General features: G+C 48.8%; 1 protein-coding gene across 1 annotated transcript; it reads left to right on the plus strand.

The window, feature by feature from the left end:
• The first annotated feature begins 20,867 nt into the window (after window positions 1–20,867).
• Window positions 20,868–56,717, plus strand: LOC135907344 (G1/S-specific cyclin-D2-like). The gene is made up of 5 exons (XM_065439030.1): window positions 20,868–21,260; window positions 24,767–24,982; window positions 33,143–33,299; window positions 49,964–50,109; window positions 51,046–56,717. The coding sequence occupies exons 1-5, from the start codon at window positions 21,045–21,047 to the stop codon at window positions 51,256–51,258; spliced, it is 948 nt and encodes a 315-aa protein (XP_065295102.1). The 5' UTR covers window positions 20,868–21,044; the 3' UTR covers window positions 51,259–56,717.
• Window positions 56,718–72,089: the final 15,372 nt, after the last annotated feature.

Below are 72,089 nucleotides of genomic sequence, written 5' to 3' on the forward strand. Positions count from 1 at the left end.
CACAATAGCGCGCCAGTCGATTTCGTGCACCATGCATGCAGATCTAAGAGTGAAAATCGGTCTACACACCTCGCACCTTACAACATAAAGGGAGTAAGGGTGTGAGTTATAAACAGAAAGCACCCTCAAGGGCTCAAATCGGCTTGCCGTAGGTCAACGCATCACGCGTACTTACACCCATAAAGGATGTAAGGGTGTGAGTTATAAACAGAAATCACCCGCAAGGGTTTAAATCCGTTTAGCGTATACAGTCAAAACTCGATACAACGAATCTCAAGGGACCGCTAAAACCATTCGTTATTTTGAAAAATCGCAATATTAAAAAAATCTGATTGAAAAAATCGTAAATGCAACAGTATAACAGTCGCCTACCTTTGCTGGGAACACATCTGCAAACGCGTTCAAGTGTAAAAGCACGAAAAAAAGCCCGGAGTATTCGGAAATGAATGCACGTTTATTGGCAAAATGGTTCAAACCCCCACGCCTTTGCGATGTCAATTTGCTTTCTTCCGGCGTCCACTTGAGAAAGAATATCCACCTTTTCTTGCAAGGAGAATTGCGCCCGTTTTTTTTTTATTGCGAAAGCAATACTGCTCGCACTTTCGGCCCATCGGTGGTCGTGGCGCCTCCTTACACAGCTGCGCGTCACGTGACCGTGTGAGGTCACGCCAGACCGAGAGACGGGGCGGGCCCCAGCTCGCGGCATCGATGGTGGAGGCGAAGCCTTGCGCGCCGCTGCTGCTGCGCAACCGAGAGAGGGCGTTAGCTGGTGTGACGTCACGCTAGGAGGATAAATGGGGCTACACCTCGGCTCCTCGCAGTGGTCGGCGCGCTGCCTTGCGCTATGTCGGATGATGTATAGCCATAAGTTTAACAAAGGGCAACCATGTCCACACCATCAGCCGAACCAAAGCGCAGCCAAGGGTATTGCTCTCGCAATCTTCCAGGCTTAACCAAGCTAAGCCTTCAGCCAATTATTTTCGTGCTGCTTCCAGAGCTCATCGTGAACGTAGAAATGAATATCTAATGTTTAAAGCGAGCGAAACAGCCCTCTGATAAACGTGCCGAGCTACACAGTTGATGCAATAAAGACGGCGAAGGCCGGCGAGGCGCGATTGCAAGTGCAGACAATGCCGATAGGGCAGACGCGCGTTTAAGAAAGGGCGGGAGCATAGAGAAATATAGGCAGGCATATTGATGATGATGATGGCAGTGGCAAATACGGAGCATTTGTCGTCGTTTGTGCCGTTGCGAGCAGATTCTTACGTTCGAAATTAGTTATTGTGAAGTGTTATTAAGATACAATGGCGATGAAATTCGGTGCGTTATTCTGAAAAAAATTTGGTATTCTGAAATTCGTTGCAGCGAAAGATTTTACATTCAACCAATGGGCACTTCGTGGGGGATTTTCGAAAAGTTCGCTAACTTGAAAAAAAATCGTTAATGTGAGGTTCGCTCTAAAGGGATTTCATTGAACTACCAATTTTACTGCAAAAAAAAAATCACTACCTGAGACTCTGGCGCTGGTGTTTGCATGAGCTGCCAGCAGGGCGGTTAAGCTAGCGTGGGAATTACATGCATGGCTTCGCATAAGCTTCGTTCTTCTGGCTTCAGACGGCTTTCTGACCTTGCAGATTGATCATATTCAAGAAAGCATTGTTCTATATCTGCAACACTTTGCAATGATTGTACGTGTGTTCGCAGTCTTATTAACGCCACGGCTTTCGAAATAGACGGTGGCTCTGAAATTTCCCCCGGTAAAAGGCAGATAAAGGTTAATAAAGAAAGCCATAAGAACATCAGAAGCCACAAGCACGAAGATGAAACAAGTTCCACGCCCAGCTACCATCATTCCTCTGGCAGCTGAATAATCGCGGTGCACCAGAGTATCATCTAGTCATTTTGGCAGCAACATCTACACCCAGTACAACCGGTACACCGGAGGGGGTACTCTGTAAGATATGTCGATTTCGTCTGCTGCTGAAGCGCTCATTGGCTGGGGATGCCTCTCTCCTTCTGACGTGGACCGCAGCCCTGCCAATCAGTGCATCAGCAGCAGACGAAATGGACATGTATACACTATGTGGGCGCTTACAGACTAAACCTCCCCCCCCCCCTCCGACCCCTCCCCCGGTTTCCTCAACACAGAAGATGGCTTTTGTCTCAAAGCCACTCCAATGAGGCGTACCTCGGCCGTCTGTGCAAAGCACAACACGCCGCGACGTCGGGTCAACCACAGAGACGCTCGTTTACGCATAAGGAGTTCGCGTGCTTCGGCATCTCCGCTGTGCATGCCGAGGTTCGAATCAACGCACGCACGCAAGTTGCCCGCCACTGAACGTTCCGCTGTGCTCGCAACCCCCCCCCCCCCCCGCCCCTGAACGCGTCGAACGCACCTGCGCCGAGAAAATTGGTCCCCCGTGAACCCACCCACCCTTACCGCTCATCGCAAAAGGAAGCGGCCAACGGGATGAGCAGCCGGAACCGTTGTGTTAGCCTTCTGCTTTGAAGATGTAACGGAAGTGCTTTTTTGTTTTCCTTTGTTTCGTTTTCCCGCCTATTGACTTTAAACGCACCGCTAAAAAGTCAGATTAAATAAATTTGGAATGGCGAAGTACTTTTTAAACCGCATTTTTATTCACTCGAGCGCAAAGGGTTGGTTACTAAGTATGGTAAAAGAAAAGAAAAAGAAATGCCATTTTTATTATTGGGATAGGCCTTATATGGAAGTCCGAGGCGCATTCTGGCCGTCGGCGCCGCGGTCGTGCTGTCCAGTGTTTGGCGTTTGGCTGCAAAAATGACGCTGCAAAGCGGACGCACCATGACACGCTATACAGGCTCAATCGGCTAGCGTAGTGCTCACTACGTGCTATAATAAGCAAGCTAACGTTCCTGCTGAGGTGTTGTGTGAATGCTCTTATTTGAGCGTGTCGGACAGTCAGCGTCAAGCTAACATTTATCCAACGTTTCAGTGTAAGCCGACGATTGCCCGTCGATCTCACTCGTGGACAATCGAGATGGGATAGCGTTCTGAGACGCCTGGTAGCTGCCTTGGCGCTGTTTCTCTTGCACAAGAGTGGCCTTGCGTGCTGCGTCGCACCAACGCGTCGCACCCGGGTAGAGTTGGGACATCGTCCGAGGAGTTCAAACGCGACGCTAAGCCTTGATATCGCTGTCACCGCATCGCCATTCGAGCGAAATAGTCCAATTTTTCAATTTTATTTTAAAATGTCATTGAGAACGACATTTTTTTTTTTTGTGAATGAGAACGTCATTGCCGGTACGTCGGGGGACGTCATAATTTTCAAGTTATTTCCTTCATCTATTTGCTCTCCCCGCTCCTCCCACACGCATTTAGACGCACGAAAAGTTCTCACATCTTTCTTGGCGGAGTAGCATACGTTATTTTAAAACGCATTGTAACGCTCATGTTGGTCACTTGTTTGACGTATATAGTAATGCTGTTCCACGTGTATGTAGGAAACGCATCCATAAATAACCGCTTTATATTTTCTACATTCATGACTTTCTTCATATTATGTTTCCTTTTGCTTTTTTGGTAAGCTCTGGCCTTCATATCACATTTTGGGTGGAGACGACGACTTCGACACTTTAGGCGGTCATTATATAATTTATTGCGCTATCTAAAGAAAGTCTATTCTATTCTCTAGAATAGCCCATAGGATAACAAGGCTCGAGTGGACGCTTTCAATATCCACGGCGTCGCGGCTAGGTCGCGCAGGAGCATCGGGGGATTCCCCTCTCGGCACGTGCTTCCGGCATTGTTCCTTTTTTTGGTTTTTCTCTCACCGCCGCACACTCGTTTCGAGCCGCCGTGGTCAGAGACCCCTCCCTTTAATAATCACAATAATAAAGAAAGACTACTCTGCCAGCGAACCCCTGAGACATTATCGAAGCTCGGCGCTATGCGCACCGCTCACCTGCCCACCAATTAAGTCCCGAGCGAATAGCCGCTCTATTCGGCGCGCAGTATCCAGCGCTGGTTGACCGTTGGAACGCGTAGGACGCTATGCTCCGGCGCTGAACTAAGTTTAGCGAGGAGGAGAGGCCGGTATCGTCGTTGTTGCGAGCAAGGAGGTCGAGGGTTCGCGTCCCCCTCTCGCTCGCTGCTCGCCGCCACCTGCGACATCCTTCCCCTGACTCTGCCGAGTAGAGGAGGCAGTCGAAAGCACTGCTAACAGTTTCCTCCGGTAGTAGACGGAAACATCTCAGGGACACTCGGAAGCTCGCTGAATTAAAGCCAGCGGGCGCCTTACGTTTCATTTGTGGGTATATTGTTTGCTTACTGCTTGGTAGTTCAATAAACCTTATAAAAAAATTGAAATATACATGGTTTAGAACCGTCATGGTTAACGATGTCAGCGTGATGTGCCCTATCGGAAAAACTTTCCGAATGAAATGGGAGAAATGTTGAAGACAATATTCAGCGTTTCTTTATCATTATTTTGTTTGAGTTCCTAAATTGAGCAATACTAGAGTTTCTAAACTGCGATCTCTTTCTGAAGAGTTTTGCCCGGTGTTGTTTTAGGCACCACCATGGCGTAAATGCGCAAAGAAAGTTCTTGCGCTAAAACTCATGATCAGAGGCGATGAGTTGTCAGCCAATCGCGATGCTGGGAATATCATAAGTGAAGGCGCCTCATCCAATGGCTAACAGTCCATATGGAAAGCTTTAATTGTCAACTTGGCCCCAGAACCGCAGCGCCTTCAAACTCCTGCACTGGCACCTCAGTGTGCCCTTGACGTCACGTCCTAATACTCATTACAACCCGTTTCTCGCACCGACGTACAATATTCTCCTTTCCCTGAAAATAGTGCTCCAGATAGGCTAGCGCTGATGTCCTCTCTATTGCATATCACTATACTTTCCTTTTGTTGCTATTTTTTTTTTCCTTTTCGGTTTCTCTAAAACAGGCGAATTTCCTCTCCTCGAGTAAAACAGTTCGATAAACGCGAACGTCCCGGAGTGCTGACGCTTCCTGCAAAACCAGCCGGCAACACCGCGGAACCAACCGAGCGTGAAGAACCACGCAGTTCCTTGGGCTCAGCTGTCTTGTCGTTGGGAAGCCGGCTGCAACTGGAGCAACTGAAACGCATATGTATAAAGAAAAGGGGTGCTTGCACGGACGCCGTCAATTAATCGCACATCTGCCCTCCCGCACTCAAAGCATAACCCGGCTGTTCAGCTATGGCATAGCACCCGGCCATAGACCCGGCTTGCTGCTTCGGATTGTCGTATACGTAAAACGCTATGTATACTCTGCGTACGATAAACGCACCTACACGGCGGGATGCTAGAGTGGCACCGTGAGGAGGACGTTGGCCCGGTGACACAGAATGGCCCCTCTGCCAGAAGGCCTTAACAACACTAAGCCAGGAGGAAATCAGGTGGGGGGGTCAGGACTCACTTGCAGGAGGCGCAGCAAAGGTTGTTACTTCCACTCCGGACGATCCCCTTTTCCGTTCCTCCGACGAACACCTGCTTGGCACCACGCGAAACTGGCGGCGCGTCGGTCATTCTCCTGGGTCAACCTACACACGACCTACTGAAGCGGCACGCAATGATAGCTTTCGCTGTTCGCTGGAACGGTACCTAAAGTGCATACGAACGAACGAACGAACGAACGAACGAACGAACGAACGAACGAACGAACGAACGAACGAACGAACGAACGAACGAACGAACGAACGAACGAACGAACGAACGAACGAACGAACGAACGAACGAACGAATGAATGAATGAATCAGACAATCAATCAATCAATCAATCAGTCACTAAATCAGTCAAATCAGCTGTTACATGGGCCTTCATAACGAGTCGCAGTATAGCAGACTTCCTGGGCAGCCGGAGCGAGTGCCAAGACATAGCGATGCGCTGACGCCATGTGACCCCCTTCTGTGCTTGACATCCCGACGCACACGCCTCTTGAGAAACGAAATCGAAACATGCTGTCGCAAAACTTATACAGTAATAATAATATTTGGGGTTTTACGTGCCAAAACCACTTTCTGATTATGAGGCACGCCGTAGTGGAGGACTCCGGAAATTTTGACCACCTGGGGTTCTTTAACGTGCACCTAAATCTAAGCACACGGGTGTTTTCGCATTTCGCCCCCATCGAAATGCGGCCGCCGTGGCCGGGATTCAATCCCGCGACCTCGTGCTCAGCAGCCCAACACCATAGCCACTGAGCAACCACGGCAACCAGTAAGTCAAATAGGACGCTGTTAGGCTTGCCAGTGTGGTTTCTATAGTGTTTCGAGGTCGGGGAGGCTTGTCAGTGTTTTTATCTAGTTGGGGGAAATTCGGGCTTGATGGTTCATTATGTTCCTGTTGTACAGCACAGAGGACAAGACAACACGACACACAGAGAGCAAGTCTTTTGAAGTCGAGAATCTCCATTTAAAGCGAAAAAAAGTCGGAATTGTCATGCCAGTGCTTGTTTAATAGAATATGTTGACGTATCTATTTGTTATTTCCTACATTAGCATTCTTTCGAACCTAAAGCCACTTGATTTCTGACTTCGTTCAACCAGACTACTGAGAAGAGTGGACCACCTTCCGACGGGGTGTGGCGCCACAGTTGGGGGAATCCTTGGTCGACTTCGTCCAGGAAGTTCTCGATGAAGAAGACGAAGTAGTCAAGGCCCGAACACCGGAACTACAAGTAAATGTTTATTAACTCTCTATGTTTCGTAAGGCCAAGAGAGGGTTCAACCATCATTTCTATCTGGATTACGGCACACGTGAATAAAATGTCATTTCAACCCATGTTCATATGAAAGCCTTTCTTAGTCCAGCGTTCGAGGAAACACCGTTTGCCTACGGGCGTACATTTTGTTACAGCTAAACTAACACTCCCCGGAGAGAGAAAAAAATAGCTAGAAACAAAATTTATGACGTTTTGCGACCCCCACCGGTCTCTCGTTGCCAAAAAGAAAGTTTGGCTGCGCTTGTTCTTGCTTGTTCCATTCCACAACGAATGTTGAAACAAAGAAAGCACTCACAGCTGACATGTCCGCATACGACGCTTCTGGGGCACTGCTTCCTTTACACAAACGCAACGGCGCCTTCAGTTCATCGGCTGCGTGCAGCGACCATTGCCTTCTGTCGCAGCCACCCTCGCACTGCAGCGGCTTTTGTTTCTGTCTACGGCAAACACGAGAAGCGGCACGAGCCGAAAGGACCTTGGTTCTAGCGCACGGACACCCCCCCTCTTGTACGCTGAGTAGACGTCGAACAACAGAACGTGGAAGTAGTGCAGTGGAAAGAAGCGACCGGGTGGCGATTCACGGATCGCTGATTGGCGCAGGTGTTTAAAGGCGACGAAGGACGCCGACCACCGGCGTGCCTGTAGAACGGGGGCGCCCCCCGAGCCAATGGCCGGGAACCCAGAAACCGTGACTCCTGCCACTTTGCCTTTCAAAGCGAAAGCTTTACTGGCCGCGAACTTGCGATTTCGCAGTGCCGGTTCTCCGAGGAGGCACATGACGTCACAACGCGCGCTTCGCCGCGGATATTTCTCTCTCTCTCGCTCCCTAGTCACTACTGCGCATGCGCCACAAGTAGCACCGAGCCACAGGTGTACCGCCGCTTCGCAGCACCGTGCCTTTCCGCCGCCGCCGTTTGGTATGACGTCACACCACGTTCCTCGTCGTTGCGCTCGCCTCCGCTCGCTTTGCTAGCGGCGTCGCATGCCTGATAACATGTCGGAGGATTGAAAAGGAGAGCTCGCGTGCGCCGCAACCACAGTTGAGGGGGCAGTATGTTTCTTCTTCTTCTTTTCTTCTTTCTTTTATTGGCGTCAGTGCTTCTAACGGGAGCAACTGATTAAAAAGACAGATGCCTGTCTCCTAGATGAAGTCCAGTAGAGGCCGGTCAAGGGGACCGTGGAAAGACGCTTGACCGCGCGTCCAGCATCTTAGGTCAGGTGGTCGACCCGACTTGTAGCGAAGGCCGAGGAGATGACGGGTGCGGGCTTCACGAATGCCCGTACAGGTTCCCAGGAGGTTATACAACGTTGTGTCTGCGGCTGGGGCAGTGCAGAATGGTGGACTAGAGGGGGAGGCTCTGCACCGAAAGTCCAGGTAGCGCAGATCGGAGAAGTCAAGGTGGCGCCTACGCAGATCCTCCTGCGCCGAGTGCAAACTGCTCCCTGTGAGTTCAGTCACCAGGAAGGCCCGATCCACGCGGAGGAATGAGTGCGCGCGTGGAGCACCGGAGTGAGTCCTTGCGCAGGATTGGGCTGTCCTTTGAGGACACACGAACGAGCGCGGCAGTAGGGTTGGAAGTTCCGCTGACCGGCATTGTATGCCCTTCATGCATTTGGTTCGATAAACTTGGTACCTGATGGGTTCCTATGGCCGCTGCGACATCCCCAAGCAACGGAGTTGGTGGCAACACGCAACACCCGCGTCAAAAGCTTAACGTCAAACATGTTTGATCCCACTTTCAGATAATCATGCGCGCTACAACTTATGTCAAATGTCCGTCCGAATACAGAGACTTTCGTAGTTTGAAAACGGTGGTCAAAATTTAGTTCTACACTACAGTGATCCGGAAACACAAACATTTTTTTCTTTGACGTTGAGTTTACTCGCGTCTATTGTAAACCGAAAAAAGTTGTCTCACTCACTCACCCACTCACTCACTCACTCACTCACTCACTCACTCACTCACTCACTCACTCACTCACTCACTCACTCACTCACTCTTGGAATAGCCATATTCTCGTACTCTCTGTATCTCTAAGCCAAAAGTAGTAGCTGTCAACGCCACAATGCGATTAAGTTTCATTTCTTACTTTCATTTCTATAAAAATAACAGAGGACTAAGTGAGGACCTGGAAAGGAAGGCGGACCGGTTAAGGAGAGCGAGGAAGGGCATTTCCATTCATTGTTCTTACGCAAACGCGTACGTGCGTGACGTAATTCTGCCGTCCTTACTCGCGTCCATTCACGTAAAAAAAGACCGTGGGACCGTTCAGCCTGAGCGAGGGAATTCGTGCAGAGGAGAGAAAGGTCACAACTCAGCGGGGAGCACAGGGCGCACGGACTAGTAGCACGGGAGGCGGGGTCATCGGTGCGAAGCATTTCCGTTCGCCGACGAAACCAGCAAAGGCAAGACAATCTACGAGTGAGCATCACGGCGGGTGTAAAGAAAAGGGCGTGGAGGTGAGTAACTCCGAGGAGGTTGCGTGGCGGCAAGATTGAGATGGGGCGCATCGCAGCACGAGGGCACGCAAGCAGGTTTGTCTTCTCCGCATGCCCGCACACCACGCGTACTCGGCGCCCTCTGTGCCGATTTTGGTTCCGTGACCATCATTCAAGGCGCCGAGAAGACACCGGGTATGGCAGTCTTGTCTTTGCTGAACACAAGGACACCCCCTTTCTATCGCCTGCCGGCCTATCTATCTATCTATCTATCTATCTATCTATCTATCTATCTATCTATCTATCTATCTATCTATCTATCTATCTATCTATCTATCTATCTATCTATCTATCTATCTATCTATCTATCTATCTATCTATGTCTCTAACAGTTTCCCCGCCAAATCGGTTTACTGGGTCATATGTTCTAATGGACAGCGCATAGGGCTGCTGTTCTGAGGGAACAGGGTTAAACCCAACCGTCGGAACAACCTGGGGTCACTGTGTATGTGGCAGTATGTCTGGCTCTTCAATGAAACTGTTTAACGCCCATTTGGGTCGCTGGGTATGTGCAACGGGTATGCCACTTTATAAAAATTTTCTATTAACCTCTTTGGCACCAACCAACTTGGGTGGCTGGATACGCGTTACTGCATATGTGCCATTCTTCAATAATAAAAAAAGATCATTTGAAAATTTTTCCGGAGCTGAGCAGAATCCACGTGACGTCACGCGCGAACCACGCGGCTTCGTCACTAGATGACGCAGCGCGTGCAGTGGAAAGCGCGAGAGAGGACCGCGTCTGCATACACATTCCCGTGTTGCCAATACGGTTTGTCGCTACGTTGCTTCAGTGCTGATGGGATTAACGTCGACGTTCATCGTGAAATGAGTTTCGCCAGTATATTTTATCTCCCTGTTCTACCTCATGCCTCATCATTATTATTTCATAAGTTGAGGCGGTCAACTAGCTGCAACAAGCGCTAACGACAATAACAAAGCGTTAAGTTTGAGAAATGATTTAACCAGATTGCATAGTATTTCCGCACCCACTGACGTCGACGACACAATAAGAAGAAAAAAATAAAATAAAACGTGTCGTCATAAAATCCTGGTACTAGAAACAACAATCGTTTATGACTTGTAGGGACACGATCGGCTCGCTATGTTGGGCTACTTAAAGGATCACATAGTGCCCTGCTCAGGGTTATCCCTCGTCAGCTGGCATGGGCCGTAAACACGTGGCACGAAAAAAAAGAACTAACATGATCGTCCCCACTTATGAAGCCCACTTGTGCTCAGGCTTGCGTGCCCAACGAGCCCAAGGGTTCTTCGACCCACTTACACGTGCAGTACATGTATCGGCAAATGTGTGCAGCAGTTGCGATAGCTCGAACATTGGCTACTTTCGCTCGGTCAGCTATATCTATAGAACGCATCCCTCCGCCAACGCGAATCGATCTTTCTCGTTAGCTCCCATTTTTTCTGCGTCTGAGAAGAGCGCCATGCAAGCTAACAGTACTCGTGATTGTCGCATTGCTTCATTTCTTATAAAATGTTGCTGTAATATTTCTCGTGTGACACTTACAGACGGGGAATTATTCTGTTCTTCGCAAGGTGATGTGGTCCGGTTTCAGGGCATCTAATGTTCACAGTTGTCAAGCACGGCCTAAGTCCATCTTGGAGCATATATTGGACGCGGGAAGGGATGAAAACTTCGGATGGGCATCAATTGTCGCGTGATATTTGACTTATCCGTCAAACTAACACGTCCGTCTGCCACATGACAGTTGCTAAGGCGAGGACTCTCTATTGCTCTTACACACGATGTATTATACTATTGTTCACTATACAAGACTTCGTCGCAAGGACCAGCTCGGGATTAAAAAGGTCTCTTCCCAAGCGCCACTCGCGTTGCGCTGCACGCAACTGCGGCGACTGCGCGTACACGTCTGCTCCGCGTGAACTAGGCCTAACGATGGAAGGCGCAGTCACCGCGCTCGCTCGCAGCGCCCCCTTGACGGGCCCCTTTACGGCCTCTTTAACAAGTCCGCGGCTGGCGAGATTTCCGAGCTGCATGCGTACAAACGTGAACCGTAGTCACGGTTTCAACGCATGCCTTCCTTGCTCACTGCAGCCGCAGCACGCGGAACTCGCGTGCGAAATGATGGCCGCGCCTCGGAGCCATCACTCTGCGCGAAGCTATAGCAGAGACGGCGACCATATCCAATGGTGCGTGAAACGATGGAGTCCCAGCCATACACGTATATGGCGGCATGGTGGCCGTGTTTGTTTTGTACGGTCATCACAATCCACCCCGAAAAGCGTTCATCGCATCGTGCTTATCGCTTTGCGTGCCGTCAGGTGTCGCTGTACGTCGAAGGAAACGCGCAGGTTTTTTTTTGGCGCAGTTGTTGAATCCAGTGTCAGACAATATCGCGCCCCTCGCACTGCTGCTTACGTGTGCGTCTTCAGTGCTCTGCGATGCAAATATGCATCCACAAAGGCTAAAGCTTTCTAACCACCCAAAGCCTTCCCTGGGACTCCCGGTAGAATCAGTCGCCCGCCAAGCCACAGGATATTGGCAAGCTCACCTCCTCGACGCTCATTTATCGGATAATGTCGCCTCTATCGCCTCTTGCCTCTCGTCGTCTCATCTCTCGCCTATGCCTCTATCACAAGTTTTTTTATTCCATACCTCCTGACAGCCAGCTGGTTCAGCTGGCTCATCGTGTTCGTCGAACAGGCCATCCGAACTCCGTAATCCCACCACAAGCCCGCACCACTACGTTCCTGCAGTCATTCTTCGTCCGAACTGCCCGAGACTGGAATGGCCTTCCCAGACAAACTGCACTCATCCGCGATACAGCACGCTTTCGATCTGCCATTGAGTGTTCCGACTCATCCTTCTAATTTCCACATCATCAATCCCGCCTTTTACATGCCCACCCCTCATGTAATGTCCTATTTTGGACCCTTGAGGTATTAATAAATAAATAAATAAATAAAATGTGCACTTTCATGGCTTTCATGGCACCACGTCACTGCATCGCGATACCAGTTAATGGCTACAGTCACGGAGAGAGAGCAGCAGGTTCAGGGCCAGTGGGGCGACAAGTGCTAGCAATTAAACGGGTCCAACAGATCCCCATGGCCCTTTCCATTTCCCATCTCCACGGCTTCCTGGTTTCAGAGGTCGTGATGCGTGCGATGGCGTAGACCCCTCTCGCCCTGCCAGCGACAGCGTAGTGTCCAGCTCGCTTACGTGTTCAGCCAGGGTATGACGTCACAAAAGGAACAACAAGAGCTGGCGATGCGTGAAGGAATAGCTTGCGGGACCGGCGACATGTTAGAAGAGGAACGGAGAGCTGGTCCTAAGCGGGACACCTGCACGGTTCCGATGAAAAGCAGCCCTCTAGGGTCACGTGATCCACCGGACCATCGGAGCGTAGCAGACGACACGCGGGTGGACACACATGGTTTATCCCTCTGGACCGACCACATGCAGCGCCTTTCGCCGCTCTGCGTGTGTTTCTGCAGTTGGTTACAAGATCAAAAGTAATGTTTCAGCATGAAATCAATCACAACTGCAGGGAAAAATATAAATAAGCAAAGGCACAAGCAAATGTGTGCTTGTCATTTTGAGGCATGTGTTCGCTTCATTCGCTTATTAATAGTTCATGAAGTCGATGGCAAATGGCATGCGTGGGCAACAGAAATAAGTTGAAACCGAATACACCAAACTGTTCGGCTAATGTTTCTTATAATATCTATATGATTACGTTGTCGTGCAACAACTTGGAACCTCGTCCGAGGTCGGTTTTGTTTCGCGTTGCAAACCATAACTCATCCTTATTACCTGCGTCAAAGTGAGCTCGTATTTTCTCATTACGTGGACAAAGTCCTTCAGTTCAGTCTTCCTGCACCTTGGCTGCAATGTTAGCTACATTCACAGTGCCTCGGATACAGTGAGTTTCAATTAGGGGCTAACGTACGCGTATAACGACAGCAAGCTGAGCTAGCTGGTAAGCATTCATAATGCAAAGAAGTGGTAAGGCGTGCAGACACGGACACAACAGAAGTGGACAACACAAACAACACGAACGACAACACGGCGTTTGGGCTGTCCACTTCTCTTCTCTTGTGTCCGTGTCTGCACGCCTTACCCCTTCTTAAATTTGCATAGCGTTTGCGTACGCGTTACGTTCCCATTGCAGAAGGACGCTGCGAATAAGGCCTTCATGCTTACACTTGCGTATCCGATTACAGCATGGATGGCGGTGGCTCCCATTTCTTGACATTATTATTATTATTATTATTTAAATTATTATTAAAAAATACCGTTGGCTCAGGAGGTTATTGAACAAAGAACCAAGTGACTCGCAACAAAGGCTTCCTGTAAAATTCAATTATCTAGTTTCTTGAAACTCCGCAAATTGTCCTGCTTAACGTCGCCAGCGCATTTGAAGCTACAATCCAATTCGCGAAATGAACGAGACAGAAGGTATTGGTAACCAAATAAAATGAAATACATCAACAAACGCAGGCTCGACCCCAGAAGTCGGAATGAGTTGTTGATGACTAATTATAGGTTCATCTAAGGTATACCTGCAAGAAAATCTGAGCTATAGTATGTGGTTCTAAATAGTAAGTACTCCAAGGATTATTAGTTATACGTAATACAGGCGAAAACGTGGAACACCAACATTTCACGTGCAAAAGAACTAGACTCCGGAAAGCGAAACAGTGCATACACATCGCATTCTGTTCTAGTACGTTCATTTGCAAGAAAAATCTCATCGAAATTTTCGACCGTGCTTTTCAGATGAACTTGAGTTCAATTTACAGTTTCTTAGGCAGAACTCTGATGCTCTTATGAAGATAGGTGTGGTCGTGGCCGCCGTCACGTTTGGCGACCTGTTGCGCCCCCTCGTGCTCACCCGCCGCAAAGTACGAGATGCCGAAGTTTAAACACACTGTAGATCGAGCTCTGGCTTTGCGGCCCCGTCAAGTGCCGCCGAGCTGGTACAGTCGATTGGCCACCGCGGAGCAAATGGATCATTCGGCCAATGTTGCCTGCTTCCACTCGTTCGCACTATATATCACCGCCATCCGCCCGTCTAGCGACCTCGCACTCGAGCGCAGCGCCACCTGTGCCCTGTTCGTTCTGCTGCTGCGGGTGCCATCAGCTCCAGAACGATATGGCGACACGCATGATAAGTCTCGCACGGCAATCGCGTGGGAACGCGCGCCCAATTCTACGCATGCGTGACAACGCGGCAAAAGAAGGAAGCTTTATTGGCAGCGTGGGGACTGGAAACGTAGAGTCATAACACCGTGGTCATAACGTTACGCCAGTGTTTATACTACGTGCAACAGAACGTGACGCTTATGGCCTCTGCTGTCGTCCAGCGTTGCGCTGTTTGGCATAAATGGCTATTTCGGATGCATTGTTGTGACTGCGAGCTTCTGATGAGAGAATCTATATAACTTGAGGAGCCGAAACTTCGGCCACGTTAAGGCATGCACGTGACTTGTGACCCAAAGCACTCTAATCCTTAGAGTTCCCTAAAGCTATACTAGAGGAAAGCAAGCCTGGCACTAGTACCTGCAGGAGCTAGCTACAAGCAAGGCCATTCAAGCCAGCACGGGAATGGCAGTTAGCGCGCGATTTCACCTAAACTTCATCCTCTCGGGCTTGAAATGGCTTTGTGGTATTGCAAATGTATCGTATTCGACAAAATGTTGAGCTAAGAATGCAACAATTTTCAACGACACGCGTGTGCACAGAGACGGGTAGCATTTGCAGGGTTTCGAAATCTAGGATCGCTTGTGAAATTTAGAATGCGAAAGCGTAATAAATAAAGCCACAAGAACGGCTGAAGCCGCAGCACGAAGAACAAACACATCCACGTAGTACCAACCATTATTCCCGTAGTAGCTGAACAGTTGCAGTGTCAAAGTTCCCTCATTTTTTTTTTGTAGATAACTATGATATAAGTGACATACATGACATACAGAATCCACCGCTGTTGCCCAGTAAGTTCTGTGCACGAAGGCGTGGCCTCAGTTGTCGGTGGTTGCTTGATTTAAAGTTTGTCGTCTCCTTAAGCTAATACAAAGTTCAAAACTCTAGCGTTTTTGGTTGGTGTTCCTAACCCCTATATCTAACTTGCATCGCAAAGCGAAGAGGCGTTCTGCGTCCAAAAAAGCAGGGGGGACAAGTCAAGGCACTCCCTTCATTGGTACTCGGCGGCAAAAAGATTAGCTCTCTCGAGAAAGGCTTCAGAGTTAACAATTCTTTGATGGACAGCATATACACTTAGATAATGTGTCTCTGGGACGATGCTTGCGTATTTGAGTGACGTCTTCAATGCACAAACATCGCGCAGTTTCATCAGCAAACGAAGCTGTTTTTTCTCGTCCGTTGTCTTTTATTGTTCTCAAGTTTTTCCTAGCATTCGCAAAAATACCCGAACTTGTAGCCCAGTTGTCTACTTTGGAAAGAAAGAAAAGAATGAGGGAACAAACGCGACGTAATGACATCTCAGTTGAAATCAAGAAAAGGAAATGGGCATGGGCAGGTCATTTAATGATGAGGGAGGATAACCGGTGGTCATTAAGGGTTACGGACTGTATTACAAGGGTAGGGAAGCGTAGCAGGGGGTGGCAGAAAGTTAGGTGGGCGGATTAGATTAGGAAGTTTGCAGGGACAACGTGGCCACAATTAGTACAAGACCGGGGTAGTTGGAGAAGTACGGGAGAGGCCTTTGCCCTGCAGTGGGCGTACCCATGATGATGATTATTATGATGACGATGATGTCTACTTTGACTATGATCCAATATACGAGAAACGCGTCGACAAATGGTACATTTCGCAGAGGTATATTGAAAGGCTCAGTGTGACAGTCTTCATTCCCAAGTGAGGCCACGGTGGGACATTTCTTTTTCACCCCGTTCTTGTGCGGGGGGTGGGGAGGAAGGGGGGTGTCATGTAACTCCGCTCAGGCGAGTCCGAACATCCCTCGTGGATATACGAACACCTGCCGTCGGCGCTGCGCGAGAGAGGCTTCTGCGAAAAACTCTGGCGCGTATACCGACACAGCCGCAGTCGTCGTGCGTGTCACGCCGGCGGCGGCGAATCGCACACACGCTTCAGCACGTGCATGGTGGAAGACGAAGAGGACATCGCGCCGCGAGCAATCGTGCGTGGTGGACGTGCCGCGCGGTGACAATGCGTCTCGTGATGTGCACCAGTTTTGATTGAAACCGGTTCTGCATGCGCTGCGCGTCGTTTGTGCTACGAGAGCAGTTTGAAAAGGAGTCCATATAAGCCTAACTTGAACGATCAGTAAGAGACACATACTTTTAGAAGGCGACTGTAAAGCGAAAGTTCGATGCATGTCGCACAGAACGACAGTGCACATCCTCAAGGAGATGTCCGAGGTAGTCGACTTCGAGGTACATAGCGGATGACCCTGCCGTCTTAACCTGTTGTACTATGCGTCCAAGGCAGCTGATCTCGTAGTTCGGGGTACAACCCTTCCCGATAGCGTGACCGTCAAGAACACCACGTTCCTGAATGTGAAGTTGGCGTTCGACCCCCTTTCAAGCTTAGAAAACAGCTGGTAACTTCGGACAGCAAAATATTTTCTGTGACAAAGAGAAAGAAGTGTTTCCAGTGGTCAGAGGTCATAGAGGGATCTTAAGCTTCGCCAGCATGTGTTGGCCATTGTCATTGATGACTCTGAAAAGTCAGTAATGGCTATTTCCAAACAGCTGCAGAAGGCATAGTCAACAGTGGGGACTTTTTGTGCACGAGAACGTGCGGAACCATTGCACGCGATGACTTTCAATAATCTCATACGCCATGCATGCCCAAGGAGCAGCTACCCCAAAACATATATGTCTAAGCCACCCACAATGTGTCACCCTATAGCTCCCTATGCATAAACGCGGTAAATGAGGTTGCGGTTTGTTTTATGAGCAAAACGAGAAAACGTAAAAGCGGGAGCTAACGTTTCCACAAGTGGACTTGTCTTTTCCAAGGCGACATATTACCGTACGGGGCCTCACAGATAACGAGATTACTGAACAGCTACATGAGTGGCCTTTCATAAGTTACGTTGGTCACTTGGCGCCACAGAAAATATGGGCCAACGTACAAGGAACGTACAAGCGTTGCTATTTTACTATTACCAATTTCACCAACTGCGCATTCAGCAACGGCGCATGCGCGGCTGGCGGCAGGCGGTGTTAGTAACGGTGGCGTTTTACCAAAATGGCTATAGCTGCGACAGTCACGAGAACAGCCGAAGACGCCGCAACCACACGTGATGACACGATGACGTCAATGATGACGACACGAAAGCTCACACCCCAGTGGCGCCATCTCTCGCAGTGAGCCGCAACTACAGAAATGTGAGGTAGTGTAGTTCAGGGGCCGCTAAAGATAAGTTGAGCTGTATGAAGTATTCAGCAGAAAATGTATCGTCGCCGGCATTGTTCCTGCGTCGACCGTGCGTTGGACGTGAACGAAAACTCCCGATGAAAGTAAAGAATTAACAAAATTTGTCAACAGGTGAAAGAATGCTCGCAGTACTACCGAATTTCTCAGGGAGCTTACTGTAATGAATGGAAAGTAATCGAGCTGGTAACAAAATTGCTGTTTAGATTGAAATCAAACCCAGGACCTTCGGAATGCGAAACGGCCATGAAGGCTTGTTGGTTCAAGCGTGTTAGAGGGGGTGGTGGTAACTGCTTTGTGGTCTTTCACTTAGATATGTCTCTTAAGAAATTAGCTGCTGCGTGAATGGTAATTTTCAGTACGGTAATTAAGATTGGGCTAATTACACTGAAGCGAATGTGAGTGTTGGGTTGGCTTATTGTGCTTATAAAACAAATGAATGTGTCTGTATGTGTGATGTATCGATAAGCAGGTTGTGTCCTGATTGAGTAAAGTGTCAGAGAATCGTACTGGCGCGTACAGGGTAATTGTGAGTACGCTAATTAGCAATGAGCTAATTAGACTGAAGTAAAGGCGTGTGGTGGTTCATTGAATTTACAACGACTGTATGCATGTGTATGTGTGATGTATCGATGAGAAAGATGTGGTTCGAGTATCTGGTATCGTTAATGAATGTGTATGGTAATTAGTCATTTAATTACAGGTGCCAAGTAAGTGTTTGAATTTTCATTGAATTTGAATTGAACGTTATTGTGAATATGTCATTGAGGTGAAAGGCAGGTCGCGGTGAGAAATGAGAGCATGAGAAGCAGTCAGGGACCCTTTCTACTCTTAAAGACGTTCTACTGTTAAGGCGTTCTACTCTTAAAGACGAAGCTCAAGCTCCTCCCAACTTTAGTAGATTACTTACTTTTAGAGTACTCGAAAGAAAGAGCCAGTCTTATTGCGAGTTGAGGTTTATTAAATCATCAAAGCGATTAAGACAAAGCAGCTGGAGACTCCCTTGAAGTTTGCCGCACCAATCAGCTGCGACGTCATGGATATTAAGGACGTCTGCTCGGGCCTAGTAAATGTTTGTTTTTTATCGGTAAACATGACCTACATTGCATTGTACAGGAGTCAAAGGTAACTTACGAAGTCTCGAGAACTTTTTCTGCACCACAACAACCCAAACAGCAAAAAGAATATCTTCGAAATTCATAATGGCATACTGACATACCTGCGCTGAGGTTTGGGCACAAAATTTAACGATAGAAACTTCTCAGGATAACGCCAGTTGAGAGATATGCGCTGTAAAACTTGCGGTAACAAATGTCTGGTTGTTCCACGTAGTTATTGAACCACATGTTGTTTTATGCATTTGAGCACAAAAATAAAACTGGGAAGCCAATTCATTTTGCCGCTCGCTTCGGCAATGAACACTTGAAGCGACTGTCATCCTGAGAATTCGTCCAAAGTGAATATGCCTTGCGAACTCACCGCTTACAGTTCGTTAATTGCAATATGTGCCGTTAAAGTAATTAGCTAAAATTAATTAGTGAAGCGTTGTTAGTGAAATATATCACGCATTCCGATTACCTGTGTAAAGCAATGTCTGCCTGTTCGAGTAATCCAGCTCAAAAACTGGAATTCTGTAATCTGCCACAGACGCTTCTTAAAAATTCTGCATAGCCTAAAAATGAAAAGCACCCTATTACTACTGAAGTAGTCGTACAAATGTTCCATGGCCAGAAGTTGTCTAATTTTCTTATCACCAGCATTTAAATGTCACCTATGCAGAAGACGCATGCACCTGGGGTTGAGATAATTGTGACGCAAATCCCAGAACATCGCCACCAAGATTCGCAGTGCTTCGGTGCAACCGCCTAATCTCAGAGGTCACGCCAACGAGACGACCTGGTGCTAAATGTTCTCGGTTCTGCGTCATTTCCGGGTACGCCGGCATTTTCCTTTGTTTTTTTTTTCGTTCCGGCAGCGACAAAAATTCCGGCAGAACCTATCTCACGATGAACGTTAATGCGACTGGCACTGAAGCATTGCAGCGACACACCGCAGCGCCAACGCCGGAAGGAATCATGCACGAGGCGTGTATGCCGTCGGGCACCTACTCCCGCGCTTTCCAATGGACACGCTGCACCATCTAGTGGCGCCGTCGCGAAGTCCGCGCGTGGCGCGCATGTGAATGTATGTTCAGAGAATATTGATTATGTAGGACGCGGGGTTCAATACTGCCCAGCCCCGAAGACATTTAAATAATTTTTTTCTTTGACTTAAGAGCGGCACATAACCATAGTTAGCAAACCAGTGACACAAGTTGATCCGGCGAACTAGGGTGGTTGCTTGGGCTAGTTGGTAATTCATGATCAAAAATAACGTACAGCGCAAAGGACAAGGACAGTGATAGACGACATACACAGCGCTGTGTATGTCGTCTATCACTGTCCTTGTCCTTTGCGCTGTACGTTATTTTTGATCCGGCGGTTGGTTTCCCACCCGGTTACCTCGGCACAGCAGCCCGTGGTTCTGCACGTTAAACCATGAACTAGCCAGTGACCCAACGCAAACCGTAGAAGCACGAAGTGCGTGAACTATCCGTATAATGATAACACAAAAACGTCTATTGTTTTTTCCAGCGTACTCGTGACTGATCCTGTCGAATTTCAAGCGTAAGGTTTTCCACAGAGGCTGCTACATATAATATGCATGTACACAACCTGACACTAGTTGGCTTTCTCAGCGGTGCAAAGTTGGCCTCTAGGATAAAGTGCTTTAAAACGGGGTCGCGCGACCACTGTCAATCGCCACTGTGAGCACACCTTTGTCGCATCGGTAAACGCCGAACGCGGCACGCTAACCCCGGTTAGATGGTCCGTAATCCGACAAAAGCCAGACGGCGCACGTACTAGCGCTGCGCGTGCAAAGAAAAAAAGAGTCCACATCTTTGGGAGCATTCTGTCATCTGCCGACGGTCCTCCACTTTATCGCGCTCCCTCTACACCCGTGTATCCTTTCTCTAACTTTTACTTAGCCCCTGGTTTTCAACCGAAACCTCCTCGCAGTGGTCTTTCTCACCCCTGAGAAGAAAGGAGAGGGAGACCTCCTCGCCGAAAACTATTGCCCCTCTCGCCTTCTCCCCACCCTCAACGGAGTTCTCACCGCTACGGCCGCTACCCCACGGTACTCGCTTTCCAAACTCACACGACTGCTTGCAGCCGTCGCGTGCGGTCGTGTGGGTGAGCGGGTGTACGAAGTTGCGGATAAGAGCTCGCCCGCGTGGTCGTCGTTGTTTCCGAGTCTCTCCATTTCGCCGCGCCCGTTGTCGCTGGGTCCCGATCGGATTAACCACCCAAGCTGGGTCCTACGGCGCCGCAACAACGTCTGCCCGCGAACCAGTCGCCGGCCATGGAAGACGTGGTCGACCTCATGTGCATGGAGGCGCCGCAACTTGGACAAACACCGAGAGCTTCGCACGATTCGGCCATCGTCGGTGACGCCGTCGTCATGGCGAGGTTGCTGGGACTTCAAGATCGCTACGCGGTCACGTGCGACTACTGCAGGCGCGTGCAGACGGAGGTTACGACGCCGATGAGGAAAACGCTGGCACTGTGGATGTCCGAGGTAATGTGTCACTTCGAAACTCTTTTTTCTTTTCTTCTTCGTTTATTAACCACACGGCCGCTCTGTGACACTTTGTCACTCCGGCATTGGCGGATTTCGGCCAATAGCAGTAAGCTTCATTCACGAACTTTCACCGTCGGGAGTGACGTGTTTTTGTATTGTATAACTTAGTCTGCGAAAAAAAGAAAACTACTTCCCGTCTGTCATGGCGAGCCCGTTAAAAAAAAAGTGAAACGGCGTATCTGTGCCGCTTCGTCGAAACGAATCGAAGTCGTGCAAATTTCTGTTATAACACCAAGTCGCTCTTAGTACAGTTGCAAATCAGCGTAGTGTGGTTTGCGTAAACCATCTAAAAAAGCAGATCGGCGTCTTTACGTGTACGCACAGCTTCGTGGTGGTATTTAACCGCTGGGCCTGCTCGCATGAGCTAATGGCGTGAGTTCAGTGTCGCAGGAGGCCGCCGCATTCTGCTAGCTCATTCCAATTTTATGCGAAGCATATTACGAGGGCTCAACCCAGCTCCTCAGGCGCGGCGGTGACCATGAAATCACGTGACACCGTGACGTCACGACAGAGGAGAAGTGGCTTTGGCTCAACTCTTGCAAGACGGGCTGGGTGGGAATCGAACCAGGGTCTCCGGAGTGTGGGACGGAGACGCTACCACTGAGCCACGAGTACAACGCTTCAAAGCGGTACAAAAGCGCCTCTAGTGAATGCGGTGTTGCCTTAGAAACGCGCTGTTTCTAAGGCGTGCGTCTCTTGCTCAGGCGCACATTTCGTTGCCGCGCCGAACGCTGCTTTGCTCGACGCTCACCGCGTCCAATGCGGGGCGCGTAGTCGCTGCCCTGTAGCCCATTGTCTTAGACCCCTTGGCGGGTCGACGGGAACGCTGTCGCGTTCCACTCTTGAAGGCGAAGAAGTAATGCATGAGTTGTTTCTTCGTCTAGCCGAACCAAATATAGCCAAGCAACAGCAGTTCACCAGGCTAAACAGTGGTTCAACAACTAAAATAAAGGCTAGTATGCTTCGCATCCTGGGCTTAACCTTACCTAAGCCACAGCCATTTTTTTTTAACTCTCGCGTTTTGAAAGCTTCGAGGGAGCGGTGAAATACGGCTATCGTCACATCGAACTATCCGATAATGAAGTGTGAATACTTATTACCGAGTTATGCGAGGTTGGCCGACAGTGGATTGTGTCCCAATTCCTTTTCGTATAGCTCGGCGCTGGGTTAGGAACGTGTTTGAAAAATGACGGTGACTGCTTCGTGACAATCGGTCGGTAACAGTTATGGCCTTGGGGTCAGTTTGATTCCAAAATCAAGGGCTGTATTTGAATTTGGGTCTTTGTTCTTGTTCTTTTAGCGATGCGTGGGATACCTCCGTATTCAATACCGATTTTCTTTCGCTTTTAGAAAGACGACGTTTTTCTTTTTAAAATTTATTAACTGTCTTATTGGCGAACTTCTAAAACGCGTCTTGCCGCCGATTTTTTTGTCATTTTTAATCAGGTATACATTTTGCAGTAACAGGAACTTGTATAACACTTCAAGTACCTGTTTTGTTTGTTTGCACGATTTTTTATTTCTATAGTAGACGCAGTTTTTGTCATGATCACCATCATGTTGGATGATGCCGCGTTTGACAGTTAGAAGACTGATGGTGACAATTTTTCTTCCGCCCCCCCCCCTTCTTATTGTTATCGATCGTGCATGTTGTCAAAAAAAAGGGGGGGGGGGTCCTCAATCGAATGGTAGCTTATCCTATTAGTTGCGAATATCAGGTAACCAGTTATATTACCTTCAAACCTGATTCTTTTCTTTCTTCTTGCATTTCTGGTTGCGTATATTGGATGGAAGACCTTTCTTTTTTCTTTTTAATATATGTCGTTCTGCGATACGTGGTGCCTGATAACGTCTCGGCGTTATTTCGAGCCGCCGGTTTGTCGGTATGGCTAACGTGTTCGAATAGTTAAGTGACGTCTTCACAGCGTCGTCCGTGCCGTGCAGATGTTGGCTCTGCAGCGGCCTTGAGCTTCTGTAGGTACCGCTATACTGTGGCTGAGGCGCTGTCGCTCAGTAGTTGGGCGTATACTATCCGTTGTTCTCTAATCTACAAGCGCGTTGTTATCGCATGAAGTTTGCGCAGATTTTTTTATTATTACTATTATTGTTTCCATTTAAGAGGTTGAGATGTAATGCATGAAGTGGCCGCTTGTTAGAGTTGAGTTATTGCACTTTGTCGTTTGATTTGGCCCAGTTGAGACGTTTTGCCGCGTGATGGACTCTGTGCTTGTTAATAAGTGAATGCTTACTGCGATTCTTACGGCCTCTAAAAGTATGACGCTTGCTTCGGTCAATTGTCTTGCTATCGCTATTAATGTTTCGCCTTCGGATAGAACTGCGGTATTGTTTTGTGCGTAGAGTTGGTTTTCGTTCAAGGAGAATGGAACTAAACGCTGTTTGTTAATGACTATACTGCTGCCGACGCTTCACGCCAGTAGCAAAGTAGAATACTGTGGGGCACTGCAATAATAGATGTGTGCGCACTCTGATTAAACTTCGGCCCTGGAAAGTATACTAATAAATAAACGAATAAAACAAAATAAACTTTCGCACTACAAGATGGCGCCACTAGCGCAGCTGCTCATGTCGACGTCCCTGGTATGCATTAAACTGCAATACGTGTACGGTCTGGTAAACGTAGTACAGGTTGCGTATTGTCGGGCTACTGGAGCTGCGTACTGCAGTAGCAGCGCTGGTCGCGACATCTTCCGACGCTTCGTCCAACTACAACTCGTTTGAAGCGTTCTTGCCCTGCGCGAGGGCTTCCGCGGAAGGCATATCTTAAAGTGACCTCGTTGTAACGATGTGGCCCTACCGAACCTTTGCGCCGGCAGCTGACTAGGGGCCGTATTTCTTGGACGGTAACTTTCGGAGATATCACTTTCAGCGCGCGCTGATTGGCTGGTTGAGCAAAGCCTGTTGTGCTGATTGGCTGTTTGAGCGAGAGCGCTGGAATCATCCAACGCATCGTGTGCCACGTCACGCGAAAGTGATAGTATCGCCAGAGGTGATCGTCCGAGAGTGTCTCCCGTTTCCAGTAGTAGGCAGGCAGTAACTCCGGACGGTGCGAGCCGACTTGTAAACAGGCTTCCGTCTCAGCTCCCCCCAAGTGTCACGTGTGCTTGCTTGTCCGAGCTTGCTTTGCCAGAGGCGGCTGTTGTCGGTGCCTAAGGATCTCTTCTCCTGGACCCATTCATTCCTCAGCCGTACATTCGCTATAATGTGCCATCATGCCGAAAGCTCGCTCTCCCGTTTCACATTACTGTGTTCTTCTAAACTCCTCACTTTAGACTTACGAGAGTCCCCCGAAACACCCGACGTTGTTCCCCCACCGTTGTTCGCTTCGTCTACGTTCCCGTCCTAAGTGTTCTTTAGCGATGTAGGACTGTTCTATAGCGTGTACTTGACCGTTGACACATGGTTCCTTTTTTTTCAACGCTCAGGTGTGCGAGGAACAGGGCTGCGAGGACTCGGTGTTCCCGACGGCCATGAACCTGCTGGACCGGTACCTGTCCCTGGTGTCGGTGCGCAAGTTGCACCTGCAGCTGCTGGGCTGCGTCTGCCTGCTGCTGGCCTCCAAGTTGCGTCAGACCCGCGCCCTGGCCGTCGACGCGCTCGTGTACTACACCGACTGCTCGGTCACCGCACAAGAGATACAGGTGATGCCTCCCCCCCCCCCCGCCTCTTCTTTGTTTTACGTGTATAGTGTTCCAACAGCATCAGCTGTTGACAGCTCAAACCCGCTCCGTCGCGTCTGCGAGATTTCTAGCATGAGATTTGTAACGAGATGTTATCGTGGTGCAGTACAGACAGTCGTTTGGTGTAAGTGGGCTCGGCTGTTCGAGGAGTGCCTTTCTTTTTTTTGGAAGTGCGCTCTAGGGCCACCTCAACGGTATTTCACCCTGCGTCGTATCGTGAAATCAGACACTACTTTCACTCCGCTCCCACAATAAAACTTCCAAATGTATTTTGATTGCTTTCCCGGTTTGATGTTTTACGATTCCACGAGAGGGAAGGGGAAGGGACCTGGCTAACGCTATGATAACGTCGAACGACCTCGGAACCCCGCCCCCCGGTGAGCAAAGAGTTACGGCGGGTGTAAAGCGGGGTCACGGGAGGCGGAGCTTACGGTAGCGGCCGCTTTTCAAATGTGACTTCAAAGGCAGGCGCATGGCCAGTCCGAAAGCCGAAGGCGGTGAATGCCTCGTTCTAATCCAGCGTTGTACGAGAGAAAACTACAACCGCCGCCACACTCAAAAACAGAAAAAGCAAAGCAACGCGGACACGAATAGAGGCCTGGGGAGAGGGAGCGTCGTAAGGGGAGCCTTCGTGACGCCTCTCAGCGGGGGTCAAAGGTCACTCTAAACAAGGGACACTGAAGAGGCATCGAGGGAAAAGCCAAGCGATGACCGGACCTCCGTTCAAGTTCAGAATGAACGAGTTCGACATCTGACACTTTCACTCCACTGCCGTTGTTAAAAAATAGGGTTGTCCCCGGAAGGTCGTCTCACCACTTTTTGTGCGTGTCTTGCGGAGCGACACTGGCCTTTGTGTCCTCACCTTCCACGTGCCGGCTGACGACCGACGGACAGCCGAACGCGTGACCGACGTGTGCTGAGGGCTTGCTTGTTGTCGTCAGAAGGGACCTTCCCCCCACGTCTGGACAGTTGTCTACTTTTCTCGCCTCTGTTTGACGTCGTCCGCCTCTGGCACCAATTCTCCCTCCTGCCCCATTATCTCCTGTCCACTTCTGCTTGTCGTCTGCTGGCTCAGCGCTGTCCGGCTGTTTCGTCTGCCCGCCCTCTGTACCATTTTCACTTTTTGTCTTCTTGCTGAACGTCTTGCGTCCGCGCTTGTTTTGAGTGCTACCCCTCTGTACGTTTATATCTTCGTTTGTTTTCTTCCTTTCTCCTGTTCTTCACAGCCACATTCTTTGCTCAGATGTTTACTTCGCGCTTGCTTCTCCCACTTTGGTTTATACGTCGGTGTACTTATATTTGGTTGGTGTTTCTGGTCGCTTGTGTTATACCTGTCGTCTCCGATTATGTTGATGATTCCCTCTGCTTCGCTTTCGTTGCACCGTCCTCTCTCGTTTTCCCCTCGCCGCTTCCCTGTATGGGCTGAGGTCAATGCCTTCCCGCCGATGCCGCTCGTCAAGGTGTAATCGCCGCGAAAAACAAACAAACAAAAAACCTCAAGTTCTACGGGTCGCTCTTGCTACCGAGTTAGACGGGAGGAAGTTCCTCCATCTTGGGTCAGCTGCGTGCAATTGCGCCATCTTTATGCCACACAGCGGCCATCATGGGGCTAGTTATCTCTTGGCCAATTGTTGTGCCACCTGACAAATGACCTTCTTTTCCGCCGTCTTATCTCACCTCACCGTTACGCAGTAGCCCAGATCGCTATCGAGCCCGACATCCGGCATTGTCGTGCGTATCCGTGCAACGGGACCACACGCTAACGGGACGGCAGGGTGATGTAACCTGCCGGTGTGGCTTCCACTGGCTCGGTGGGGTGCTGAGGGCCGATGATTATGCAAATCAGCTGTTGGGGCCAGGAGCTGCTGGAGGAACCGCTCATCTTCTGCTTAAACTTGTCGTGATTCTTTGCTGACAGCTTCGACTTTTTTCGCTTCTGGGCGCTCGCGTGCATTGCTTAAACCCATTCTGGTGATTCGTAATTACCTGGCACAAGCAACCTCCGCTTGCTCTTTCTTTACCACGGCCGGCCTGCTTAGTTCTTGTCAACACTTTGGACTGTGTCTGGAATGCGCAGACATCTGTTTGGAGTGGTCGGTGGCTGGAAAGCAGGAACCGCTCGTCTTCTGCTCCGCTCAGACCATCTCGTGGGTGAATGGGTTTGCTTGAAGCCATTGTTACTGTAAGACGACTTGAACTTCCCGCTCGAAGACAAAATTCAGACATGCTGTAACTTGGGAACTTTAATCGGTCCGCATACCGAAACACCGTTGATAGGTGGCGGCAGCATCTGCATTTGTAGCCACATCGTGTGGCAGTTCGTTCAACCACAAAGCGTGCATGTGTTGCATCGCTGGTCCCCTCGGAGCAGAAACAAGGAATCAATACATATTAATGACTGCATCGCTGTCGACGCCTTTACGACAGCGGCTGAGTTCTGTGAGCCCTGGTACTCGAAGCTGCGGTACTGGAGATTAAGGGCACAAGGGGGCGCCACTATAGCGCTCCTGCTCGCGGCCACGTCCCTTGTATTCTGTTAATAATAAGTTTTAGGTTGTGCGCATAGTTGTAAACGTACTTTTCACAGAATACCAGAAACCTGAACATAGAGACGTGCGCAGCAGCGCTGGTGTCGCCATCTCGTGACGCTAACGTCAACTATCTAGCACACAGCTGTAATTACAACAATCATATTCTACCGATGTCTTCGTGCAAAGGGTCTGGCGTCAACAAAATCCTTAGCGAACGGGGCATTTTGTTTTCCTTTTTGCGTTGCGTATGAGGAAAGCGTCAAAAGATGGCGCTACCGGCGCTACTACTGCGGCAGACGTATCCCTTGTTCCTTAAAGCCTCAACCACAAGCAACAAGTTCCCGACGAATTTTCGGCGTCGACCCTAGCAGGCGCCAGGCGGCCGGCATCACCAAGAACAATGCAACGTTTGTTCGTCACCGAAATCTGCCCGTGCCTGATCACAGCGCCGACGCCCGAAGCGGCTAGCGAATCATGAAAGCCGGCTGACGCCGAAAATCCATCTGAATCTTGTCCCTTGTGGTTGGACCTTAAACTGCAATATGTTTACCGACAGGCTAGAACTCTGTAGTGACACGTACATGCTACAACCTTCTTCCGAACCCTGCGGCTATCGTGGTACCGGCTACACAGCTCCCAGTCTGCGCACTGCTCAGCTATAGCACAAGGCCATCACCTACCACCAGCAAATGTCAAGATCGCTCGCTAAGCGCACAAAGCCTTCCGCAAACAACACGTTCGATTCCAGCTGTAGCCGATTGATGATCGGAGCCTTCAGTTTCCGATCGCGGGTGCAAAAAAACCAGACGGTGTTGAACAATTGGCAACTTTTTTTGTTGTGTGTGTGTGTGTGTCTAGGTCCAAATCCCGAATGTGTGTGTACGTGTTGGCCAGCAGATGCCAAGTGCGTGCGTTACGACATATCCGGTACAATACGCCATTGTGCTTCCGCCATGATGGAAGATCTGCCTTGCCATCACTCTCTTCGGCTGGAGTACACCGACTGTAACGCTGCTCCTCGTCCACGGAAGGGTTCACGGACGCCCAGCTTCCCTTCTTGGCTTTGACATCGACTGCGGCTAAGTCTCCGCCGTCACGTGACTTTGCCGCGCCTCTGGCGCTGTCTGCCTGGCGACGACAGCAGACGGCAATCTGTAGCATACCCTTCGATGGTTCCGTGTGTGCCTTCATCGTACCTGTCGAAGTGAGCGCAACACAGTCAGCCTGCGCGAGCTGCCATGCGTGACGAGATTTATCTACAGCTGAAGGAAACAAATGGAAACGATGAATCCAGACGTCTCAGAACACAGCTGTCCTCAACCTTGCAGACGTTGGACGGTGTCACTTTGCTTTTAATTTTGAGATCATCGCTGCAGCTTGCGGAGATTTCTTCTTTTTAAATTATTTCCTTGCATGTCAGCTGCTTTGTTGAGGACGGTTTCACACATGCAAAGGCCGAAGCTCTGTCTGTCTGTTCTTATATTTGGATGTAAAACCGTATACGCAAGGAAAAAAGAAAGGGCAACAAAAGTGACCATACAAGCGCGAATCCTTGGCAAACTGCACATCTCAGAAGATAGCTAATAGCCAATTTTTAACGTCTTTTTCTCACCGTATGGTTCCTTCATTTACTTACTACGGAATGTTCCTGCTCACTTTTTCTAAAACCCATCACTAAATATCTCAGTGAGGACTGAGCTGTGTGATTTGAGGGTCCTTATGCTAGGCGGACTCACGCGCGCTATTCACGTCCAGCATCACTGCGACATCTAGCGGGCGATGCGCCACTCGAGCCCAAGAATGCACATGCAACCGCTATTTGAGGTACGTCGATGCACGTTGTTTGATATACGTATACGTCATTTAGGGAGCACTGTTCGCCTCTTTTCTTTGAGCGGTATCACGCGATTGACTATATTGCTTTCTTCTTTCTCACGAGCTTGCGCGACAGCTGCCTCGGCGACTAAGGTGTTACAGATGGCGCCGGCTCGTCTTAGGTGGGATCAAAAGAGAACACCGCCCGAACACTGGCACACGCAAGTTTGTCTCGCTCTGACATTTCCCCGTCAGCCCTTGTCGGAAATGTTGTCGGAAGAAGCTTCGCTGGTCACACGCTTCGCTGATTGGTCCGTTACTCTCGAGCGCCCTGGTTCTTTCTGTCCCTTTCTTCTTTTCCGCGTTCTCGTGGGAAACTTTCGAGGCCTCCGCCGGGGAAGTCTCAAAACAATGTTTCGCCTTCGTTGTAAGCGCAAGCTGAATTGTGCTTTCCGCACGTTCAACTGTCAGTGCAAGGAAACGGAGCACTGTCCTGGTTTACGTATACTCTAGTCATTTCTATACGAAAGCGCCGCAGATGGAGGAGGATCTGTCACGATGAAGACTGTGAGAATCTGCCGAGGGCCGTCGTGACACCTGCGCGCCATGGGCATTGTTCTTGGGGAGTCACACGGTGACATGAGGTGGCCATGTGCCGAAGAAACGCGCCGTCTTGACACCCATTGCCCCATTTTGCCCCATTACGGAATTCGCAGGCATAGAATGCAGCCCCGCTTGTGCAAGATGAAAGTAATTATCACTGCAAGGGGGCTTCGTCCTCAAGTGGACATCTAGCATACAGAACCACGATGATGAAGATGGCGTCATTGGGAGCCCAACTCCCGCGGAGTTGAGGGGCCCACAGTTCGTTGCATCCACTGCCGATTCTTCACGCCAGCGCCACAGCATTTGCCACGTAATCCATTTGCCGATTTGCGAATAACGTGTCTTTTTTTTTTTCCAACGTGACCCTTTAAGAATGCAGTGCTTCCCTTTAGGGATGCCTTGGCCCGTATTCAGTTGTGTCGTGCATTAATGGCGAAGCATGAGCTCGGGCTCGTGCTGAAGCAAGAAAAACGACCTTTGCTGAAATATTAGCGACTATGACGTGAAATAAAAAGGGGACAGATTACGCAAAATGGTAAAGTTCCAAATGAGAGACAGAGAGAGAGAGAGAGAGAGAGAGAGAGCGAAAGTGGGTGGGGAAGCTTGCCTATTTATCACCTTGCATGCCGTGCCTCCATGCACTTGTCGTTCGGCAGGTTGCGGCGTCGCTTCGCTGCATGAGATGCACATCGTTTGTGTGACCCCACCGCCCTTCAGTTCTTTTATTTTCGAATTCTTTTTTATCTGTTTGCTGGTGTTACCTTTTTCTTCGTGGGTTGTGCCCCCCCTCCACACACCCTCTCTCTTCGTTGTATCGCCTCTTGCCTCCTCCGTGCCGTTGGCTCCTACAACCGCGTACCATCTGTTGCTGCTTCACCCTTGAAGTCGCCCGCTGCCTGCATGCCTCCAGCAGGTTGCCGTTTGTTGCCCTCGAATCCGCCCCCCCTCTCTCAAATCACGCGGACCACAGCGTGTGAGCAGAACACGGTGCTTACGTACGTGCGTGCGTGCGAGGCATCTATTGCACCATTCTTCCAGGGGAACTGACGGCGCTTTTGTTCAAGCTCTACTTTGCTGGGGGTGTATAGGGCAAGGGGGAGAATTTATGTCAATGCTTTGCCACCGCCGTCTTGGAGGAAAAGGTCTCGGGTGAACCGCACTGAATGGCTCCTCAAAGTTTGATCAATCGTACCTGTGTTCGTGCGTCTCTTGTGCATCACTTCTGCTTCTCGCCTGCCTGTCGTCTGTTTCTCTCCTGCTTGCTTTCTGCTTGTCTTCTGCTTCTTCACCTTTTCTGCCCATTGTGTCCTGCCCTTTAAACACGCATGCTTGCACACGCCGCGGATGGGAGCGTCGTGCCATCCAGGTCTCTTTAATACTCGTCTCTTTAATACCAGTCGATTACTTATTCGTCCACCTTTTAAGTTTTCGTGCATTTCTTTTTTTTTCTACTTTCACTTTTGGCCGCACCCAGCGTTGTCTCGGCAAACACCCTGGTTTCACCGACCGGCAACCTGTAGCATATATATAAAACGCCGGTCTCAAATCGAGCAAGGTGCGCTTTTGTGTCACCTGCAGTGGTGGAGCTACGAGACTTTTCGGGGCTTTGCCTTGTTCAGGCACAACGGTGCCAACACGTGATGTTTCTTTCGGCTCACCCCTTTCTTACGCCCGTTCTTACGTTTCTTTCGACAGGTGGCGGTGGTAAACGACGCGTGAAGTTAGGGTCACGACCGCGCTCGAGGACACCTGCTGTGACGTCTCGCGTTACTTGCTCGAGCTTGTAGTGATGGCGCTCTTGGGCACATGCCGCTTTCCTTTCGCCTTTTCGCGCTGTCGGCAATTATGAATCGGTACCAGCATGTCCAGTGAGCTATAATCTGTCCATGGGTCCTGGAGCTCTCAATGCGGATTTTGCGGCGAAAGAGATCGAGGTCGAAAACCCACCTCCTTTCCACGTGCACGTGACATCCTGTTGAGCACTCGATCTGCTCGCACCTTGCAGGTGCGGCAATCGCGGGACACAAATTACGGGGGAGGGTGGGGGGAGGGTGACAGGAACACGGCCGAAAGTCGCGTTCGTATAGGTGTCAACTTTTGGCACGTTGCCACAAAAAGAACAGCTCCTCTACTGAGTTTCTACCTGATAATTTCATTCAGTGGCTCAAGAGAGCTTTTATTCTTCTACTTTGGGACCGCAAGAAGCTTCAAGATTGCGTCGCCTACTTGAATTCTTTTTACGGATATGGTATAGGCTCATGGAACTTGTGTTGTCGCGAAGCAGACTCGATTCAACGAAGCTTTCAGTCCCAACTTTAGCGCATTGAGCACTGCACAAGCGGTCAGCGTAGGTGCAGGTTCTTTTGCCGAGCATATGAACGCTTCAAGAAAAGAGCCCCATAGCCTCCGAAGGAGGAAGTGGGTTTGTGTTCTGAGACACCCAGCTAGAGCCGCGGCCTGACTGATCGAACTTGTCGCCGGATTTCTTGCAGAGTAATTTACTGGGAGTCTCTCTCACAGTGCTTAATGAGGCACTAAACACCAACACTGAATCAGTTTATTGGTAACGTGTTCTTTCAAAACCTAAATTTAATCCGTTCGATTGAGGAAAGGTTGGTCAATACTGAAAAGAACAACTAGGGGCAACCCTACTTTATTCGAATTTCGTGCGGAAGTTTCAACGTGGAGACTTGAGTGTGACTTCACCGATTTCAAACTATAGTGTAGTGCTTGGGTTCTTTTGGTGGCGGGAAGACTTTTAAAAATTTCTTAGGTTGCGATCTTTGTTTATGTAGAAAACAATGCAGTTCTTTGTTACCGATAAAGAAAATTAACTATACCCTAGCTGACATCCCTGGTACTGTGACGTGATGGGAAGCTGGTGCGGAAACTTCACTATGGCGTTGATATTCGTCCCTTTTTTTCTTCCTTCCTTTCTTTCTTTCTTTCTTTCTTAAATTACTTTCTAGCTTATGGCGCCATGGTGAGTGGGACCGCCACGCTGGTGAAGAAACGCAATTAATAATTGCAGCTTGACTTGATATTTACCTTCAGTGGCCCCTTAATGACGTAGAAAATAATCTGTGCTGAAAATATCCCGTTGACGGTGTCCCTTTAAAGGTTTGCAAAATACCCTGTTAACAGTGATGCCGTGTTCTTTCGGTCGCAGGCCTGGGAACTGCAGGTGCTGAACCGGCTCAATTGGGACGTCGCCTCGGTAGTGGCCAACGATTTCGTAGACCACCTGGTTGCCATGCTGGGACTCGCCGACCGCGGCGACACCGTGCGGAGGCACGCCAACACCTTCATCTCCCTCTGCGCAACCGGTGAGTGATCAAGTGACATGTGCAATATACTATACTCCAGCTCTTGTCTCTGACCCTTGGTATGTGCGGCTTGCTGTGGACGTCATTGTGGTTACCATTTCATTGTGTTAGGAGAACCGTGAACGCTGGGTCTTTCTCGAGTCCCTCATCTTCTATATAAGAAGGGAATGATACCGCATACGAGGCCTAACTCTTTCGGGTGTAAGAAACTTGTGCACCCTTCAGGCCCGCTGCGCGCTGACGCGCGTCCTGCAAGACCTTTAATAAAGTTTATCCAGTCCTTCATGTGTACATTTCCTTCACTCGCTTGAGTTAACCTTCACGTGGTGGCGCTGTAGAAGGGAATTCGAGTTGTGGTTGCTCTTGAAGAGAATCTGTATGTGATGGAATCTTTTAAGCTTCATTTTGCCCGAGACCATCTTTTTTCGGCTGGCCTTGCATCGCTCATGCATCATTCGAGTCACCAACGTGCCAGTGGTGTCGTTTTTCTTTCCTTTTTTTTTCTGCTGGTGTCAAAAGAGATCGCCTGCTACACCAACAATCTCAGCTTTCCTCCCTCACCTCCCCTTCCCCACTCTCGGTTTTCAATTCGGGATTATTAATCTTGCCCCTTCCTGCGCCGGCCTTCGTTGTTTTCATCTGCCTGCCACGGGCTTGCCAGGACGACGCATGCGCAGTGTGACCTGACAGCCTTGGTGCGTGTGTATGCACGCGTGTACTATGTGCACACCAGAAGCGGCCCCGCTGTAGCTGGCATGTAGTAAGAGGGGGTGGGGGGACAATGGCCTGACGTGCCGGACTGACGGAACACCTGGATGCATCGGAAGTTCTTACGGTCTACTCTCCCTTCCTCTCGCTCTCCCGTAATGCCTCTCTCTCTCTCCCCTTTCAACAATGTGTGGCAGCCGGCACGCGCTCAGCGCGTGCGGCAACCTTTTGTTGCATAGAACGTCGCCCCCTGTGTTCCTTCGAACAAGTATACTTTATATTACGACTTTGCTAGCTTGGGTGGGTGGGTAGACCGCTTTTGCCGGCACGGTGCCCGACGAACTCTCCGTTTACCTCTTCAGCTACGATCGACAACGTCGTCTGCTGCCAAACGCGTTGGGCTGTTGCGTCGCCTGCGCATGGTCGTCTGCAAGTTGTCTGCAACTTGGTCGCATGAAATACTGCTGAAATACTGCTGCAGGTCGTGTGCTGCCCTGCTCACCATGCGTCTGCAACTTCATTTGCAAATCGTCTGCATTGAACGCCCTTCTCCTTCTGTAGGGGTATCGCGCAGATGTGGAACCATTAAGCGAAGCTTAAGCGGAGTTTCTACGACGAAATAAAAGAAGACATCCTCGCCGCCCGTGGGGTGGCGCTCTACGCCTATAGCATAAGCGCTGGTAGAGTCCCCTACCGCATGCACCCCGTGCACCCAGCTGCTTCCGGTCCCTTTTAGACTTCGTTCATTCGTTCTGCTCTCTTGCATCCCAGTTCCCTAGCTCTTTCGGGAGGCACGCTTATTGATTTTTGGGCAGAGGTTATCCGCGAGCTGACGCTTTCCTGTCTCTTTACGGAAGGGAATAAATGAACGACGTAGATTGCACGTGCCAGGCTGTTTTCTTCCTTCCTTATAGACTTGCACATAGGAAGTAGGCTTTTGCTTGTATTATCCTATATAAGCTCTCCTCGTAGTTAACGGGAGGGTGTAGAGAAGCCGTCTGTCAAATCGAAGGCTTGCGGTGTGCGAGGCCTTGATTGCACGCTCGCGGGAGGGGTCCCCGCGCCCTAGCTACCCTACGCGGACTACTGTGGATAGACCCTCACCCGCTCCCCCAGAAAAATTGCCGTGTCACGCACCCAGAACACACTTGTTAACTCCCCCTCGGCGTGATCCCGTTTTTTTCTCTTGCTTTTGTAGCATTTTAGCTGTACTCGGTCGGTTTGTCTCTTGCAGAAGATTTTGCTGCTTCATTTATGCTGTCCTGACTTGGAAGAGTCCTTTCTTTATTTTCTCTCTCTTTAGTTGCGTCCCTTTTCCACCTTTGTTTCTTCCTTTACCGTCTGTTTCGGTTCTCCGTTATTTGGCGTGGCCTGGCTTTTGTCTTTTGCAGTTGTACTTCTGTTCTTGTTATCCGGTCGTTTTGCAGCCGGAGTTCGGAACTCTTATTTTTTTTTAGTGCTTTATTGCTTTCCTTCTGTGGTTGGTTCTTTCCTTTCTTCATTTTCCAAGCCAGCTCCCCGCTTGTCGGCTTGGCTTGTCTGCGTTCCGGAACGCACTCCAGCTCCCGATCCCTCCTCCCGTTCCCTCAGTGCCGGCATCCAGGTGTGAAGCACGCGCAGCGCCGCATAGCGGTGCGTGCCACTAATCGATTGCTTCCGTACGACTCCCCTACCCCGGCCGTATGTAGACGCGTGGCCCATATCTATATCTATCCATCGCGCTTATGAGATTGCAGGCTGTACTGCCACGTGTTCCGCACGCGCACTTCACCGGCCGGCTGTCGACTTTGTTTACAGCTGCTGCCTGCCTCCCTGGAAATGTGTTACTCTTTATTCTTTTTTTTGCTCTGTTGCTTCGGTATGGTGTGGTCACTGACGCGTTGCGTACGCACTTAGACTGGCTTTCAAACTTCCGACTACTGTGAGTTGCTAGTGGTGGTGCCAAGTCTCGCGTGTTTGTAAGCGCGAGATTATGTTTTCTTTTTTTGTGTGTGTGCGTGCGTGTGTGCTTCTCACACTGTGGCCGTATCCACTTGTACTAACGGCCAGATGGTAGCGCGTGATTCGCCATTCAGATTCGGGGCTCGCGGCGCGTAATGGTCGGCTTGTTCTGTGTTTTCTATTTGTAATTTTTCGCTGTAGTCCTGCGATTTGGCTCTTATTTTTTTTTTTCCATGACACCCCGAATGCGCAGACTCAGAACTTTTCCGAAATTTTGCCATACGCACTGCGTGACGTTCGTTCCCGCCTTACAGTGGTATTGTTTTCTTTTAAGCGTTCGGTTTACAATTCCCGGGTGAAATATAACGCTTCCACGCTATAGTGCATGTGCCCTCTTATGTATATGGGAAACGCGGAGGTTATAGGTTAAAGTGAACCGACAACGAAAGTCAAATTTCTTTTTCTTTGTAAGTTCACTTTCGCAAATGCTACCATAAGAAGCTTCAGGGACGTTTGAAAGCAAAAGTAAAAAAAATCAGTGAAAAGTTTAATGTTAAATTGGTAAACTTATCATTCGCGCTCTTGCTGGAACGGTTGAATGCTGGCGAAGACACTGACGCCGAACTTCCCGTGGCATAAGCCGAATTTTAAACGAATCCGCAGTGTAATCAGGAAGACGTGGTGCGACGCTGTAGTGCTACCAGAAAAACGTGTCATTCGGAGACAGCGCCGCAGTTGCGTAGAGGTATTACGTTTTCACGTCCGCCACCCGATGCCTGCGCCTTTCTTTAAATCGACGATGAAATGCCCCCGTTATAGGCGGTGGCACACCCTGGCGGGAACAAGTCCCGTGCGTCAGATGCTTATCAGCATTCGGACTTCCTTATCTCAACATGCTTGCGTCCGCGTCGAGCGTTTGGATGGAGCCCCTCTCCCATACACCCCGTTCTAAACCTTTGCTCGCTATTTACACAGCAGGCAGACCGCTGTGCAGACCCCGGGTGTCCGTAAACAAGCGCACCAGGGGGCGCTGCAGAGAGCAGACGGACGGTTCGGGGAGGGTACGAGGATTGACAGCCTGATAGGAGGGGTGTTGGGGCAGGACCGCTGGTTTTAGGCAGCGTAGTACCAAGAAGCAGATCTGTGCAGTCACCCCAACCACGTTGCAACGCGCTACTTGCGCAGCTAGCGCCACCTATCGGTGGCCACCGGAGACACTTCTTCACCCCCGCCTCCTTGAACACTTTAGGCGCGTCCTGTCGGCTACTCTTGACGGAAGTCGGGTCTGTCCTCGAAGAATGGGGCACAACGAGAAGCTTGCGTTGCCCTGCGTTCAGCCTGCTGGAGTGCGTGCTTGCTTGCTCATGCCGTCCCATTCGTGGCGTCGTACCCAGGACGGTAAGAGTTGACGAGGGCACACTTAGGACCAACTCTAAATCAATTTAGAAGCGGTAGTGTAATCCTTCGAAACACTCTTTTAATTCCTTTTGCGAAAAAGCTTTGGTTCCTTACTGGAGAAAAGGAAGGCCGGACTATCCGTTGTTTCTTGTTTGTAATTTCACGCTAGTACGTCAGGGTTAACTAGACGTACCGCGCGTTAACACAAAACGGGCAGGAACACACACGCATATTGCCAAAGGTTCCGGTTCGTTTCTAGTTACTGCGCTATAGGTATAATTGATCGTAACATCACACTTAATTAGCGGAAATGCAAACTTTAAACTTTCGTGACGTCACTAATTTCTGTGTATTTTTCTCGTAAATTTAGCCGTTTTGGTTCAAGAAACGGGTGTACTTGGAACTTACTGTATTTGGTTCCTTTAGAATGTCACGTATTGTATTTCTTTACCGATTAACGAACTTACCTACGTAGCCTAGTAGCCGCTCTTAAAATCCATGACGTCATGTCCAGCTGGTGCGAAAACTTCCCGGAGGCGACGCCACCGGTAACGTTGTTCCTGCGTGTTTTTTAAGGCTTAGCCGCCTCTCAACGCAGGAATGACCGCTTTGCTATTGCAGAAACGTAATTTACTAGCAGAGGTTAACCTAGTATTCCGCTTTCGTGTCCCTTGACTGGCCGGTCCAAACTTCGGCCTCCGAAAGGCCGAGCTGTAGCTTTTGTCGTAAGTATGTATCAAGTTTCGTGGAAAATAGACGCGCACTTAAAAAAAAAAAGCAAACGGATGAAGGGACACACAAACAAACAAAAAAATAAATTGCAATAGCCACATCGGCTTCCCGGAGCTTCGCGGGCGTGTCGTGACAACAGGCGCGTGACAACAGGCGCGTGCCACTCGCGGCACGTGGCGTCACGCATGACGTCATTTAATCCAGCCGGCCCAGTCGTTGTCTGGACGCAGCAGGCTGTCCGCTCAGAGGGGCAGACGGCTGTTTGCTTCTGCGCCCCATCGCCTCCCTCCTCATCCCTCTAGAACTTGTCCGCTTCTTCGCGCGTACCGCTGTCCTTGCTTGGCTTTTTGATGGCTTTTTGCGCAGAAGTTGAGCCACGCGGTTGTGCGTGCGCGCTTGACTGACGGCATCTGCTGCTTTTGTCGTCTGTTATTGAGATGGGGAAACAGCGCGAAGGGGAGCGAGGGGGGTGTCAAGCGGTTGTGTTACTTTGATTGCTGTATATAGAGTTATGAGCGTTGTGATAGAGCGGGGCATGATGCATCCTGGGAAGGGAGGCAATGCTAGGATGGGGTGCTGATGTGGCAGAAATGTTTGTGTAAGCGATGGACGCGAGGTAAACTTAAACGTGCGCATATTGGTGCGACTTCCTGAAGCATACCGAAAAGGTGACAGCAATGGGTATGAAAAAAAAGAAGAAAATATTAGGGGATATACGGAAGGGGGCAATTTCTTGTCTTTCTACTTATTTTTTGTTGCATTCGATAGACTGGCTCATAAGGTGCAACTAAATATCCGGCGTGGTTTGTGCAAGTCCCGCGCCTGTCTCAAACAGGTGGTGTTAAAGTGTGTGCATTTTCAACTGCTTAGCTTGACCCTTGTAGCCGGTTGTGGTGCGATATATGCAGGTATACCTCGCGTCTTGCGTACAGTGATAGACATCAAGAGTACGTCAGCCAGCTTTCGTGCCGCTATTTTGAACGTGTTTTCTGGTGCCTGGTCAGTGGTTACGGGTTCAACGCTTTTCTGGGACGTATGTGTGCAGCCGCAAGTAGTTCGGTCGCATAAGCGCAAGGCCTTGATTCTTTCGGTACAAGTGCACCCCTTTTTTTTAAAATAAAGAAGGAAAACGTATGTGCGAATCGTAACCCCTCTAACTTATCATGATACCTGAGGCCATAGGTCTTACAGGACTTCGTTAGGCATTGCCGCGACTGCGATTGACTTTTTAACTGTTTGCTTCTCCTGTGCCATAACTGGCGAGCGCTTCTACCCTGGACACACCTTCCTCCATTCTCCGTTTGTTCGGTTTTTGTTTTTTTTTTTTGCTCGTGCGCTGGCCATAACTGGCCAGTGCCCGGTAATAATGGCGGTGGACGATCAACGTGCCGGCAAATCTTCAGCGTGACTTGCTGCAGCAGATGGATTCGGTGTCTACAAACCCCACCTCAGCAGTTCCCTATAGCGTTGCAGAGCATATAGGCAGCCTCGACCAATGAGGAACACGAGCGCCTCCTCGAGATGTATTCATGCGCGCGTTGTCGTCGGCTTGTCGTATGCGCGTCATTTATTACGTATAACCAACAGGCGTGCTCAGGTGCATCGATAAGAGAGGCAATCATAACTTTACGAAGCTGTATGCCAGCGGCACTGTGGCTACCTCTTTCGGTCTGCACTTTATGGACGTAACGTTACGGCAATGGCGTTCAGAAAAATGGAACTAAGTTGCGGCGCGGCGCAATGCGCCAGGGCAGCCTCGTTACGCTTGGTTAGATTTCGTGGCGCTGAACGACGTTGCTTTAACGTTGTTTTAACGTTGCTGTAACGTTGCTGAGATGGATGATAGGCGCACGCGAACTCAAAGGGAGCAAAAAGAAAGGGACTCCCTCCGGACACCGGGTTTCTTTAGAAAGATATACGCCTTAGCGAAGACTATGGAGCACCAGATGGCGCGTCGTACGCGCCAGATTCGTCTGTTGCGTGCAATTTTTTGTTCTGCCTGCAGCTTGCGTGCTTTTCGTGTGTGCGCGGTGGGCCGTCATTCGACGCGATTAAGAAAAGAGACGCAATCTTGCGTCCTCCCCTCCTTTTTTCTTTCGCTCGTCTAAAATCATTTGTTCTCGTGGGTGCCTGTACTCGTATAATACATGCAGGTCGTGCCTTTCTTACCAGCGTCATTGCCCGCGCCATTCATTTCGTTGCTCGTTTAGCGCTCTGTGTGAGCTTGAGAGGCCAAGTGCGTTTTTGTGAAAGACGTGCGTATTATATATATATATATATATATACGCACACACGGTTTGGAGGACTATGAAAGCGACGTGCGCGCGTATTCCGTCACGACCGTCGTAACGCGTTCGCAGCTTGCATTGTGTTTCTCCTTAGCAATTGCCGCAGTTGAGTATATATATCCTCACGTGCGGCATATTGTGTGATACCGCTCGCCGTTCTCTCGCACATAAATAATAATAATATTTGGGGTTTTACGTGCCAAAACCACTTTCTGATTATGAAGCACGCCGTAGTGGGGGACTCCGGAAATTTCGACCACCTGGGGTTCTTTAACGTGCACCTAAATCTAAGCACACGGGTGTTTTCGCATTTCGCCCCCATCGAAATGCGGCCGCCGTGGCCGGGATTCGATCCCTCGACCTCGTGTTCAGCAGCCCAACACCATAGCCACTGAGCAACCACGGCGGGTGTTCTCTCGCACATTCGGTACGCTTCGAGTTGCGAGTAGAATTTTCGCCAAGCCGTATCTTTCCACGTATCCTCTCCGAAAGCGTGCTCTTCGTCGGTTGCGTAAGTTATATACTAGCAGCTCGACGGCCTTGTCAATATTTGGAAAGTTTCACTACTTGTGATGGTATATCCATTACTGATCGTTGATCTACGCCGGCGTGGCGCTGCCTGCGCCTGTGCACGAGTTTGATACGCCTCCCCTTTATCTCCCTCTCTCTCGCTCTCTTATCGTTCTATTCCACTTTTCCCTCCCCGCGGGGTAGGGTAGCCAACCAAACTGTGTCCTGGTTACCGTCCCTTTCTTCTCTCTTTGCTGTCTATCTGACCTTATAACAATGTCCAGGGAATCTGAAAAACTTTCTGGCTGTTACACCTACAAGCGTTCGCGTGATTACGACCACGTCTTCCTGCCCCGTAGAGTTCTAATGCAGCCGCTAGAGACGCGGTTGTTCTGCATGAAAAAAAAAAGATGTATAAAGTTTTACTTTAGGCTTAAAGCGCGTTTTATGAATACGGGAAACAGTGCTGTGAAAATCCAAAGAAAATCTCCTCCTCGAACGCAAAGCCAACCATTGAGGTGAACGAAGCATTCTCATGAGCCAGCAACGCACCGCTATTCTATCAGGCTCTCGTGCCTATAGGGCTATCGCGCCTAGTCAATGCCCAATGAAGGGCTCAGTGGTTTCCCCGTATTACGAAACGTCGAAAATACAAATCTAGATTGTGTTTATGCTACCCTAGCTGAAAGCTTTCCCAAATCATCCAACTATAGAGTGCGCCGTATGCACCCAACAAATGGTCTGGCCGTTGGTGCATAGACGCCTTTGTTTGGCTGCAAAATTCACAACGGCTGTCACAACGGCGGTAACGTTACTGTGAAGACGGTGTGCGCGCCATCTGTGTCGGGCTTAGAGAGCAATGTGCTTCGTCTGCTCGTGTCAAGGCCAGAAGGTAACAGGTTCATCACGCCTTCTGCTCGTGCTCTCTCGCATCTGCTCTTGTAAGAGCGCTGTTCCTTATTTAACAAAGTTGCGGCGTCGTTGCGAGTTGCGCCAGATAAGTGGGGGTTGGAGTGGGGAGGGAGGTGTTGTTGTTGGGAGGTACTTGAGAGGGCGGTGACAAATTGTCTGCTCAACGTCGTCTGCACTGAGCGAAGCAGACGACGTGCGGATGCGGGTGGCATCAGTTTCGTACCAGCAGGTGCACTGTCGAACTGTGGATCGGCATTTTTAGCTTTAGGGTTTTATTCGCAGATGAGACAAATCAGAACCTGTCTACGCCGAGTTTTGTGGTGTCCGTCGAGTTGCAGCTGCGTTTTTAATTAGGTTGAAATGATTATTTTAAGAGGGAGCGTTAATTTGCTTGGGGCCAATACCCAGTTGCTCAATTCAAATATAGACGAATCGCAGAAATGCTTTTATTGCACGACTGCTGGAACAATACAGTTTGGAGAGCATGGGGAGGGTTCGCAGAAACTTCCGGCGCCAGAACCACAATGCCGTGGGTAGCCTCCGTATGACCATTGTTACTTTTTCATCGTCTGCTACCGATTGTGGCAGACGATCACGGTCAGCCAGGTAGTCGTTGACGACGATTCCTCACACTTCGACCATACCGCCACCTTGCGGTCGTCGGCACTTATGCTGCGCATTGCCTTTTGTTGAAAACCTGCTCTTTTCTCCTTTTTTTCTTTTTTTCGTCTTTTTCTCTCTCTTTTACTACGCGTGTATTTCAAGCGCACTGTCACTTAGTACGACTGCAATGTATACCACATCTACCAAGCACTACATCCAAACCTAACCCGCTCGGCTGTATCGCGTACGCGTTGATTACGCTTCTAAGCGGAAAGTCGCACATGTTTCGGCGTGCTTTCCATCTGTTCCGCATGGACTGTGGCTGATGCGTACAGACGTTGTTCGATCGTGCCGCCTTACCACTTGCGGCGTTTTCAAAAAAATATATATATACATGTATTGTTCTTTCTATTTCTCTCAATTCGCTTCTTTCCCGCGGCGATCCACTCAATCTCCTTCAGCACAGACTTGCTTTTGCTTAATAAGCTGACGACGCAGCATACGTACGAGGGCGTTGTGCTTCGCCACCAACTGGTGTATGCTCTGAAGGGCACTGCTGTGTTTGACGTGCAATGCCCTCGGTCTAGCCCACTCGCATATGTTTCTCGGCTGGAATAAAAAGTTCGACCGCAAGCGCCCTCTGCTGGAAGAGTAAGCGCCCCTTCACGTGGTCCAGCTGCACACATTTGTTTGCACAAATCGCGCATTTTGAAAGAATTTTAGCGAAACAAAGACAAATTAAAGCCGAACCGCGGGGTCAACCCCGGATGCCCGCGTACATGAAAGGGTTCCGCGCAGCTTTCGTGCGCTCGGTCGAGTTCGGGCACAATGTTCGTTCTTTTTTTTATGCTCTCCGCGGGCTGAAAGCTGTGGGCGTGGGTATACACGCGCGTTTACAACGCACCGCATGTTTTCTTTTCATTTTGCAAGCGTCCGACTTCTGCGGCCATTAGCAGACGTCCCTATTAGCATAGTCCTCCGCTCCGCCAGACCTGGCTCGATTAGAGAGCTTCATCATTACCGCCTGGTGTTGCGCACTATCGCACAAAGGGCTTCACCCAGCTCTCTTTTTCTCAGTACTCGCGTGCACAAGTGCGCTCTAAAGAGAGAGGGAGAGAGAGAGCAAATGATAAATGAAAGGTAGGGAGGTTAACCAGGACTGAGCCCGGTTGGCTACCCTACACTGTGGAAAGGGAGAAGGGAAGAGAGAAAGCAAATGATAAATGAAAGGTAGGGAGGCTAACCAGGACTGAGCCCGGTTGGCTACTCTACACTGGGGAAAGGGAAAAGGGGACGGAAAGATTAGAAGAAGAGAAAGTTCACTGGGGATATCGTTCGGTCACTCAGTCCGGATCACAGACGCTGACTCAATCCGGTAGCTTTCAGATATCGCAGCAGCGCTCTTGTGGCCTTTTGTAGCTGCGATATGCGAGGGCATGATCCGAAGATCTTGTTCAAGGTGAACGGCTTTCCACGTAACTGATTGAGAGCTGTGCAGAGGTCATGTCTTTCATTTTGAAAAGATGGGTAGTAGCGCAGTTGATGTTCTATACTTTCCTCGACACCGCAGGCATTGCACTCTGCGCTATCAGCCATTCCAATCAAAAACTTATATGCATTGGTGTGCAAACAATCCAGAGCTGCTTGCTTCAAGGCCAAGGTAGGCAGGTTGATTAACCAAGCTAGGTTGGTTAATCGCACTTGTGAGAACACCAGGTGTCATCCTAGTCGTGAACGAAGCCTTCGTAAACCGGAATCGACTAAAAAAAGAAGCGAATGATGGGCTTGAACGATTCCGAGCTAGCTCCACGTAACCACATGGATCTTGGACAGTGCTTACTCGGGACAAGTTAATTAGTTTACTAATAAACGACCATAGCACTCCGTACTAAATGAACCAAGGAATCGACCTATGTAGACAGCTTTTTCCGAACTGCGCAGGCACCCCATCCAAAGTTTGCCGTCATTTTTTTTTCCATCTTGTGACGTCAGTCCGGCTGCCTGTTCCTCGAAGACCCGAGTCGCGCACCCTGCCCAAACAAACGTCCCAGAGTCGTGGACCCCCGTAATCATCAATGGCGAAGGAACAGACCGAACGACGAAGCCTTTGGTTCCCTTGAGCGTCGTCCAAAAGCTGTCGAGGAGGGCTTTTTCGGGATGCGTTCCCCCCGCGCAGACCATTGTGTCGAGCTCGCTTTGTGGCCGTTTAAAGAAAGCCGGGTGCGACGACGCGCGATCTGTGGATCGGTCTGGATCGGCTTCGGGCTCCGATTCGCACCTTGCGCGGTATTGCCCGCGCGCCTGCAGCGGAGCCGGCCGCCAAGCACCGCGCGGAGGAAGGAACGGGCTTCGCAGAATTTGAGCACAAAAGGGTGGGTTGGATTTATTCTCGCGTTCTACTGTATCACTTGCTCACTGATTACTTTATAAGTATTTCTTTTTCTCTCAGCTGGAAAGCGAAGCAGTCAGGCTGATGGTTCCAACCATGTTTTTCAACCCGCACGGTGTCGCTTGCCTTCAGCATTGAGTAAAATGATTTGTCAGCTTTTCTCTATGCATAGCTATTTATCTGCGTTTCGGACTGGGCACTAGTATTAGCATGTTGATCTTTCTTTTTGAGAAACTGTGTTTTGAGACCGAGGTTTTCGGAGAAATGAAAACAGTCCAAACAGTCCAACAGTTTGAAACAGTCCACGACTGTTTGAAACGTTTCGCCTTCTTGAGAAGGTTAAAAAGAAGCCAGGATCCGCCAATCTGTGTGTTCTATTTGGTGGGAGGGAGGTGTTGCGGGATCAGCATCTGGTATTTGTAGGGTCCAACCAGTTGACAACTTCGTTGATAGGCCTGATGCTCGGAGCCAGGAAGACGACGCGGTGTGGGCTAGAGACGCCAGAGGATCGTTGTATGCATACCTGATATTCTAGTTGCGACGACGAGGAAGCGTTGGAGTTGGCTCGGGTTCTGCTACATGAATTTTGGTTTAAAAAAAAGTACTTCGACGGGCCTCTCTCTGCGCAATTTAATGAGAATGCTTGCACATTAATTTGCGGAAGCATTCGCCGTTTCGCGGTTGTTTATTTATATATTTAGAAAAACCTCGCAGGCTTAGGAAGAGGCACAGCGTGAGGGGGGCATATGACACAGTTTATAGCAAGATACAGTCCGTGAAAAGATATCTATGCATAAAGGGATTCGAATATTGGCATTGGCACAAAACGATGAAATTTGCATATGTAGAGAAAGATGTCAAAAAACAAAAACAAAACAAAAAGAATGAACAGATAAGAATAGCATAAAAACAGCAAAAACAGCAAGAAATATCACATAAAGCAGCAAGATACTTTGCGTTGAGACGCTATACACTGCGTGAGGTTAAAAAAACCCCCAAAAATCTGTTTCCGTAAAGAAGGAAAAAGGACAGGTAGAGAAAGAATTGTGTGTTTCAACGTTCCGAAACTGCATACTGAGCTATACGAAGGACATGTCGTTTAGTGGAGCGATTCTGATTAATCTAGACCACCTGGGGTTCATCAACGTACACCGAAAGCACAGCGTACACCAGCGTGTATTTCTTTTCCTTCTTGCATTGCGTGCCCCGCGGAATGCGACCGTCGCTCTCCGGATTCGAACCCGCTACCTCGTGCTGAGCAGCACGACGCCAGAGCCACTGAACCGCCGCTGCGAGCGAAGATTAAATGGGGCTCGAGAATGCAATCAAATACGGCAGAAGCGCCAGAGCGAGCATTCTCGAGCAAACAGATCAGCCTGCACATTCTTATCCAACGTATGTATGGCTCCTCTATCGCACTATTGCGTACGGCGTCGTGGAAAAAAAAAAAAAAGAGCAGATGCCCGGGGAGCGTTCATGTACACGACTATGACTGCCGCGGTGGAGTGATTGCTGCTGCCGCTGGTCAGAGCCTTCTTCAGAAGCGACAGATGGCTAGGTCTTTTGTGAAGCGCCCGCGTGCGCTCGCCCCCCCCCCCCCCTCCCCTCCCCCATTTCATTTAAACCTTCTCCGCCGTTCCCGTCACCGTCGTCCACGCTGCGGTCTTCCCCGCTCTATCATTCGCGCGGCCAATGTACGGCCAGGGGTCGCCATGCCAGCGCCTCCAGCGCGATATACCTTGGTGCACGAAACTACAACCCCAAATATCAAAATGATAACGTATGGTATGCACGTAATGGGGCGGGGGGCAAGTGTTCGCTGGGGTGGGGGGGGGGAGGCGAGGGAGTAGCCGGAACGGCGAAACTTTGGCTACGCCCCACAATCTACTGCAGCGGTAGTTAGCGAGCGCGGAAGAAATCGCTATGACTCAACTGTTTCTCGCACTTTTTTTCATCGGTAATTGTCACTGGCCGTGTAGCCCTCTTTTTATGGCGCTTGGTCTATGCAGAGCGAAAGGGATTGTTCCGGGCTTGCAGGATGCTGTAGACGATTTACTATTTATTCTTTATTATTTATTTTAAGTGTATAAAGACTACGAGAGCTTAGCATAAGACTGGAGCATTATACAAACAGTGCGTCGTACATGAAAATATGAAATAAAGAATAAACGAGAAAAAAAAAGGGAATGTCGTGAACGGTAAGTACAGTATTATAAGTATTAAGAGAAGCTAACAAGGGATTAAAAATGGTGTACATGGGGGTATCAGGAGCAACGAGAAAAAAAATTGACACATTCGCAAAAATCTTAAGGGAAGTCACTAAAAGACCGTAGCAGTTAATCGTATAGAAGGTGTGCTAACTGTTCCCCCTTGAGAAATAACCATAAAGCCATAAAGACATAACCATAAAGAAAAATAGATAATTTTTGCGGTCTCGTAGACATCACGTCCCTCTCCGGCGTCCTTTAAAAAAAAAAGACCGCGCCGAAAGTGTCGTCCGCCGTATACACACGCCAGAGCCGCAGAATTTCCTACGAGAATTAGTACATATGCGCGAGCCGGCCTCACTGGTGTGGCGTGTAGGCCCAGCGTGGCGACTCTAAGAGCGGACGCCGGGCCGTGTGCAACGATGAAAAACGAGGAGGAGGAGGTGGAGGAGCCCTTGCTTCCGGAACATACGGCCGGAAACTTTAAAAATGGCGTCCTGCGAAGACGACGACGACGCCTGGGGACGAACGTAACGTCGTCAGGCGGCGGCGACGGGCGAGCTCTTTCAGCTGCGCCCTGTCGAGGCGAAACCAGGGCAGGTGGTCCCACGGACGGAGCGTGGGGGGGGGGGGGGGGGAGGGGGGGGGAGACCTTTAAATGGGTGGGGCGCCGTGCGGTCGCCTCCACCCGGCGTACGTATTTCCCGCTGGGCTTGTCTTGGCTTCGCTCCGGCTTTCCTTTTCTCGTTCTTCGTTTTTTGCTACCGGGAGGTTTTCTAAAGCGTACGCGTGTATGTATCGAAGGAGAGCGCGGAGGCGCAAGGTTATGGAGCGCGGAGGGGAATAAAAGGTCGGGACCTCCGTTCCTTCGAGCAGAGGACGCGCTCGTAAAACTGGTTCTTGCACAGTAGCCGCTGTTCTCGGAGAATGGAAGCCGCGGCTGGCGTGGCAGGGTGGGCTGCTGCGATTTGCGGCGCGGTTGTTCCTTTTTCTTTCGTTCTTCGGATTATAATTAATATTAGCCGATGAGCTACCCTTCGGAGAGCTTAGAGGACCCCAGGAAGACGCTGCGGGAATGATTGAATAATATGCGCGCTACTGTTACAGCCACCGCGAGGCGACCACCACAAAAAAAAAGTTAATTTAGACAGTTTCGTAACGTTTAAAAAACAGCGGTCTGCCACTTTGAACTAAACCGTCTCTTTTTTTTAATGCAGAAACTACGCGACCTCCTCCGTCGGTACCCGCCGTGGTTGCTCAGTGGCTATGGTGTTAGGCTGCTGAGCACGAGGTCGCGGGATCGAATCCCGGCCACGGCGGCCGCATTTCGATGGGGGCGAAATGCGAAAACACCCGTGTACTTAGATTTAGGTGCACGTTAAAGAACCCCAGGTGGTCAAAATTTCCGGAGTCCCCCACTACGGCGTGCCTCATAATCAGAAAGTGGTTTTGGCACGTAAAACTCCGTATATTATTATTATTATTATCCTCCGTCGGCATGAAGCGGTGGTTCTTTTTTCTTTCTCATTGCACTAGCGAGTGAGGGCAGCATGCACTTCGACAAGATACACGACACCCTGGTTCCCTATCGACGCCGCTCTTCTAATGTGTGTTGATAAGCAACGAGACAGGAGAAGGGGATCTAGTACATTACTGAGGCAGGAGGTATCGGTCGCGTCATTTCACCGCGTAAATATACATACACACCGCGTCGCTGCGACATCGGCCACAGACGACCGGAAGTTCACTTCCTTCCTCTTCGCGTCTCCGATCGACGCCCTCAGTCTTCCCTTGTGTCCCACCGCACTTCCCCCGGTACCGGTGGAGACGTTTTTTCCCGGTGGTGCTCCCCTAACGGAAGGGGCCTTTAAAGCGCCCGAAGAATGAGCGCAGATTACGGATTTCCCTTCGTTGCAATGTCCCGTGCTGTGCGTTGACCGGCCACTCGAAGCTGTGGGAAGTTGGTTGCCCGCATTCCCGACGAGGACCGCTTGGGGCGTTCGTCAGCGTTCAGAGCTTGGAGCTATAGTTTGCGGAACCAGTACGTCGTCGTTTGATTTGCGTGGCTTTTCGTTACGTTGCAGTCATCGCACTTTCTTCGCTTTACATTTACACGTATACAGGGCAACTAGTCAACCGTGATGGGGCATGTCTACACTCTCGTTGTGCCTGCCAAAAAACGTCTCCATAGTCTTGGTGTCTTTGAGTATAGTGAATTTCGGTACATTTAGGTCCACTGGGGCGCGCTTCGAGCTTGGATGCCTGAAAAACATGACGCGGCCACTTGTCCACAAGTTCTCAGTCACGTGAGAACGCGAAAGAGAGAGAGAGAGAGAGGAATTTTATTTCTTAACAATTCTCGTTCCACGTCTTCGCTGTTAGAGTCCGCGGTCTTGTTGCTGAGTACATTTGTCTAGCCTTCTGATGTGCTTTGTGTATGGCGTATAGTTCCTGGGTGGAGTGGTCCAGTTCTCCCAGGAGTAGGAAAGGAAGGACAGGATGTTTGAGCGAATTGAAAAGTGTAGTGAATAGAATGTACTGGGGCACTCCAAGTAACCATGGAGTGTGTCGGTGGTATTTGCCACATGCCAAACACGCCGGTTTGTCAGCTGGGTTTGTTCTCAACGTGGTGTTGCGTAGTGTCGCTGTGTAGTGTACACACTTGTGCCTGGCTGATTAGTGCAGTGTCCTCTTTAATTTGTTTGTAATAGATACGGTAGTAAAACACTCAAATGCCTTATTAAGGACTATTGGCAGTCCTTCAACGAACAACCCCTTAAGAAACTCTATATTAAAAATACTGTTGCGTTCTCTTGAGTTGCAACTGAATATCATGCATGATTTTCGCAAGAAACGCTAGACCTTCTAGTAGTACACTCTTTCGTGAAATCCTTGTGAAATGCTTGCCTTTCGCCGAAATCCTTGCTACTATAACTTTCCGCTCATCTCCTCCGTGTTTTTTTCCCCTTCTCGCAGAGTACCACTTCGTTGGCTACAGCCCTGCACTGCTGGCCGCTTCGAGCGTAGCCGCAGCCGTTCATGGACTCCGGACACCACTGCCCACCGCAGAAGCGCAGGACGAGCTCATGTCCTCCCTCGAGAGAATCACCAATGTCCGGAAGGTGCGTGTATATACATCATCTTTCTCCGCTTAGGCGAATGGGCGAATGAGCGTTCATCATATACATCCTGTTTCTCCGCTTAGGCTTAGGCGAATGAGCGTTCACAACGCCGGCGTCTTGCTCTCCCTAACGACGACCTTGGAGTTACAGGCAGCAGAGCTGCTCGGAAATGCTGTAATAGGTCGGGAACGCGCTCTCGCGCGCGCGGGACACACTGCATGCATACGCCGTGGAAGAGACACAGCAGTAAAATGAGCCCTTACAGCACTGTCGCGGAGTGCTATTTGCCCCTTGTTCGTTTTTCATTATCCTTCCTGATTACCCTTTTAACGCGACAGCGTTAAGGAGCTCGTGTCGCAGAAAAGCCGGTGTCGGCGTCGGCGGCGTTGGCCGTGAGCGATAAATCCCAGCAGGCATTTCATGAATAAAAAACAACTTACAAGATGGACTGGGTGGGAATCGAACCAGGGTCTCCGGAGTGTGAGACGGAAACACTACCACTCAGCCACGAATTCGATACTTCAAAGCGGTACAAAAGCGCCTCTAGTGAATGCGGTGTTGCCTTAGAAACGAGCTGTTTCAGGCTCAGGCGTGCGTCGCTTGCTCAGGCGTCGCTTGCACATTTCGTTGCCGCGCCGAACGCTGCGTTGCTCGACGCTCACCGCGTCCGATGCGGGGCGCGTAGTCGCTGCGCAGTAGCCCATTGTCTTACACCCCTTGGCGGGTCGACGGGAACGTTGTCGCGTTCCACTCTTGAAGGCGAAGCTTAAGCGTCCTCCAGTTTTTTTATTACCTTCTTCAGTTTAGCATACCGCGCTCTCTTTTACTAATCGAATTATCAGCTTTATTTTGTACTCTTCATAAAATTTAAACTCTTGCTGCGAAATAAAACACGTACGTTCTGTTTCAATGTATCTTTTTTTTTTTACCTCTTAGGTGGAGATCCGGCGGTGCGTCCTCGAAATAGAAACCCTGATGGCGACCAGTGTGGCAGCCTTTCAGCAGCAGCAACAACAGTCCTACTCGAAAAGTGGAGCAGTTACACCGTACCCGAGCTGCAAAAGCAACGCCCTATTAACGCCCTGCGTCGCTGACACTCAGTCCAGTAAACCCAACACGCCGACTGATGTTCAAGACATCAACTTCTAGATGCTCGTCATTCCCATGTGTCCGATTTCCGTTTCGTGTACATTTAGATTTTCTGTGTCATTCGCTTCGGAAACCTGTTACGTTTCGCGTTCAACATTCCGTTTTTTACTTGTCCTCATTCCATGAACCAAAGAAGTTTAGATAACTCCCTTTTGCTGGGAGTCACTGTTTATCTTCTATTCGACTTCGCTTTTAGACTTCACCTACCGCGCCGTCGGGGACTACGTAACTCATCAAAATGGAGTCAGACTCCACTTTTAAATGTTATCGTAAACATCTGGGGAGTGTGTTCACCGTCTTTAGGTTTAGCTAACCTACTCTGTAGTAAAGTAAAAAGAACTCTTAAAAAGGTGTAAAGATTGACTTACTTATTTGTAGTTTCCCTATTCCCCGGTGTAGTCTATTCATTCTCATTAAGCACAAAGCACTTCATCATGGCCTACAGGCCTACAAAACTCTCTGTAATGAACGTTAGTGTAGAATTTCTGAAATTTGAGTTAAAATGCAGTTAAATACTCCTTCCTGCAAAAGAGAGTAGCAGTCAGTCCCTTTGTTTATAAAGTGCTTGCTATGTGCCTCACTCGACGTATGTTAACCAGGCTCGTCGCGCCACCTGCCGACAATGTGTTTGGAAATGTTCTGGCACAAGAACTGTGTGAGCTGTTATTTACGCATTGCGGGTCATTGTTATCTCGCTGATGCTGCTACTTCGTATTGAAGCTGTTCTTTGTGTTGGTTGAAAATGATTGTTCGTTCCGAAGGAGCCGAAACTCTGTTTAGGCCCGTATTGTTGAAGCTCAAGCGCTACAGTTCTTCTAGTGACTTCCAAAGCATCTTAGCGATATACATTCGCAGCATTTGCGCGCGACCTGACAATTTCAGCATTCCTTCAACCTGGGCATCAGTTTTTAGCCGTCATGGATAGCTATAATTAAGGAATGTTGTAGCCGTGGTATACCACTACACATCTCTTAACCCTTTGTCTTTTGCCAGTTTGCCAGTACAAACGCGCATTTGGACAACTCGGCTCCCTGAACTAAGAGAACACAGTAAAATCTGGATCAAGTAATAACGTAGCGGAAGCGTTGTGCACCTATGCTTGCACCACAATTTAAACTTCCTGCCTCCCATAGGAGACTTGCCGTGAATATGTAGGCACTTCTGACAGCAGTTGCTGCCGTTTGTATGCGTCAGAGTTACCTAAACGTCTGGTGTCTTTAAGCTCGCACCGTGCTTCAACGTCTGATGGCAGGCATAGAGTTCTTTGCTGGGCTTTTTGGCGAACGCCTGTTGACCTTACAATAGAATGTTAGGCTACACATACTCAAAGATCTCATCAGTTTCCCTGCGGCATTGTTTATGTAAGAGAAGGTCAGCGCTAGCTATTTCCTTTGCACTAACGCTTACTGCCACTGAAGCCAAAGAAATTTCGCCTCAGCAGATACCTCCTTCGAGTTATAAAATACTGCTGGATATTTCGGCATATTTCGTGTTGCCTGTCGATTTCGGGATACGGAACCCAAGGCTTTGACGCAGTGTTGTCGAAAATGTCTTCAGAACTCAGCTCTACCCGTTGATTGTTAATCGTAATGGTTACGTATGACTTTCTTGTTGACTCCAAGTTTCACAGAGTGAATAAGAATGAAAAAAAAAAACGAGGTCGCTTTATCGCCTCTAGTAGGATCTACTAACCCTGGTTCAAAGATCTCGGAAATCTGCAGAGTCCCAAAGCTTTCTTTTCTCTGCAAAGCACATTTTCTCTTTTTTTGTGTGTGTTCACTTAGTCGTTGGACAAGTGGCGAGTAGGAGATCGTGGTTATCTCATACAACCTCCGCTCGCTCGCTCGCTACTACACATATTTTACGCAAAGCTTGCGGGTTGAAAAAAAAAATGTTTTATATATATGTGTATAATATAAATTAAAGTTAACGGGCATTTGTATCTCAAGACCGCGTTGCGCACTTTATGTTGCTGTTTTATGTTTTACAAGTGCCAGATCATTGCTGTTCTCGTTAGAAAAAAAATGTCATTACGGTGATTGTATTTAACTTGCGTTAAATACGAGACGCTGAAGATAGGCGTCTCATTTCATGTGAGAAGTTCTCAGTTTGCACTACTTCCCAATTTGTGCGTTGTGTCTGAAATACGCGTTTGTTACGTGGTACAAGCACATATCAGAGCAAAGCCCACGTAGATGTTTTGCTTAACTACAGAGTATTTTGATGCATATGCGTAGTAAAGTTAGGTTGCGAAGTCTGTACGTCGCGCGTACGCAAAACACCGACTAGTCCATGATTTCTGCCAGCGGTGATTTTTCTACAGTAACAAGAGCAAAGTATCTGCTTTTCTAAAATAGCAGGGAGCCCACATGATCTCAATATACTGCATGAAGTATACTTTTTTATTCCATGCTATGCCTCAGCAGCCTTGGAGTTGCAAGACTGCATGGTCTCAAAAATGCTGCCCGCTCGAGGGTTTTTGATGCATTTACATACCGGTGCTATTAAATATCAGAGATACTTATTATATGCAAAGGAATTGTCCCATATAGAATATCCCATCCAAGAAACAAAGTAAGCCTTCTATGGCTGTCTATTGAAAGGATCACACATATGAAAAACAGCCAGAGTCGGGTAGATTTTTACCGAGGCCCTTTATTAATATATTCTACGAGAGCACTTCTTCATTTTTATTTGTCACGCGGTTATTGAATGTCTCCTTTCTTACGTTGTATTATAATTTATTGAGTTCGCACTGCACCAAAACTGAATGGTTCAAGTGTGTCTAGTCCCATTTTCCATTTTTTTTTGTGATTATCACAGAACGTCCTCGATATCACCCGTGGAGACACTCAGATAATTACCATATTGCATTATCGCCACCAGAGTAGCGCAGTTGTAAAGCACCATGACGTGTACATAAATCACCGCCGTTCTCATTTTATGAACACATTTTACGTTTTATCGTTCGTTTGCCCTCGCACAGTAGAGGTCTCTATTGAGCTTCTGCCGCGCGCCATAGCGCGTAATCACAAGTGTACTCAGGCCGGTCGCGCACAAATATGTAGCTTGACCTTTTTCTACGAAGCCGCTCTTAAGCGTGCATCATTTGCAACTTTGTTTCAGCCTTTGACGAATCTTTCTTTCACCCAACGGTGTCACCGTGGGAAAATGCTCGACGGCATTAGGGAGTTTTAGCTACTTGGCACTTTGGTTTCTTTAACGCTTCAGATACCTGCCTGGCGCCCTTTTCATCATGCACTATGGCCTTTCTCAGAAAAATCACTGCAACGAACAATGTGACGTAATAGATCATTGCAGAACAACTTGGCAGAATGACGGTAATGGGTTTTAGCTACTCGGTAGTTCCGTTTCTTTGGCACGTCGAGCAGTTAACTGCTTAGCGCCATTTTCTTTTGGAATGCGCTTTTTTCGAAAATCGCCACCACCAACGATAGTGAAGGATGCACCACGAGACAACATGCTGACGGTACGACGTTAATTTTAGCTACCCAGTAGTGTCGTCTGACTGTTACACAAGCGATACGATTTCTCTAGTTATAACACTCAGAATGGTCTCGGGGCCTCTGTGTGTGTGTTTACACCTAACAAAGAAAAAGACACGTTACTTTACACTTAGCGATTTTACTTACTGTTCACCATTTCACTGATTATTTTTTTACTGGCACCGTTTATCACAGATACTTTGATACCACTGAATTATCGAAAGAAATACGAATGAGGGAATTGCAAGGGTGTTTTCGGTGAACGATACGACTGCGGACTATCGGCCACTGCGATTCATGACCACGTTCTCTCTCTCTTGTTACTACACACAAATCTGTGATGCTTAACTGTTTGTACGAATGTATAACCTACGCATTTTGATGCAGCGTTTTGCGATTCCTGTAATATTGAAAATGTGTGTTCTCTCGTTGTGCTGACGAAATACACATCTGCAACTGATTGTTCGTTCAATGTTTGAACTTTTCCTGTACATGGTATCGATGCCTTGTTCGACAAAAATTGTGTTACCTGTTCAACTGTTGCTGTTTATGCCGTTTACCATCGTTATCAATAGCATTCCATAGCAGCCTCACTGCCAAATATTCGAAACATTCCATTGATGTGTGGCTTTGCTGTTACTCCTTGAAGAAACTGTTTTTTCATAGTGCTTACAAAAAAACGCTACACACTGCACTCTTAAACAAATGAACACTGCGGTGTATATGTGCCACACAACCATTGTAACCTGTCTTGCTTACGTTTCCTTTCTTGAAAACGCTGCGCTCGCTACTTTCCTGTCGAGAACGCTGTCATGCTGATAACGCGCATGCCGTTCGTGACTTGGAAGTACCGGGCTCGCAGCGTTAACGAAAGGAAATGTGAGCAAGACAGAAGGCGTTTATTGTTGTGTGGCAGATATACACCCCAAACGGTGAAACTGGTTTCAGAGTGCGGAAACAAAGGGAGTACTTTCTGTCGCTTACTGTTTTTTCCATGTTTAACTTCACTCTTATAGGGCAGGTTATCTCTGATGAAGACATTCGCTCTCTTTGGGCACAAAAGGAGCAAATGTACTTCACAGGGGAGTATGATAGTTATCTAAGAGGAAGTTAAATATGGAACGAGCCGTTATTCCCACAAAAGGGAGTTATCAGTACTCCTTTTGTTCTTAAGGTAGAGTATACCGCCATGTTCACAAGCTTTCACAGATTCCTGACTCCCAGTGTTCTTAGGAGCTGTGGAAATTTTTTTATCTGGTTGCCTTTGGAATAATTATGCACATCTTTACACTAAATTTCAAAGTGACTGAATACTGGCTCCCGACTTAACCTATTCAGCATGTTAAAGAAACTGTATGCCTTACTTACTCAAGCTGTGTCCTTACTCTTATACAACCTCCGTTCGCCAGACAGTTATTCTAGTACATTGCTGTCTGTGTGCCTTGCCGTGGTTACTTGTTCTTTTCTGGTGTCATGAACCGCTTGAAAAATTAGTTTTGCCTCATCTGGCGATTTTCATAATAGGGAGTTTTAGCGCACCGCTATCGGGCTGCCTTTGCCGATACCTGCCAGTTTCGCAAATAATAGCTAGGCCGTGCCAGTGTGATGCTGCGTATCTAGCCCCCGCACAGATGGCGAGTCGCAGGCACGCTTGTCGTAATGGTTTGCTAAAACTCTCAAATGTCTGCTTTACTGCACATACACCAGTGCTTTCTCGCAATGAAACCGGTATTACGGTGATAGACACAAAAATAATACTGATGACGTGTGTTTAGAAGACACTTGTAAAGAAGATTTTTAGAGTATCATTGTGTCACCTGTTCGTTCTGCTTTGGATTCTTTTTCGCGATATTTTATATGTTCTCTCATCTCATGCAGAAGCTGCGAGTTGAGCAGCTTATGATGTTTTTGTGAAACGAAAATTATTATAATAAAATATGTTTTATTGCATACCGTGTTTTGTTTCCATTTCGAGATGTGCACTCTGGCACTTGAGCACTTCTCGCAAACTGCATATGTTGTGCGCACAGAAAACCGAATTTCTTGCACTGATTTAGCGGCGTAGTGTTTAGTGCACTTAATCCTTTCAGTGCCACGCTTTTTCCAGAGGTGAAGCACTTCCAGCGCCGATCATTTTTGTTTGTTTAAATATCATAGAAAAGAACAAAGCTTTTTATTCCTGGTTACGCAATAGGGAGTAAATGACTCGGACAATGGCAACGACGGCCTTCTGGTATGGTCCCCATACTCCTATCTGACGTCAGTGACATGGCGGCACAGAAACAAGAAAATGTACCGGTACGTCAGTGGCACCGAAAGGGGCCGTTCCGCTCACATCAGTGTATGCAGCCCGGTGTGGTATGCTCACCGCTGCCCAGCAGGAGCGATAAGGTGTGTGCGAACGACGCTCATGCCAACAGCAAAAAGCCGATCGAGCGTACCGTGACGGTGCCTCTAATTTACACCCTAAAGAGTGAAAAATGGTGTGAATGTGTATATAACTACCACCCTTAAGGTGTTATCTATGTAACGAACACCCTAAGGGTGTGAGTTATAGCCCCATTTACACCCTTTTCACTTTTTAGGGTGTAAATTATTTTGCAGTGTACTCGGCAAGGCGGGTTGAAAATTAAGCTCGTTTATACTTGTGGCAACTTTCGAAGAGCGCTAAACCACGGGACAAGAAAGAGAATAGCATGCAGGCATAGAACGACAGAAAGCTGAGCTAATTGGTAAGGATTCATTATGCAAAAAAGGCGAGGCGTTCGTGTGGTCCACTTGCGTCCTGTCTGCACGCCTCACCTTGTTGCATAGCATGCGGGCGCAGCATCGAGCCGTGACGTCACGTGTTCAAGTAAAGGAAGTATGCCGTCGACTTTGAGACGTCAACAACCAATCAGCCAGAAGATCGATTACTTATCCTTCCCTACGTGGAGGGAGCCTAACCGACTCTGCAGGCATTTTCACTAAAGTTGTTCTCTCTCTCTCTCTCTCTCAATCAGTACATTTTCAACGAAAAGGGCTATCCTTCGGACGTGACGTTGCATTCAGAGCTCGCGAGGACGCATGCTTGCAATCTATGAGATGTTGGCCACGGACAGTCTGATGCGAATAAGAAGCTTATCGATCGTTTGGGAAGGCACTGCGTGGTGGCCGGACGTATGTTTCATAGGGCTGTCGGTCATCACCTGCAGGATTTAAGTCACACAATGATACAAACAGCCGGTCTGATTTTCTATCTCTTAAAAAGACATTCTTATTGGTTTTTCCCCCAACTTTGCGTGGAGGGCTTTGTGGCCGAGTAAACTGGACCGAACCCGTAGACGCTATAGGCCTCCTCGACTTGGCGTCCCGGACTGCCCACGAACGCCCGAGGCACTACATACACAACGCTCCTTGGCTGAAGGCACCGCCTCGGCCAGTTCAGGACTGTCAGGGACGAGTACGGAGGTGCTGACTGTGTGCCGATACTGATACGAGACCACAATGTGTCCCCGCGAAGCGTTGTTAGTGTGGTTTGCAGCGCGGGCCGATCCCGGATGCAGCGAACTGTCACAGCAACCATACGCCTCGTATAGCATGATCTAATATAGATGATAACAATAAGATTACAATATAGGGACAACATGGCCACAATTAGCACATGACCGGGGTAGTTGGAGAAGTATGGGAGAGGCCTTTGCCCTGTAGTGGGCGTAGCCAGGCTGATGATGGTGATGAATATAGATAGCCTATAAGTGACCCCAACAGCATATGTCAGCAGGTGCACACCGGAAAGCTGTCGCTTGAATTTGACAATCATCCCCTCCAATGGTTCCCCTCCAATTTTCTCTTTTCTTTGGCATTCAGATAGAAGAGGCGTCGCTTAATATACGCCGGAAGAAGTGAGAGAATGCGGCGATAGGTGAGTGACACCGAAAGGGAAGGTGGACACACACGGAAAATCATAGCACAACAGACGCAGGCTAGCCGCGTGAGATCATGTATACAGGGCGCCCTCTACAAGATGCTCGCTAAACCGCACGTGCGCACAAACACAGGCCATTTGCTTCGTGCCCACTACTAGACTACAGCTCCAGCGCCGGGAACCGTGGGAACGTTTCACGCTTCGCGTGGCAAACATCGGCGGCGCGGAGTTAATCAGGGCCACTCGGCTGCGTCACACTCATTAGCGCCGCCTAGCGCTCGGTGTGTGCACTTGACGGCTGTGACGTCACGTGGGAACTAGTTGAAATGAGGGAGGAGAGGGGGGGGGGGGGGGGCGGTGAGTTCTTTTCTCGCAGCTAGCGCGACACGCTTCGTCGCTGTTCTACGCTCGCCTTGCAATGAATCGCTCTTAGCGCCGAGATTCTTGATACGTAAAGCGAGTGAAGGTGACCTGTTGCTGCTGCTTCTGCTGCTGGCATTCCGTATAAGCGAAAGATAAAGCAACTCCAGCTCATAAGGCCACACGCTGCGCCTTCATCCGTGAGTACGGATTGACTTGTGCCTGGGGCGCATTGATTGAATGGAACGGATGTTGATGATCCATCACTGACAGTGACTGCCGGCATTATGTCGCTCAACAGTTATTCGAGGGCCGGTCGCATGAAATTGATCCGGACTGATTGTTTCTTATCGAAAACGAAGAGCCCTGTCGCGTCCGGTGGCGCGGGTTGTTGCGGCCTCCAGGTCAGCGGCTACTCGAAGATGAATTTCTACAGTCGGCGTCTGAAGATTACGGGACGCGGGTCCAGCGAAAAAAAAAAAAGAACAGAAGGACAGAAAGCTCAGTTTCCACTTCTTTCTGGCGTGTAAGATGAAAGTAAATGCCGTACTGTATCGGTAGCACGTGTTATGCAGCAGGCTTCTACCTATGTAGTCGAATATATGTGCCTGGGTATCGGAAAAATATACTCACTTTATGAATCGTGAGGCCACTATACGTTTGACGCCGGCAGTACATTATAGTCTCTCGTGTGCTTATATTCGCGCGGCGGAATGACACCTGGCTCACCAGTGAATATGACAAACTCACGAATACCAGTCGCAAAAAAATATTAGTTAGTCCACTCACCAACCTCGTTCTTGCTAAAGTGCTCGCCATGCCGCGTTGCATCGGATTACTATGTTCTGGATTCCAGTGGACATTGCTTCATATTTCGGCCGGTGAATTGTCCAGAGGGCGCACTGATTATTGAACGGTTGTCAGTCAGCGTGTTAGCTTGATCTATTTTCATATGACAATTTCGATCTTGCTGTGCAGTATGGCACAGGTAATTTGGGACAGCAATGCGAGAACGCCGTCATAGTCATTTAACTGCAGAGCTGCTTTACAGCAGATACCACGGTGATTAGCGTGATTTGGTTAGGGAAGATGGGAATCTGGTTAGGGAATCTGGTTAAGGGAAGATGAAAGTCGGCGATGGCAAAGATGGCGCGAGGAGGCAAGCGGAGGAGGAGAGTGTGGCGAAAGCGTGAGAAGAAAAACAGTGCCGCGCAAGACGGGCATTGCGGCGACGATGCTTATTAGATGGTGTCACAGTAGCGCGCGTCGTCTCTATGGAAACAAAGCGCTGCATGAGCGGAGGTCTGTCTGCGGCGGATGCTGTTAATCGCGCCCACGCGTTACCCATGCGCCGCCTCTCGCGATCTTCCAATTAGTGAGGCAGTCGCGCCTCATTTGGCTCCGTTTGCAACCTGCCGCACGAGGCAGACTGTCCACGTCAGTCAATACATTGCGAATAAAAACACGTACACAGCTGCGCTCAAATTTCACATTAAGGAGTATCTTTATCCTTGTGGAATTTTTTTGACGGTGACCGTTTTTCACTGGGTTATATTCCTTCTGTCAATTTTTCTCTCGGGACAAGACGCGTCCGCCGTATACGCTGTTGTGCGGTAAAATTCTTTTTTTGTTCACACGATATCTGGACATGCTAGCACCCCAAGATGGCGGCCTTGAGGACGTCAATGCAAACAATCCATATCCGGAATGTTGTTGTGGAATGTTGGAACCCTCAAACATCGATTACGTCAAACAATACCTCAGGCGCGAAGGCACGGGTACCAAACTATTCTGGAGCCACAGAGGTTCATTCTACGATTTGCTGTATAGGAAAATCTGCCGCTGCAACTTTCCTTGTGGCTGGCCTAGTTTGACTATGTTAGGGTACTTGTGGCGAAAAGGTCTTAGGTTGCAAACTTGTCAACCCTACCAGCATTGCGAGTCCTGCATAGATGCCATATTCAGCGAGGAAGACAAACGCATCGCGTAGCTACTGTGCCATCATGCACACGATACCCATCGCATTCAGTCGTTGTTTCAGGCAGAACAGTGCGGATGTCCGCTTCTGCCGAAACATTCTCAACCGGATCTTTCTACGGGACTTCGAAGGAAGCCAGCAATCACGTGACGAAAGAGGTCGCAGCTGCGTCCGAGTTGCGAGACGAAAACGGATCTTCAATTTTTGCGCACAGCGCGTATTATCGCGATGAAAGCCGCGTAGGTCTCCGCAGTGTCATCACGCAAGCTTACGCCCCCACCTATTAACCCACAACGCGCACAACGTCGTATACGCATTCAGCGTGCCCGTAACCACTTGTCTCGCAGATCGCGTCCTACTCGCTGCGTATACGGTGTACGGTACTGCGGCTGAAGATCCGCGTCCGACCTGCACGCGATAGCTCCCGAAGAAGCAGAAGGCACAGCGATGCTTCCCGAGGAGAAGCAGACGAACAAACGTAAAGGGTCTGCAGAAGGGGTTAATCGTCCTAGTAGCGGAAGGCGCTTCGCTTAGCAGAAGAAAATGTTCGCGCACGCAACCCCGAACCCACGCAAGCGTGCTAGCCCTTTTTTTTTTTTGCTTTCCTTGAGCGGATGATGCCATGATGTCAAGCATGCCCAGTGCGGTCATCCGGTCGGTAGCTTGCGTGGACAAGCTCGTCCCCACCCTTTCTACGTGACCTGCGTGGCCCTTCTTGATCCGCATGGCAGCTGGAGCACGGAGAGGCTGGCCCCGAATGCGGCGTCAGGTGCGAACATGTGGCCTTTCTTTCTGTGGTTGATTCTCGCGGTTATTTTCGATGCGACGACTCCATTTCTGTTGCTAAGGGGTTTCGGCAGGAGGCGCAGACATGCGATTTCTGCACAAGTGGCTTGTGCTGGGCTGCGAGGGGTAGAAACAATAGAATGTGCGAGCTGCTCGACTCATTTGCGTGGGGCTGTGTTAGCGCTGTATATTTAGGTTTTAAGCATTCTCGAAAGTATTCAGGCTCAGTGAATTATTATTGAGCGTAGAGGTGACATTTATGAGACCTGGTGCACACTTCTAATGGATTTGTCCGTGGGGCGCTGGTATGCAAAACACACGCGTAGATCGGTTGACCGATAACTCCTGGGTGCGTAAGACATGATGTGTTCTTACGCACTCAGCGGTTATAGACAGATGGATGCCACGCGCTTCAGATAATCAAGTAATTGCGAAGGCTCCATTATCTGCCCAAGAGCTCTTGCGCACAAAAGCTGTGTGAACCCGACCCAATGTGTTCACATACCTTTAAAAGGGCTTGTGGAAGTTCGGTCCACCCTTAAGATGTAATGATAGTTATTTAATTAATATTGATCGGCGCCGAGAAGCGTGATCGACATTTCAATATGCGCTTCTGTTAAAGAACAACACGTGTTGATCGTTATATCGAAGAATATTAAAACGACCCTTCGACATTCCGCTGACACTGCGTTGAACAACGCTGTGTTGTGATATCTTCGTTACTCCATCGCCACTACTTCATCACAAGGCCATCGTTTTCTAACATTTCAGTGTGTTGTTAGCGACGCGACGAGTCTGTCAATAGCGATGGTCGTATGAGGGAAACTTCATAGAGTTAATGGCATCGTGTAGCTAGGAAAGTGTAACACGGGCCGTGACGTCACCTAATTTGAAACAAAGAAAAAAAGATAGATAGATAGATAGATAGATAGATAGATAGATAGATAGATAGATAGATAGATAGATAGATAGATAGATAGATAGATAGATAGATAGATAGATAGATAGATAGATAGATAGATAGATAGATAGATAGATAGATAGATAGATAGATAGATAGATAGATAGATAGATAGATAGATAGATAGATAGATAGATAGATAGATAGATAGTGTCTAAATGGGCTGTGTAAGGCCCCGTGAATAAATGTAGCGGTTGCCCAATACAAGCCGTCTGCTGCATCAAGCGGAACGATAATTCACCTCCTCGTAAAAAGAAAAAAAAAGAATATGAGAGGAAGAAGAGCTGCAACGAAGAGAATTCCGCTCTGAAAACAAGAAAGGAATCAACGACAACACGCCGCAAAGCTCGTCACTTCATTCGCTTTCTCAGCTCTTTCCCATCACGACGCCCTCTCGACTTCTTTATGCACGCACTGCTGCAAACAACTCTACCCATTAATGGGACGATAATCGTAGCGAGAGCGGTGCAGGCAAGAAAGTCACAAAATAAAGGTTACAAAAAGAAAACGAGCCCAAGCAATTGCAAAAGGTGACCAGCCAACCGCGGCAAAACGGGAGCTCCGCTCCAACCTCCTCCTAGAAACCGCGGCGTTCCCTTTCTCTCACCTTTCCTGCACCCTCTCTCTCTTTCCACCCTCTCCCTCACCACACCCTGCGACGACCTTTGACACCACGCTACGCACGCATCGGCATTCCGGCCGCTCACCGTGGCGTAGTAAACAAACCCGTAGTACGCCGGTGGCGGGGGGGTTGTCCTTACTACTTACTACGTCAGGACCTGACCTCTTCCCACCGCTCGCCACTCCGAAACACCACTCCCCCTTTCCACGTTTCTGCTCTGCCACTCTCGGCGGGCAAGCGGGTTCTTCCTGAGAAAAAGTAAGCCGGCCGTGACACTAAGGAAGACCCCTCACACTTGCCGCACTTTGACGTCGGTGCCCTACTTGCCACGAGGGGGCGTTACGCGCCACCGCCGAAGGCGGAGGAGGACTTGCCTGTAGTCTCTTTCTGTTATTTTATCAAGTCTCAGCGTATATTCTTCGGATATTCCTTGCCGAAAGCGGTCCCGACACTGTCATTAGACTATGAGACTTTTACACTATGGGGCTATTACACTTTTTTACCAGCAGTGGGAATAGACAGGAACAGTTTGTATTGAATTGAACGAAGCTGGTCGGGAGACACATGAGAAATCTCACCACACGCCTCAACTTCGGTGGCTTAATAGAGAGCTTTAGTCTAAGGGACGCAAACAGTTTCCGTACGCAAGAACTAGGGGCGACGGTACTGCGCATGCGCAGACCCAGACGTAGGGGTCTACGCATGCACAGTGCCGTGGGCCGTAGTTCTTATGTATGCAAGGCGCTCGCGTCCCCTAAACTAATGTTCTCTAATTGCGGTGAGGGGGCGTTGCACACCGCCGTCAAAGGCGGAGGAGCTAGAAATTGCTGACGGGATCTTTCTGTTATTCCATCATCCTCAGCCTGTTTTCAAAAATAATTTATTGCAGAATGCAGACGAACGTCCGTCCATATACAGTCTTTAGACTACGGGATCTCGCATGTACAGTTTTCTAACAACACTGTAATTCAATAAAAAAATACAGTAGACTCGATCCCATGAGGCCGAACCCGGTCACACCGAATTTTACAGTACAACAATGTGTGACCATTTGGTTTGTTTCCCATAAACCCAACAAAAGAAAAAGAGAGAAAAGAAAGGGGGGGGGGGGAATCCGCTTAAAGCGAACCACTCATTCCCTTAAGCCGAACGTCGGCATCTACCACAGACGCCTGCACATCGGTCCAGCTGGAAGTCCAGATCTGCATACTTGAAGGAAGAGACTCTGCGAGCTACAGAAGAAGCAAAGTATGTTTCTATGGGCATAAACTGCTATGACAGCATTTACGATGACATGGAACTTCGCAGGGCTGAGCCCATAGAGGCAATCATAGAAGAAGTCCTCAATGTAACTCTGCAAGCTCGCAATTAGGCGAGGACACTGCGCAGCAGCATAGAAACCAGCTTCACATGTGATGCAGCAGAGAAGAGCCTAAATAGTTTTCAGCATTTTTGTTTGGAAGAGCACAGTAGCACTAATTTTTTTTTTTGAACAAGCTATAGCTGAGATGCCAGCTTTCTGACAGCGCCCAAGTTTCCACAGAGCCGGCAAGCAACGTATGCTCAATAGTTTAGGAGTTCTTAAATCGGCAGTTTGCGTCATCCAAATACAACAAAATTTATCTTTTCACGTCTGCCTTTTAGTTGTAAATCTATTTCGGCTATTATTTTTTTGTCGCTGATGTTCTCCTGCAACAGACATAGCCAATTTTCAGCTTCGTGAGTCAGTGTTTTATGACGAACTTTCGTTCCCTTCGAATTTGTCTTCATGGATATCTACTTTGTTCTGAATCGAAATAAATGAAGCCTGTCTTGACACGCAGGCGACATTTACCCTCACGCTGCAAGATCGGTGACCTACTTGCGACGAGAGAGCGTTAGAGCAAAAGAAAGTGGGGACAGCTCGCCTGCAGGATCTTTCTGTTCTTTTAATCATCATCAGTCTGTAATTTTAAGAATATTTCAGAACAAAGCACCGCTTTCAGTTGTCCAGTAAACGCTTGTTCGTGCATACATGTTTACCGCACAATTTTCGATATCCCCCGGAGCGAATAATCTAATATCCGTCTACGAAAAAAAAAGAAACATCCTGTTGAAATCTACTGCACTGATACACTATTGATATCCAATGTCAACTTGCAGAATGACCTTCTAAAAATAGAGAAGCTTTGGACTTCCGTTTACATCCATCCGTTTATCCATCCGTCCATAATAATAATGCAGAGAAGCATCTTGCTTCGAATACTTCCGAGCTTCAAAAAACAGCAGCTGTAGCGACCACGTTAGGCCTAGCTGCCCTCGCCACACGTTCATCCCTGACGTCATTAAGCACGTCACCAGCGCACGCAAGGGCACCGGCAGTGTGTCGTCACGCGATCGCGTCGCCTCTGTGCTCACTGAAATGAGGTCATGCATGCAGCGTGTACGGTGTGAACAGCGGTGCAACGACGTTCTCAACGCCGAGACAGTGCTCTGCCAACACGTGGATGCACCGGGAGTCATGTGACATCTGTCGTCCACAGATGAGCCTCGGGCGCGTAGCGCGCAGGTGAAGGCGGCAGTTGCGTCACGGGTCACGTGCTTCGACACCGGCCTGCGGTAAAACTTTCACTCTTTCAACTTCTTTCTTGCTCGCTTTCGATGTTCACACGGGAAAAGCTTAGAGAGATAATGAGTGTGGATAAAAGTACGCCGGTTAAAACAGCGTATCACACACGACGCACACAAACTGCAGAAGTTTGATGAGTTATTAAAAGAATGCAATTTTTTTGGCTCACCCAGCGATGGATGTACTCTACGCTTCACTATTAAGAGTAACACTCAGTTCAAACTTGGTCGTCTACCATAGGTGACCATACACAGACCTATGCCTGCACAGCACTTCGCACGAGACCATCTTTACCGGTAAAGTTCAACAAGCATTCCTGTTGCGTTTACTTTATGGGCATATATGCGTTCCCTGTAAGAGTGGACTGTACTTTACACTATGTTCCACTGCATTTTCAGAATCGGAAACAATTTATTGACTAAGTCTCACATACAAATGAAGATACAGAAGGAGGTCCCAGAGCGCAAAGCTGTAAGTACACCTCCTATCGTTTGTACACAAAGCAAATAGCAATTTTAGTCAGCAGGGTAGAAAATCACCGTAAAAGAATGGTAAAACAATAATACATCATGAGACAGTATCATTCAAAATAAACTCTAATAATATGAAAAATAAAAACGGTGTTACCGTTAGAACAAGAATGACACTTTGAACCTGTGCAAAGGAATAACAGAAAGCTTATCAACTGTTCGTAACCACGTTGCTGCGAATGGGCGCCTAATCTTCGGAAATAAACCAGCTACAATCTCTGGCTTGCCGAGGAGACACCGCCAGCGTCAGATGCTGGTAAAATAAATGTCGCAAGACAATCCGCAAACACACGCATCCTCTTCAACGAAGCAATTTCTTTCATTTGTTTCTGTTTTTCACGTTTCCTGCCATTGTTCAGTTCGTCCCTTTTTTTGCGGGTCTGATTACATATGCCACCTTGCGGTCGGCGTGCGCACCTCAATACGCCCTTCGTATAGAGAGCGAAGAGAGACGAAGTGGGCGTGCATGGGAGAAGGCCACGGAGGTCGTTGGCAGAGGCCGTGCGACACCTATTAGGTCGCCTAATTGCGCGCCCCCTAAACACCGTTTCCGGTCCAAGCGGAGCGCCGGACCAAACTTATTTCGCTGTTTATTTGTAGCTTTCTCTTGTGAGACGCCTGCCTACTCTCATCACGTGCGAGCAGCCCTCGCCGAGTCAGTGTTGTTATTATTTTCTTGCGTGCTGTAAGCGAGCCTTATATTGCAGACGACCGTTCTTTGTCTCTTTCTAGCGTCTGCTTGAGTGGGTGTTATTTAAACGGGCATCTGTAGCCTGCTCTTTACTTTATATAACCTGCACTCTTATTTTGCTCACAGTTTTTGGTTGCTCATCATTTCTTTGTTTTGCCCTCGTATGTTTAAATATCCCAATGGGCGAGGTCACTTGTAGTGCTTCTGGTGATCTTACGTCTCTCTTACATTTTCCTTTTTTCATCTGCATTTGGCATCGTCTGTTCCTGCCTTGGCGAGCAGAAGACGAAACGTTGTCTTCGCTTGGCTACCGCAAGCAGGAGTGTCCGTCGTGTAGCACGTCGAACTTCCGGTCCGGATGTCACGTGACCCTGCAGGGGTCGCCACGTGAACCCGGCGTAGGGGTCGGTCGTAGCCTCTTCGTCGAAAAAAAACACATGACGAGCTTCGGGGCAGAAGTGATTTCACACTTTCTTGGCCGGATTAATCTACGCTTGCCGCGCGGTCGACGATCTCGTTTCTCACGACTTGCCATCCGCCGCCAGCTGTACGTATACGCTATGTTGTATATGGCGCTTGCAACGTTGTCACCTACAAGGCAAACGGTCAATGAACTTGTATCCACCCCAGAGGGAGGATATCAGAATATCAACATCAGCTTATTTTGTATGTCCACTGCAGGACTAAAGGCTCTGCCAGCGATCGTCAGTTGCACGTGCCATGCATTAGTTTGTTCCAAGTTCTACGTTAATAAAGGGAAAATCAGACATCCACCCGTTCGTAGCAATTGCTACAAATGAAACCCATACGGGTTCCTCGAAAGAAAAGCCTCAGGGTTGAAGAAAAACTCGTCCTGGTCCGGGACTCTGAGGCTTTTATTTCGAGGAACCCGTATGGGTTTCCTTTGTAGCAATTGCGACGAATGGGTGGATGTCTGATTTCCCCTTTATTAATTACTTCTCTCCACCTTGCGGCTTTCCGCAGAACTACTACGTCAAATTCCAAGTTGTGTCCGCTAATTTACCAATAGGTGGCGTGGAGCATATGTAAAATATCAGGCTTCCAATCGAAAGTCCAAAGTTCTAATCCTCGTCCAGGCCACTGCAGTCCAGGCCACTGCATTTTTCAGGCTTGAAGTGGCATGTGAAACCGGAAAAAGAAGAAGATACGCCGAGGGCCATTCCGGCTATGCTAGACAAGGTGCTACCAAATTGGGATGCCCAACTGAGCTTCAGCAAGGACACGTCCTCTCCATAACAGGAATTGGCCTCCGTGGTGCAGTATCTGGCCGCTACCTCCCTCCAAAAAAAGAAGAAAATTAAAGGTCCTCAAATGAAATATTTACTGTTTTCTGGTGCTATGTTTAAGCAATGGAACAAGACGAGGACAACGCACGAGGCACGTAGATTTAACACTTGCAACTATAAATCCCCATATTAATGCGAAATTTTATAAAGGCAGGCATCCGAAAGGCAGTTATCCGAAAAATAAAGCCTCAACAAGAACTACTACAACAGCTGTTAACGTAACAGGACAGAGTTCTATGTGAAAGGTCCATATTTGATGACAATGGTTGTTTGGGGCTACTTGGTTCCTATCTGACCGACAATTAAAGGTCAATACCTTGAGTGGGTAAATTCTCCATCCCTTTACGTCTTCCTCGTGCTGTCGCAACATGTTAGAGACATGTTAAAATTTAGTGCCAGTTACAAACGAATTGTCTCCAGCTAAAATTCTCGTTGAGCATTATTTGCTGCAGATAAGACAAAATCAAGTTAGGCTGAGTGATCACTTCATCGCTAGCACTTCCACACACACAAAAAGAAATGCTCGTCAACCAATGTTGACGCCAAAGAAGACAACGTCGACGTACATGGCATATGCATCTATATGTGCTGTAATCGTGACAATAAATATGATGCAATGTTGCATAATTGCATAAGCTTATTTGCATTATTTGCAATGTTTGCATTATTTTGTTCGCTTCACTGTGAAACCTTACATGTATTTCCGGGACCTTTATTTCTTCATGTAAACTTTTTACATTGTTCTTCTTTCTTTTTTACGCGCATGTACGTCGACGTTCTTTCTCGTCGACTTTGGTTGGTTGACACGCCTTACTTTTTTTTTTTTACCAAGAGCCGCATATAATGTAGTCTATGTTGTGATGTGGTTCGTTTTCGACTATGTTGGCGTTATGTACGCATGTACCGTTAATCTCACGTGCTCTGCGTGCCACTGACTCTCGCTCCTTGTCTCGTTATTGTCATGTCTCGTTGGCAACTAAAAGTGCGTCGACGATTACTTACAAAAAAAAAAAGTGTGCGTTACACACTTTTTATTGTGAATAATCAACGCAGCCACGAACCTTGATAGGGCTGATGGGTATCTCAGTGGCGGTCGGAGAGCTTTATGAAAGTCTACAACAGCCTTTATGTAAACCTCAATAGACTTTATTGTTCATGAGAAGATTGCATCTCGCATACCTTCAGGGCATTTGTTCCTCAGCTGACCACGATGCTGATGTATGCCAGCATGACAACGGAGAGTCTTGTATGTACTTATCTTCCAGAATTTATTCTGACGATACTGGGCAGCTGCCTTCTCGCACCGTCCCCTAAGACTCGCGTGTTTGCGGTTACAAAAAGTGCTGACTCTACGTCGTAAGTGCACATCTTTAAAAACAACACTCTCTTTCTCTGTGTTAAAACTAAATTTTAATAACGTAGAGGTTAAAGAAAGATATAAGGTAAGCAATGCGCATTGCACTGAATTACATTCACTGCCGGTGTGCGGTGAAAGCGTCTACCAAACTTCGTATTTTACAAATGTTATGGCGTGTCCGTAATATGCGTTACAGTTTACAGTCCTGTGTACAGGAATAGCGGACACGTTGGTGGCCAGGGCAGCGCCGGTTGAGCCATCTCGTGACGCGTTTTAAAGCGAAGCTTCCTTTGCCTCTTCCTCCCATTTTGCGGGTGCTGTGTAGGGCCAAGCAAACAGCTTCATACACTGGGCATGTGCAAGTGGTCAAGTGACAATGGGTATGCGCTTGTTCTTGGTCAATGCCCCTGATGGGGTACGCGCATGGTTATGTGCTCGAATGGACAAACGTTGAATTGCGTTTGCCTAATTAGCGCAGCATTTGCCTAAATTTAAATTCCTTTTGTGCCGTTCTGTGTACAAAGATTTCCGTTATCAGCGTTGCGTTAGCATTAACATTTGCGCAAGCATCAAGAAAAGGCTCACTGAACACCGATTCCCACACGTAAGCGTGCGATCCGCATAATTCTCTTCAACCGCGAAGCCTTACCCCCGTATGCAGAAATGCAACTTAAGTCGAAGCACATGCTTGACTTGATTTAGATGACGCCTGGCGTTAACGTGCCCAAAGACGCTCACTGCGTTTCCTTCGGCGCGTTCCCGATAGGCGTCACTCAGATCAAGTCAAGCATGGGCTTCAACTTAAGTTGCATTTCTGCATACGGGGGTTAGAAATGTCCCATGTTGCGCCGTTGCAACTCAAAGAAGTGACTTGATGCTGGAGTAAGAGCACCAAGCTGTAGTCAGCCACACCACGGTGTGGTTGACTTTGAGCGTGAACATTGAGCGTGAACCGTGTGACGAACATTGGGTGCTGTGCTTTCGTCATGCCCTGTAGTCTTCTTTGGAACATACGCGTGCCCCTCATATAGTTAGAAGCAGGGCGATAGTATGCCCGACTGCCTTGTCAAAGCTTTCCTTCTATTTTTTTTTTTTTTTGCTGTGCCTCTTCAGCATCTTCCACCATTCTGGAACAGGCAGACGTAGTGTCATTTTTTTCTATTATTGGTACTTTGTGTTTATATGTACAAGTACACGCCCGCAAGAAATAACCAGTTCACAGTCTCTAAGTTCCCATCCTTTCGTGCATAGTCCGTGATCCAACTTTGCGTAAGGCAATGTTGTCCATCTCTCATCCCTTTCCTAGCGAACGCGAAAGCATAAAGAGAAAAGAACAAAACAGGAGGTGGTCCCTTTTGAAAAATAAAAGTTATCAGTTCAGGCAGCCTTTGCAAAGCGTGATAAGAAGCTGAACGTGTTGCCAGATGTCACGTCCTGTCTCTTAATACAGTACCCCTTTCTCCCGTATCACAAAAACAAATGGCTCGGGAACCGTTCACGAATGTTTCTTTTAGCACCCGACCTCCCGCGACGCTAGACGTGTCACCTCAGGATGTCTTCACTTCCCAAAACAAAGACAGAAAGAAATACAGTCCTGTCTAGCTTCCGGTTTAGTTAGCACCACTGCGCAAAGGTCGAAGCCTGGACTCGGTCGTGCGCCCCCTTGTGTGCGTTCCTTTCATCTCGGGGCAGGACGGGGGGGACGACGATTTAAAGTTCCCGAAAACCGAGGGAACAACAATGGCGGCGCGGTGGCCGGGCGGCGGAAACCGGAAGTATGACGCTATCCGCGCAGCGGGAAGTGTGAAGAACAAGAAAAAAAAGGGGACGTACGCGGGAGGTCCCGGTTTTTTGGCCCCAAACGCAGACGACCACCACATTGTGCGCCTGCTATGGTCGCGCGAGCGGACGACAACACAACGCAGCAGACGACGACCCACAATGAGCAGACGACAATGCTTGGAAAGAGGGATGTAAGCGGAAGGGGGAAGGCAACACACGTAACAAAAAAAAACGAACCAAAGCTCAAGTGCATAAAGAAAGAGAGAACTACGACGTCCGCTGTAGGAGAGAACTGGATGTACAGCCGTGCGGCTGGATCCCGTATAGCACTTAATCGCGCGACCTTGTTTTTCCCTTGTTTTCTCTTTTTTCCCCAATCGGGGTGGAGCAAAAAGAAAATGGCGGAAAGCGAAGGAGTCCAGCCTTCTTCGTTGTG

The sequence above is a fragment of the Dermacentor albipictus genome, chromosome 10, assembly GCF_038994185.2.
Source record: "Dermacentor albipictus isolate Rhodes 1998 colony chromosome 10, USDA_Dalb.pri_finalv2, whole genome shotgun sequence".
Classification (NCBI taxonomy): Eukaryota; Metazoa; Arthropoda; class Arachnida; order Ixodida; family Ixodidae; genus Dermacentor; species Dermacentor albipictus.

Excerpts from the sequence above, each read along its gene's own strand:
- LOC135907344 (XM_065439030.1), top strand. The coding sequence starts at position 21,045 with ATGGAAGACGTGGTCGACCTCATGTGCATGGAGGCGCCGCAACTTGGA. Across the intron at positions 21,261-24,766 it reads TGGCACTGTGGATGTCCGAG|GTGTGCGAGGAACAGGGCTG; the intron begins GTAATGTGTCAC and ends TTCAACGCTCAG. Across the intron at positions 24,983-33,142 it reads TCACCGCACAAGAGATACAG|GCCTGGGAACTGCAGGTGCT; the intron begins GTGATGCCTCCC and ends TTTCGGTCGCAG.